Source organism: Hemicordylus capensis, chromosome 6 (assembly GCF_027244095.1).
Source record: "Hemicordylus capensis ecotype Gifberg chromosome 6, rHemCap1.1.pri, whole genome shotgun sequence".
In the NCBI taxonomy this organism is placed as follows: Eukaryota; Metazoa; Chordata; class Lepidosauria; order Squamata; family Cordylidae; genus Hemicordylus; species Hemicordylus capensis.
This window is the reverse complement of record NC_069662.1, coordinates 1,468,391-1,529,338: the sequence shown is the minus strand read 5'-3', so window position 1 is coordinate 1,529,338 and position 60,948 is coordinate 1,468,391. Positions and strand designations below refer to the sequence as shown.

Here is a 60,948-nt window from a genome sequence, read left to right as displayed (position 1 = left end):
CTGTTGCTGGTGTCTGTCTTATGTTTCTTTTTAGAATGTGAGCCCTTTGGGGACAGGGAGCCATCTTATTTGTTACTTCTCTTTGTAAACCGCCCTGAGCCATTTTTGGAAGGGCGGTATAGAAATCGAATTATTATTATTATTATAAAAATTAAAACAAAAAATCCAATATCTCCTGCAACATTTCACAGATAACAATAGATATACTTGTAATACTCCTCATTCTTCCATCAAAGATCACTAGGTTATTCCCACCACTTTTGCTATTAAACTGCTGAAAGCTGGCCCTTGCCTGAAGCATTGGAAACTTCATAACCAGATCTGGCTCTTGTGCCTTGAAGTGTGGCTTGACGGAGATATGTGATCATCTATTAATTGCTGTGGATCACATGAGTTACAGAGCTGGCTGAAAAGCTGGCAAACAGCTTGGAGTCAGGCTAAAAACCTGGTTGTTCAGATGGGCTGTTTCCCATCTACTGTGATCTCTATGTGATCCTGGGGCTAGTTTAAGCTGTTCTTTAAATGTTGTGTCCTCTTGACTTGTAATGGATTCTTTTATTACTTTTTTATTGTACTTTATGGTTTTAGACTTACTGAACTCTGCCTTGAATCCTGTGAGAAAGTAAGGGTGATTTTTTGTTTTTAATGACAAATAAAACCTAACTGTAGGCATTTATTTACTCTGCAATTACATGCACAGGTTTCTGAAGCACCTCCAATGTTAGTAAGATGACCACAAGTGTTTCCTTTTTATGGTCAGGTGGGAAATGCTTGACTAACAAGCAGAAGGTTGCCAGTTCAAATCCCCGCTGGTACTATATCGGGCAGCAGCAATATAGGAAGATGCTGAAAGGCATCATCTCATACTGTGCGGGAGGAGGCAATGGTAAATGGAGGCTCCTGCATTCTACCAAAGACAACCACAGGGCTCTGTGGGCGCCAGGATTTGAAATCGACTTGATGGCACACTTTAAGTAACACAGTAGGTAGAACGCAACAGCATCCATGTGTTAAAATCTTGTCATCAAATCCCTCCTCTAAATACACCTTTTTTGTGAGGTCTCTTGCACAACCCTCTGGTTCTACACTCAGCTATAACCACGTGTAACTGAATAATCACGTATTCTTCACCTGCTTACCCATCTCCATTTCCATTCCCTACCTCTGCTGTCTCTCAAGCCAGGGGCTTGTCGTCTTGTTCATTGGACAGCATTATGCACAGATGATGCTCTATAGAAAACAGAATGGAATATTCTCCCCGCCCCCCGCTATCCCTGACGACATCACCTCTGCTGTTGCATCTCGGTCCATCGATTGTAAGCCCTTTGCAACAGGGACCTGTCCCCTCATTCTTTGCAAAGCATCATGTGCAGGGACAGAATAAACAAATTCAGGGCTGTCTTGAAGGGTTAGGCAAGCACTGCACAGGGCAAGTGCCTGGGCCCCACCATGGTTGTTGCTGTCAAACTGTCAAATTGTAAAAATTACTGGAAGCCCCCCCCCCACCACACAACTGATGTATTTGCTCCAGGCCTGCTCTCTAAGGACACCTTTAATAAACACACAACCCAGGAAACAGGGACTGTCCCCAGTAAATAAGGACATTTAGAGGGAATGCGACCTCCAAGCCCCCTTTGTACAGTTGCTTCAGATCTTGGCTGCGGTCCCTGGGCGCGCAGGAGAAGTTGCTTGTTGATTTATGATACATATTGTGCCCCGCCTTTCAGCCAAGACTGGCCCCCAAGGCGGCTCCCAGCCACAGCCCACCCAAAGAGCTCTATCCCTGGCGTTAGAGACGCGGCGATACTGCTGGCACCCTACTCTGCGGCTCGCTGCCGCAGAGGCTTTGCAGACTGCGGTAATAATCATACGCTGCCTCTAGTCGGCATATAGCCAAGTGCGCATGTCCGCGGCCTCGGTGTCTTTCCGTAGGATTCCAAAGCCTCGACGCCTCTGAGCATGCGCAGTACTTTAAGTGTTGTCGACATGAAATATTATAGAAGTGCACACAATGCTATGCTTCCGGGTTGACTTCCGCATAAAAAAAGGTTTCGTCTCAACCGGGCGGAAGTGAGAGGTGTTCGTAGAAGTCAATGGAGACATATATCATTTTACTGTAGATGTAATTTGGCATCGGGTGAATATCCTCCCATAGAAAAGAGGTAGAAGCAATGGTAGCTCTTTTTAAGTCAGGGCTTTCGTTTGTGTGGGGGGGAAAGGTGTTGTTGTTTTTAAAGCATTTTGTCCATGCCATTATTTCTTGGATTTCCTCATGGGCTTTCTATAGACAAGCTCTCTAACTTCCATCCCGGGGAAGAAGAAGAAAAAAAGTGAAATTAACGTCACAGGACGTGGAGATCTTCTTTAGGCAACGGATGTATCACTCCACGAATTTTCCTAACTCTACGGCCGTCTAACTTCATGAGTCATTCACAAAGTTCCGCCTTAATACAGCCAGTGCCCGGATCGGATTGCTTCCCGCCGGCCTTCCCTTGGCGCGCGTGCGCAGTTCGCCTTTCCCGTTGGCGCGCGGCGTGGTTGGGTGAGTCGCGCGCGCAGGCGCGGGAAGAAGGCGCCAAAAACTCCCGCCTAAAAAGTGGCCCTTCCCTCAGTGCGTGGCCTTCAAGTCTTGGTGTGTGTGAGATAATAAGAAAGCGCTTTTTTAAAAAGAAGGAGAAACACACGCACACACACACCCCGCTGTTTCCAGTGAGATACAAATGTGGTATAAAAAGCTCTCATAAATGATGCTGAGATAGATAGTATGTTGTCGTAAATTAATTAGCTGTATATATCGCTAATAACCCTAAATATAATAATCCTAAATATAGCTTGCCCCCCCAGCCACCCCACACAGCTGTCCTAAAGGCTTGTAGGCAGACAGAAAGGCGGGATAATTTTGTATTTATTGTTAAATTTATATACCGCCTTTCATCAAAAACAATCCCAAGGTAATTAAATGCATTTTAAGAAGAAAGAGGAGATTAAAGTTCTTGGCATGAGGGCATTGTTGTTACTGGGCAACCAAAAGCACACACAAGGACCACGTTTTTGCTTTTCCTCATAAAAGGCTCCTCTGCAGGGGCTCCTCCTGGGTGACTTGCTGTGAAGCTGTAAGAGTGGTTGCTGCCTAAATAGTAATAATCACACACACATGCACACACACATTGATTTTGGGTAGTGAGCCCTTTTTAAAAAAAAAGATTGTGAGCCCTTTGGGGACAGGGATCCATCTTATTTGTTCATTATTTCTCTGTGTAAACTGCCCTGAGCCATTTTTGGAAGGGCAGTATAGAAATCGAATGAATAAATAAGTAAATAAATAAAATGAATAAATAAATGGTGGGGGGAGGGAGTGCCCAGGCCTGTAGTGAGTGGGGAGGGAAACCCCACATGGGAGGAGTAATGTTCAGCTCCAACAAGAGCATGAATCTACTGGGTGCCTTGGCTGCTCCAGTCCAAAAAATGCCCACCTCCCTGACAAAAGAGAGAGCCCAGGGAAATGGCCGTTTTAGTGTGGTGATCTCACTGGCAACGGCAGGTGCCTGTATTATCTTGCGGGTGCAAAGCCAAAAGGTTTTGTCCCAGGGAGGCCTCAGACAAAGCCAGCGCAAGGGTGCCTGCCTATTTTATATTTATTCATTCATTTGATTAATATACTGCCCTTCCAAAAATGGCTCAGGGCGGTTTACACATAAAAATAATAAATAAATAAGATGGATCCTAAAAGGTCACCCAGTATAATGTGGCTTATGCTTCAAAACGACAATCCGGTCAAAGTTGAGCACTTTTGGCGGGGTGGACTTCTGCTGACAGGTTTAAGCATGTGCCTCAATCTCTTGTGTTGAAATGTTTCTTTTCTCTTATTTATTTGTTTGTTTTATTTTATTAAAATATTTCTATAAAGGTAAAGTGTGCCATCGAGTCGATTTCGACTCCTGGCGGCCACAGAGCCCTGTGGTTGTCTTTGGTAGAATACAGGAGGGGTTGACCACTGCCTCCTCCCGCGCAGTATGGGATGACGCCTTTCAGTATCATCCTATATCTCTGCTGCCCGATATCGTACCAGCGGGGATTTGATCCGGCAACCTTCTGCTTGTTAGTCAAGCATGTCCCTGCTGCACCATTAGGTGGCTAGCACTAGCATTAGGTGGCTATTTCTATACTGCCCAGAAATTGCATCTCTGGGTGGTTTTACAATTAAAATAATTTAAAACATCAAATCAATTAACAATTTAAAGCATTTAAAACATTAAAAAACCAGTATTTTTAAAACTATAAATCTAGTTAAAAGCATTTAGAGTGGCTTTATCCTGCCTTCCAACTAAAAAGCCCTCAAGGCATTTCACAAGCAAATAATTACATTAAATAATTTTTTAAAAGAGAGAGAGTAACAAAAAAATCACAATTGGTTGTAATGGCAGAAAAATCTAAGAGCAAAAGGATCTTATATGCCAGCAAAAACTTGGGAGAAGGGGATGGACTTTGCCTGGTACTGAAAGGATAGCAGTAACAGCACCAGGCAAACATGCCTAGGCAAGGGAGTTGGGCAACTGGGTGCCACCACAGAAAAGACCCTCTCTTTAGTAGCCAGTTGTGTAACCTCTGAAGATGGGGAGACTTGAATAGGGCCACAGAAGATGATCTAAAATTGCAGGCAGGTTCAGATATAGGAGAAAATGGTCCTAAAAGCTACCCAGGCTTTTTAGGGCCTTAAAGTTCAACACCAACACTTTGAATTGTTTCTGGAAACAACACGGACGGCTCTTAACAGTTCCTGCCAGTCAGTGTCTGGCTGCCATATTCTGTACTATGTAAGGTTTCTGAACACTTCTAAACACATAGCTGGGATAGTTCCAGAGCATGGATAATTCTGACTGGCCTTCTCCAGGAGAGTTTTATTTATTTATTTATTTTACTCATTTATATACTGCCCTTCCAAAAATGGCTCAGGGTGGTTTACATCAAAACAAAAACAATTAATATCAATTAACAATTAAAATCAAAACTAAATTAAACAATTAAAATCAATTTATGTGATTTAAATATGCTTAACTTTGCTGGATTATGTCCAGTATATTTAAAGGCTTCTTGGATACATAAGAAAGCATCCAAATTGTAGCCAAAGAATGTGGATATGATTTCACTGGCCCTGGATTTCCCAAAAGAGGCCAACAAAAGAGGTCACACAATCCAACATAGACGAGCATGCTTAAGTGCACTGAAATACAATATATATATTTCTTCTTCTTTGTATCCTTATAAATCAATGGGAGTCATGGATGTAAGAACTGTAGCTGAGTAGTTGGATTCATACCATGTAGTTAATTCCTTTCCTTTTTGCTTTTCATGCCTACGATCCCAGATCTAGTCCCTAGCATCTCTAATCAAAAGGGTCTCACTCAGGCAGAAAGGATGGGTAAAACTCTACCTGACTTTGAAAGCTGCTGCTAGTCAGAATCCTTATCTAGTTTCACACAGGGGCCCACCAAATGCTTCTGAGAAGCCCACAGGCAAGGGGTGAGGGCATGCCCTCTCTCCTGCTGTTGCTCTCCTGCAACTGATATTTAGAGGCGTCTTGCTTCTGAGGCTGGTAGCCATCAGACTAGTAGCCAATGGATAGGCCTGTCCTCCATGAATTTGTCTAAACCCCTTTTAAAGCCACCCAAGCTAGTGGCCACCGCCACATCCCTTGGCAGCAAATTCCAAAGATTAATTACACTCTATGTGAAAAAGTAGTTCCTTTTGTTGGTCCTATATTTCTTGACCTTCAGTTTAATGGGATGACCCCTGGTTCTATTGTTGTGAGAGAAGGAGAAAATTTTTTCTCTGTCCACTCTCTCTACTCCATGCATAATGTTATACACCTCTATCATGTCTCCTCATAGTTACCTCTTTTCCAAACTAAAGAGCCCAGATACTGTAGCTTTGCCTCATAAGGAAGGTGCTCCATGCCTCTGATCATCTTGGTTCCCCTCTTCTGCACCTTCTCCAGTTCTACAATGTCCTTCTTAAGATACAGTGACCAGATCTGAACACAGTTCTCCAATTGTGGCCGCACCATAGATTTGTATAAGAGCATTATAATATTAGCATTTTAATGTTGAGTCTCCTTCCTAATGATCCCTAGCATGGAATTTTCCTTTTTCACAGCTGCCGTGCACTGAGTCAACACTTTCAATGAGCTGTCCAAGTGGATAGTCTGTTTTGGGATAAGGTAGCATCATATGATGTGATAAACATATTTTGAGAACTTCTGAAACTTCAGGTCACATTTATACAGTACTACAAACCTAAACCAGTTGAGCTAATGGCTTTCAGGAGAGAGAGAGAGAGAGAGAGAGAGAGAGAATGCTGAGAAACCTGCAGTTAGATGGCTCTAACTTCACTTGCCAAGGTTTCTGGATGGGAAGGTACAACTATGAAAACTTGCCTAGATTTCTTTTACAAACATATTTTCTGTGTAGAAAGCCTTGCTTCAGCCTCAGACTAGTGTTGATACTAGAGCATAGAAGTCATCACAATTCAGAAATGCTGTGATGTTGGACTTATTTTTACCCCGATCTTTAGTTTTTATTGACATTATGCTTTAAATTTCTCTCTGCTTCATGTGGAGGGTTAGAAACATTTGTTTAAAGCACATTAAGAAAGCTGGGAATTTTATTTGTTTGTTTGTTCTATTTTTATACCGCTTTTCATTAAAATACTCCCAAAGCAGATTATACAATATAATTAAAATAATGCACAATTAAAATATAAATTAAAAGTACAAATATTAAATATTAAAATAATAAATCTCTATTTAAAAGTTTTAAAACATATATAAACAGTTATACACACAACACAAAGCAGCAGCAGTAAAAACTGTACTCTCACATAAAAGCCTTGGTGAAGAGCCACGTTTCTACTTGTTTTCTAAAAACTGTGTTGGAAGCTAATGTGGTGGAGGCCTTGTCATGCATGGCATAATAATCCAAACAAAGTTATCACAATGCACTCTGCTCTGGTCTGCCATTTTAGACTGTCTTCATATCAGCAGGTGTAAGCACCTAATGGCGCAGTGGGGAAGCAATTTGCCTAAGGAGCAAGAGGCTATCAGTTCGAATCCCCACTGGTATGTTTCCCAGACTATGGAAAACACCTATATTGGGTAGCAGCAATGTAGGAAGGTGCTAGAAGGCATTATCTCATACTACGCAAGAGGAGGCAACGGTAAACCCCTTCTATATTCTACCAAAGAAAACCACATGGCTCTGTGGTCGCCAGGAGTCGACACCAACTCAACAGTACAATCTTTCCTTTCCTTTCCCTTCCTTTCCTTTCAAGCTGCAGGAATGCCAGAATTCATCAGTGCCTTGAGCTACCTGTGCTAGCCAGTGATTGGGCAAATCAGACTCTGAAGAAGGACACACTGTAGAGAGTCATGGTGTTCTGAAATAGATTACAGGTATGTGTGTCTGTGAAAACAAATCAGTGCAAAAGAACAATACAGATGGTCACAGATTTGTATCCTTTGTTGCTTTAGTGGGGGAAAAGACTTGAATTTTTTTTTGACCACTTCATAGGTATGCTTCTTATTCTCTCTGTTTTTCTGAGCACATGCATGTTAGTTCTATAATAAACAAAACACCAAGATCAATTCTCTGATGGTCCAAAGGCAAATCATAGGAATGTCTAGCTTACAGAACAGCCATGTGGTGACCTATCCTCATGGTAGGGGTGAGGCAGCACTGGTGTCTTTTTCTGGAGAGAGGCCATTTGCCAACTAAAGCTAATTACATAATCTAACAGTGAGAAAATCTGTACAAAGAGTATACAGTATATCATGTTGGTAATTATTCTGGATTAATTAATCCAAAATCAGAAGGGTGTGATCTTGTGAATTCTCCCTTCAGTATGATCTAGACTCATGTTTTTCTCTTCCAGGCAGGGTTGCCACTTTTTAATAAGCAGAGCAGCATAATAGGCAGGAATCCACAGGAGCTTTACAGTGATAGGGAATGCATTATCTGTTGGGTTTAATTTGCTAAGTAGTCCCTCAGAAGGCATAGATCTTCTGCCTCAAAAACAAAATTTGCTGTCATACCTGGAGCAGAAGACACCATTTGCATTTGAAAGAGCTTTCACAAGATCATCCCCTTGTACTCTGGATTAATTGCTCTGGAATAATACACACACACACACACGTTGTGTGTAACCATGCATTGAGAAGAACTCATGGATTTCATTCTGGTTAAATTATGCAATTCGAATCTAATAAAGTCAAAAGTTACAGGGAAAGGAGGGGAAATCCTGGGGGTTCTCCCTGTCTTTTATCTTCACAGAGAACATAGCTTTGTTTTGAAAGAAACATAGTTAAACATGTGCTTATATTGCTCGCTTTCTTCTCTTTCTCTCTCTCCTTAATAAGACACTGGATGAAAAACAAACACCGACACATTTATACATAATGACAAGTCAGAACAATAAAGGCGGTAAGATCAGCTTGTGCTCAGTTTATGTATTTATTTTAAAGGAAGTAGTTTGGAACGAGTGTGGGTGTGTTTCTCACTAGGATTCCTTATCTACACAATCCTGCAAAACATAACACAGGTACTTTCTGCCCCCCCCCCCGCTCCCTTTGTATGGGTTTCTTAAGAATTACTGAGTAATTTTACCCCATGGATTCTAGATGGACAGTGGGAGGGAGGAAATGCCATAATGATCTGTATGTTCCTGCCTCCCCTATCCCCTTGTTTAATGAAAAGGGACTAGAGATGTGCACTCTGGAACTAGAGAGAGGAGGAGACCATTCCTGCTCAGAAGACCCTCTCCAGGTTCTCCCAGTGCTGCCAATGAAACTATAGTTTCCAAGGCATGAGATGTAAAAAAAATTCCACTTTATTCCTCACTAGTCAGACATCATCTGGACTACTGTGTCAATTTCTTGGTGCCACACTTGAAGAAGGATGTAGACAAATTGGAATGGTTTCAAAGAAGGGGAATGAAGAGGGTCAGGGCAGGGTCTGGAAATCAAGCCCTGTGAGCAAAAGTTGAAGGAACTGTATGTGTTTAACCTGGAGAAGAGAAGAGAGTGAGAAGAGATGTGATCTAACTCATTAAATCTCTGAAAGGGCCATTACATAGAAGAGTACAATCACTTGTTCTCTGCTACCCCAGAGGACAGGACTAAATCTAAACGCTTAAGTTACAGGAGGGTAGAATCTGTGAAAACTGTTGGACAGTGCATGACAGAAGAAAGTGCCTTTTGACCACAATGCTGATTAATTTGTGGAACTCATTGCCACAAGTCATAGTGCTGATGGCTTTTTTTACATTTAGATGGTTTTAAAAGGGTATTTGATGAATTCATAGAAAATAAGGCCATCAGTGACTATGATCAGGATAGTTACATATAACACCATGTTCAGAGATAGGATGCTACCACATATCAGTTGCTGGGAGTAATAGGAACACAGGAAGCTGCTTTATACTGAGTCAGACCATCGATTGGTCCATCTAGCTAAGTACTATCTACACTAACTGGCAGCGACTCTCTGAGGTTTCAAGCAGGAGTCTCTCCCAGCTCTACCTGGAGGTGCCAGGGATTGAACTTGGTACCTTCTGCATGCAAAGCAGATGCTCTACCACTGAGCTATGGCCCTATCCCCTGAGGGGAATATCTCACAGCAGACAGTACTCACATGTAGTCACCCATCCAAATGCAAACCAAGGTGAGCCTTGCTTAGCAAATGGGCAATTAATGCTCGCTACCTCAAGATTGGCTCTCCACCCAAACCACTGACTCAACAGTGGTGGACTCCAAGCAGAGGCTGGGCAGCCACCTGTTGGGATTTACAGATACACACTCTAGATTTCCTGTAGAAGGACATTGGACTAGATGGCCTCTGGTACCCCTTCAACTCTAGGATTCGACGGTGGGAAGCAGGATGCTGGATGAGATGGACTTTTGTCTGATTCAGACAAATAAATTCAGCAGGGCTCCTAATACCCAAAAGGGGAGATCTTGGGCCAGCTCTGCATGGGTGGCATATTGGACAACTGAATATTGCAATTATAAATATATTATTTACTATATAGTGAACCATCTTTTCTGTGATTTCAGAACTCAAAAAGGTCTCCAAAAGAATATTTGCCCCTCCGGTAGCTAAGCCCCTTGCTCTTTGTTCCAAAGGGGAAACAGAACCACTCAGGAAACAAGGAGATGCCCAAGCAAAGAAGATTCCTCTGAACCACTGTGCAGGCAGTGGAGCCCCCAGAATGGAGCCCAAACCTAGGAAAACAAAGGTCAACAAGAAAACCCAAGATAAGAGGTTGAAGGAAAGTACTACTGTAGAAGGAAAGCACTGCTGTGATTACTCATTGGTGAGGGAACTGCATTCTGCAAGAATTCAGAAGTGCCCAAATCTTTATTCCTTCACATGCTCCAGGGCTGGCCCCTGGCGCCGGAAATAGGTTTTGTGGTTGAATGCTAGGTTGTTCTGGCTCAGACTAAGCCATGAACCAGCCACTTTTGTCTCTCTGGCTCTAGGATACCATAGGTTATGATGAGCATATGAGACTGGTACATAAGATAACATGACTTCCGGCCGCAGGGGCATAGCTTGAGGAGAGGGGGCCCGTGTTCATCCCTCTCTCTGATGGCCCCCCAGAGTGAGGGAGATAATGGAGAAAATAGGGAGGAGAGGAACTGGAGGGCCCTCAGGAGCTGGGGGCCCGTGTTCTTTGAACCCTTTCGCTCAATTATAGCTACACCCCTGCTTCCGGGACTTTTTCCCTGCCCCAAATCAGTTTTGTTTTCTTCTGAAGAAGAAGTTGGGACATTTGCTGCCTACAGTCAACACAGGCTCCCTCTTCCTTGAGCTGCAGTCAGTTTAAAGCCCACGGGATATTCATATCCTCCCTGTTTTTTTCTGGGATAATTTGTAAGATATATTTTTTGGTTACATGTTGTTATACAGAGACATTGTTAAACTGTTGACATACATTTCTTATATACAAGTTTTACTCATGAAGTTCAATAGCAACACCATAGCAAATCTTAAATTATTAGAATAAACACCACCCAAGTGTAAATTAACTTAACTGATGTCTGGAAATAACTTCAGGCTATGAGTGAGTGCTACTGTGAGAAACAAGTAGGTAAAACTCCTGCAGGAGGCAAGATAAGCCTTTCTGAGGACAGGTGCAAAGCCTTGAAGTGAAAAAGGCATTCAGACCTTATTTTGCAGCTCCGCTTGTGGATGGAGGAACTGCTGACCAGAGGCCTGTGTTTATTTACCACGTAGGCAGCTACAGTGTTTGTTCTGTTTTGCTCATCTCTTGGCAGGAAGAGGGTTACCTTACTGATGCACAATTTGAGGAGATTGTCCAGAGCGTGCTTCAGAAGTCTTTGCAAGAGTGCATGGGTATGTTCTGAGAGAGAGAGAGAGAGAGAGAGAGAGAGGAGCAATAACATAAACACAAGTATTTCATTTCAGCTGGATGTACTGTTTATATAGTTAAATATAAACAGTTATATATAAATTTAGTTATATGTAACTGTGTGTGTGTGATATAAATATAAAGAAAAAGTGTGCCGAGTCAGTGTCGACTCCTGGCAACCACAGAGCCCTGTGGTTGTCTTTGGTAGAATACAGGAGAGGTTTACCGCTGCCATCTCCTGTGCAGTATGAGATGATGCCTTCCAGCATCTTCCTATATCGCTGCTGCCCAATATAGGTGTTTCCCATAGTCTGCGAAACATACCAGCAGGAATTTGAACCAGCAACCTCTGGCTTGCTAGTCAAGTCATTTCCCTGCTGCACCATTAGGTGGCTATATAAATATTGTAGGGAAGAAATGGAAGGAGGGGGCACATCTTGTGCTGCATCCAAAGGATTCCACATCCACCTTCCCACACCAGCAATATAGTATTGCATTAGAAGAAAGCAGGAGTAAGGGGTTTTTACAGGGAAGGTTGCAGACCGTCTGAGCAGAACTTTACTGGTCTAGTTCACTTGACTCAGTTGGATGCCACTTCACCTTTAGGGGTGTACACTTATTGTCCCATAAAGATCACAATGAATTGCCATCCTTAGTGGTATCTTGGGCATTCAACTTTAGAAATGTATCAGCTTTTGAAGATAACATTTAGGAGTTGGTAATGATTGTCATGCAAACTGACATCAAAGCACTTGCACCAATGTACACTTTATGAACTTTATAGCCCTTTGGGGCTTGGATTTGCAAAGTTAGTTAAATATGTTTCATCCTCCCCCCACCCCACTACCAGGAGAGACTGGAAAGAGAGTTGCTGTGACAGAGCCTGCTAAGGAACAAGTTCTGGAAAGGTGAGTTTGACCATCATGACTGTTCTGACTCAAAAAGTGAAGGCAGGGAACTCTGCACATTGTCAAAGGTGCTCCCTAGCTATTCCCCACATGAAGATGAACAATATTCTAAACAAACAAACAAAGAAACTGGTATCTGAAATGTGGACATTGCCAGTTTGTGTTTAGCTACTGCACAGGATCTACCCATGAGCCAAAGTGATATAAGCAAACAAACCCTGAGGGGTTCAGCCTGAATGACATTACAAGTATCATCTGTTTCTTTTGATGTGAAGTCTATTATATTTTTATGAGGTGCAGTGAACAAAGCCTTTCTCTCTGTCAGCCTAGCCTATACAAGGATGTTTGCCAACCCCAAGAGCTCCTGTGCTTTGATCAGCTGCATGGCAAATAGGTGAAGCTTTTCCCAACATGGTGCACCAGAGGGAAAGTTTCACCTGGTGAAGTCCTGTTTCCCATGCTACTGTGAAAGGCATAGGAAGTAGCAGAGAGTGCCTTTGTTTAGGCCATTGATTATAAGAACATTGTACAAAATCTACCCACCTGACTAGATTGGCTGGGAGGGCTCTTCTCTGCATGCCGACACCTACTGAGGCCCGTTTGTCAAGGACAGCATTCTCAGTTATTGTCCCCAGACTGTGGCGCTCACTCGCAGATGAGAACCACATGGCTCCCTCTCCCACAGCACTCAAGAGAAGACTGTCCTTTTTATTCAGGTTTTTGGCCAATGAGCTGTCCCTAAATGTTTAGCTATGCTTTGTTCTGTTTTTATGGTTTTTTATTTATTATTTTATTGAATGCTATTGTTTTAGCTTGTTGTTAACAGCCCTGGGGTATTAGGACAATATAGGAAGGGCTGTATATAAATATACATAAATAAAAAGTTTTCAATTTAAATAAAGCAATTTCGTCTGAACAAGAATATATTACAGAAGAATCAACAGTGTGCTCCTCAGGAATGTTTTGTCATACATGCATTATTATTGTTATTGTTATTAACAACAACAACAAACTCATCTTGGATTAGTTTAAAGGGGGCTTAGACAAATTAATGGAGGACAGGTCTATCAATAGTTGCTAGTCTGGTGGCTATGGGCCACCTCCAGTCTCAGAGACATGAAGCCTCTCAATACCATTTGCAGGGGAGCAACATCAAGAGAGGGGGCATGCCCTCACTTCTTGCCTGTGGGCTCTCTAGAGGCATCTGGTGGGCTACTGTGTGAAACAAGATACTGGACTAGATAGGCCTTGGGTCTGATCCAGCAGGGCTGTTCTTGCATTTTTATGTTCTTAAACTTTATTTGTTAGCTGCCTCATAACAAATTGTTCTCTGGGTGGCTTACAACACAACGTTAAAACATAAGATAGAAACACATTAAATCATAACAGACCAAGAAGGTGGGGAGGGGAAGAAAATACAAAATACAATAAAAAACTATTTAAAAGACATTTTAAACAATTGATTAAAATCATATCAAAATTTTAAAATTTTAAAAGCCTGAGTAAACGAAAAGGTCTCTACCTGGCGTCTAAAAGAACAAAGTGATGAAGCCAGGCAGGTGCAACCACTGAAAAGGCCCTCTCCCTAGTAGCTACCCGCCTCACCTTGTTTGGCAAGGGCACTTGGAAGAGAGCCTCCAAGTGCTTGAAGACTCCGAAGAGATCTTAAGGCTCAGGTTGGGACATATGTGGCAAGACACTCTCTCAGATAATCTGGTCCCAATCCATTTAGGGCTTTAAAGGTTAACACCAGCACTTTGAATTGGGCTCGAAGACAGACTGGGAGCCAGTGCAGCTGACGAAGCACTGGCGTAATAGGCACAAAATGTCCAGTCCTGGTCAATAATCTTGCAGGCCTATTTTGTACCAGCTGCAGCTTCCAGACCGTTTTCAAAGGCAGTCCCACGTACAGTACGTTGCACTAATCTAAGCGAGAGGTTACCAGAGCATGAATAAATGTGGCCAAGTTATCTCTGTCCAAGTAAGGTCGCAGTTGGTGTGTCAGCCGAAGCTGATAAAAGTTGCTCCAAGCCACAGAGGCCACTTGTGCCTCTAGTGACCGTCCTGGATCGATGATCACCCCCAAACTGCGAACCTGGTCCTTCAGGAGTCATCCATCCCCATCTAGAACAGCCTGAACATCATGTAATGTTACTCCTGATGTAACAGGCTGTTATATCAGGAGTAACAGCATGCTCTCAACTCCTGCTGTAGGCTTCCAGTGGCATCTGGTGGGCCACTGTGTGAAACAGGATGTTGGACTAGATGGGCCTTGGGCCCGATCCAGCAGGGCTGTTCTTATGTTCACCCCGGCAGAGGAAACACTGACCAACAATACTTCTGTCTTTGAACCAAATTTGCTACAGCTGTAGGGACACATAGGGATGTCCCAATAGCGTAGTTTGTGATGATATCATTCATCTCAATTCAAGATGGCAGGCATGTGAACATTTGAGGTGCAAGTGGGCTAACTTGTGTACTGTCTAACCGATTTGAACCAAATTAGGTACAGTTGTAGTGAGTGACACACAGGGACACATCAAGTGTAGTTTGTAATGATGTCATCCACCCCAATCCATGATGGCAGACACGTGAACATTTGAGGCGCAAGAGACCTAACATGGACTTCAATTTGAACTGAACTCAGTCCAGTTGTAGAGAAAGTGAAAGGAAAGTAGGCAGATTAGTTCTTACTAGAACAACTTGTTTATTCCGTAAATCTGTTTTTGACTGGGTCTAGTTTTTAACAGAATTTTATTAATTTTGTACTATTTTATTTGTTTTATATGTTTTATTATCTTTGTTTGCCACCCTGAGCCCTGAATGTAGAACGTATATGAAGCTGGCTTATATCAAGTCATATCCTTGGTCAATCCAGCTCAGTATGATCTACACTGACTTCAGTAGCGGCTCATCCTGATGAGCCGGGGGTGGGGGGGTGGCAAAGGAAGTCAGCAGCTCAGATTGCTCCTCTCTCTCTCGCCCCGCCCGAAAGCTGTGCTGCCTGCAAGCTGGCCATTCGTCAGGTAGAGCTTACATAGTTAACTACTGCAACCTGAGCTGCTGCCAGGAAGCAGGGGCTGCTGTGCCTCTTTTAGCATCCCCCCAGCTTGTTAGGACGAGCTGCTGCTGACTGACTGGCAGTGGCTCTTCAGGATTTGAGGCTCAACTGTCTTTTTCAGCCCTGACTGGGCCTTTCCCAGACATCAGGCTTTACTGCGGGATTAAGAGGGGTGGAATACTGTGAGTTATGGGGCATATTGGATATTTCAAAATTGCCCCAAAACCTGACCCAAAAATTCCACCCAAATTTCCCCCCAAAATTCCACCCCCAAAGTGGAATTTTTTACCCCAGACATAAATTGGGCTAAGCTCCAATGCGCAATGAAAAACCTGAGTCGTGTATGGAGTGCTCCCTGATAGCTCATAGGGACTGCTATGTAAATTTGGATGATATGTGAATGCACACCTGCCCTTGCAAAGTAAAATCGCCAGCTGGCAGGGCTCCTGGAGATGCTGGCAGGGACTGAAGCTGGGACCTTTTGCATGCAAAGCAAGTATTCTGATGCTGAGCTATGGCCCCTCCCCGAGGAAGATTGAATGCATGTTGCTGTTTATGTGGGAACTCCACTTACATAAGCAAAAACGTATTATATCTCAGCTGTGAAGATGCCCCGTGACTCCCAAACCCATCAAGATTATCTACAAAAAGCAAGCAGAGCAGCCATGTATGTATATAAAAATCACATGTTGGCCTCAGGGTGGTGCCCAAGTACAGGCAAAGTCCATGGTAGGCTTTGGCTGCCCATTGCTACTTTTGTGGCTAATTATGCCTTATGCACAAACACATATAACGGAACCCCCAGTGCTGCTGTTTGTCTTTTAAGAAAAGCAGGAGCAGGGGAATTTGTGTGGCAGGGGAGGGGGTGTTTAACCTCCCCCGCCACATTCACTGTTCCTGTGCTTCAACTCATGCCTTGAAGCAACTTCCCCTCTGCATGTGTGGCTCAAAATGTGGGTGAACATTTTGAATGCTGTGAGAGGGGAGAGGAAACCACATGGAAGGCAGCCAGGACAGAGAAACAATAGGCAGGGAAAGGGGCAAGTGACCTCATTTTTGAAATCAAACTGCCCTGTGGCTCCATTTGCACTACATATAATGGGCCCATTGACACCATGTCAGGGTGTCGTGTTTCCTTCTCATGGGATGCTGATGTATACTGTTAGATCATTGGTCCATCATCATTGTCTGCTCTGATTAACAGCAAAGGTTGTTCTCGTCACCTGGTATCTCATTCTATTTAAATGGAGAGGTAGGGATCGAACCTGAGACCTCCTGTATACAAAGCGGATGCTCTGTAGCCCCCTGAACTACCTTCCTTTTCTCTACATTCATGAAGTTCATGGAGCCTTTACGGAATCCCTTGCCTTTGGAAGAGAAGAGTACTGATTCTCCCTCAGAAGAGGATTGCATCTGAAACTATTATGGATTGTCGCGACCTCCTGCTCCGAGACAGGGCCAATTAGAGAGCTTTTCCTCTCTTCCAGGAGGGAGGGGCAATCCCCTCATCCTTCAGTCTTCGCCCTGTGTCGCTCCGGCAGGAGTCTCTTCACTTCACTCCGATATCTGTCCTTTACCCTGTGATCTATTTCCAATTCCTTTCATCTGGTTCTTCCCTTATTTCGTCTGCTTAGTCCAAGGGGAATTGGGGAGACTTTTTAAAGAAGTGTGACTACTTGCATCCTTCAGGCGCAACTGTTAGAAGATCTCCTTAACCATGGCAGCGGAGACCTCGCGCTTTGAGAGGGAGGCTTCTCCCTCCCTCTCTGAGGACTTGGTGGCTCCCTCAGTCTGCCACGCCGAGTGGGCTGTGGCCACAGCACCCATGCCCAAAACTCGGGCCCCCAAGGCCAAAAAAGCCAAAAAACTCACGAAGGAGCAGAAAGCAGCGGCCAGAGTGGCAAAGGGTGCTGCAGTGCAAGCAGCTCGGGTGTTGCTGGCCAAGGGGGAGTCGGGCAGGTCGACTGTCTCCCGGTCGCCGCCGCCGCATCAACCGGCGCCGCGAGATCTCCAGGACAGGTCGGACATGCAAGTAGCTGCTCCCCTCGCCGTCCAGGATTGCCCGGCCTCAAGCGAGCCCCCCGCCAAACGCCCCCGTTCCTCTGACACGGGCTGGGTGGCATCCTCTGGGGATGTGGCTGAGGAGGAAATTCCTCCAAGTTTTGCTGCATTACTGCAACGGGTGGTGTTGGAGGAGTTCAGAAAGTTCCTTTCTAATCTGGCTCGGAAGATTCCCACCAGTACCACCGAGTCTCCCCTGCTGGCTCACCATTTTCCCGCCCAGCCCATCACGGCCGCAATCTTGGGAGGGGAATCCATGTCTCGGGCATCCACCTCCTCAGCTCCCGCTGGTGATGGGACCCCCCACTCTCTCCCCTTGTGCTCCCTGCCGCCCTTCTGCCCCGGCCCCATTGTTGGCCCCCCTGTATCGCGGGGGTGGGGGAGGGGATGACCCTTCTGAGGAGTCTGATTCTGGGAAAGAGGAGGGAGAATTATCAGGGGATGAGGAAGGTTCTGCTGCTCCACTGCCCCAGGCCCCTTATAGGCTGTTTAACCAGTCCGATTTTCCGGTCCTTTTTCATAAGGCTCGAAGGACCCTCAGGCTGGGGGTGGTGGTTCCAACTGCACCGGATAGTACAGAAGGAGATCCATCAGTTCTGCCCTCTCTCAAAGCTCCCGAGGTGGCAGTACCCTGCCCACAGCTTTTCTTAGATATCATTCAGGCAGAATGGGATCGCCCCACTGAAAGTAAGGGACCTCCACTGGGAATCAAGCGCCTTTACACCACCACCAAGGCTGTCATGGACAAACTTCAGGTCCCGCCTGTGGATGCCGAAGTTGCTGCCTTAGTCACTGGTGCTGTTCTCCCAAAGGATGGGGATGAGGTTTTAAGAAACTTTGATGATAAGAAATGCAATGTTGCATTGCGTAGGTCCCATGAGGCCTCGGCTCTGGCCATGCGGGCCTCCATGGCTAATTCCATATTTGCTTGTGCTTCAGTGCTCTGGATCAAGGAGCTGTCCTCCCTGGTCCCGCCTGAGCTGACAGCGCTTAGGCAAGGGCTTAATAAGTTTGGCAAGGTCTCTGCATTCCTGGCAGACAGCTCCTTGGATGCGACCCAATTGTCCACACAGGCTGTGGCCTCTGATATTACGGTACGGCGCCACTTATGGCTCAAATATTGGAAAGTGGACCAAAAGTCAAGATGTAACCTGGCTAATTCTTCATTTAAAGGGGGAAAGTTGTTTGGCGAGGCTTTGGAGCTGGTCCTGATCGACACCAAGGATAAAAAGAAGGCAATGCCTTGCTTGATGCCACGTCAAGATCGTAAGTCCTTTTCTTCCAATTCCTCCTCCAAGGGCTTCAAATCTAGTTTTCGTTCCCGTCAGTCGAGACAAGACAGACTGGCCTGGACGAGACCACAGGGATCCTTTCAGGACAATGCGCAGCCCCGACCTCAGCAATCAGGTCATTACTCCAAGCCAGGATCTAAGCAACCCGCTGCGCAATGACTGCCTTCAGGATCAGCAGGTAGGTGGCAGGCTACAGCAGTTCGCCCAGCAATGAGGGCGACCTGCACCGACCACTGGATTTGCCAGACAATATCTCAGGGGTGCAGCCTGGACTTTCTTTCCTGGCCCCCAGATTGATTCCTAATTTCCCTGCAGTCCCGCAAGCAAGACAAGCATTCCTTAAAGCTGAAGGCCACTCGTCACCTGAGGGTGATCCGGGCTATTGAGCCAGTTCCGCCCGAAGAACAGGGGCGTGGCGTCTATTCTATTCTCTTTTTAGTTCCAAAAAAGAGTGGAGAGTGGAGGGCCATTCTAGATCTGAAATTTGTCAATCGTTTCCTCCGGGCGAGGCATTTCCGCATGGAAACCCTCTGTTCCATTCTGATGGCGCTTCAGCAGGGAGACTTCCTGTCTTCAGTGGATCTGAAGGAAGCTTACTTTCATGTTCCGATCCACCCTCTAGACAGGAGGTTCCTTCGGTTTGTCTACATGGGCGCCCATTTCCAGTATCGGGCTCTCCCTTTTGGTCTTTCGACTGCACCATGGGTGTTTACCAAGATCATGGTGGCACTCGTGCACTTGAGGACCAGGGGGGTTCACCTGTACCCCTATTTGGACGATCTTTTGGTCAGGTCACCTTCTCGACATCAAGCCCTAGAGGATGTGGGCGAGACTCTCTCTGTTCTAGAGTCCCACGGGTTTCTGGTGAATCTTCAGAAGAGCTCTCTGGTTCCCCAGAACAGGATTCAGCACCTGGGGGCTATCATTGACGCTACCAGGGGCATTGTCAGTCTGACTGCAGAACGCAGGCTCAGATTGGTCCTGAAGTGTTGGAAGCTGCTGCGCCATCCCCGATCCGACATCCTCAGCCTGAGCCAGCTACAGGGCATGATGGTTTTGACCATTGGGATTGTGCCCTGGGCTTGTTTCCATTCTCGGCCCCTCCAATGGCTACTCTTTCTCCTCCAGGACCTCGTGACAGGCAGGTCCAGACTAAGGGTCCCTCTAACCTCTTGGGTTCATCAGTCCATGGTCTGGTGGACTTCCCCAGCTATACGCAGGGGCGTGAGCTTCTTGCCAGCTGACCTACTAATTGTAATGACGGATGCCAGTCTTCAGGGCTGGGGTGGGCACTGTCATCGACAGGTTGCCCAGGGTCTCTGGTCACAGGGGAGCGTCTCCAGTCTATAAATTGGCAGGAGCTATGGGCCATCCGTTACGTCCTCATGCAGTTCTTGCCTGTGGTGCACAATCGTCGGGTTCTCGTCTGGATGGACAGCCAAAGCGCACATCAATCGTCAGTGGGGGACGAGGTCCCAATGCCTCATGCACGAGGCTGCACTTCTGCTGGCCTGGGCGGAGGAGAATTTGCAGTCCCTGGAGGCTGCGCACCTCAGCGGGAAAGACAACACTGTAGCAGATTGGCTGAGCCGGTCTCAGTTAGATTCAGGTAGAGTGGTCACTAGACGATCAGGCCTTTCGCAGGGTCGTAGAACGGTTCGGAACCCTGCTTGTGGACCTGTTTGCGTCTCCAGCAAACGCCAAGGTGGCTCGATTCATCTCCAGGTTTCCTTCCCCAGGGGTAGAGGGAGTGGACGCCCTGCTGGTCCCTTGGCCCTAGGGTCTGCTGTACACCTCCCCCCACCTTCCTGTCACAGACCATACGAAGGATCCGTCAGCTGAGGGCGGAGGTCCTCCTTGTGGCCCCGCACTGGCCGCGCCGCCCTTGGTTTTCGGATCTGGTTGCTCTGGCAGTCAACGACCCGATGCCACTGGGATGTCAACCTCATCTGCTACACCAGGGGCCAGTTTTTCACCCAGAGCCAGAGTGGCTCAATCTCTACGTTTGGAGATTGAGCAGAGCTTGCTAGATTCTTGCGGTTCTTCTTCTTCTGTCCGTGACACCATCCTTGCATCTAGGCGTCCTTCAACTACCCGGGTCTATCAATCAGCGTGGAAAGCTTTCACCTCCTGGTGTGCCTCGGGCGAGGTGGAGCCCCTGTCAGCATCCGTGGCTCAGGTCCTAGGATTCTTACAAGCGGGTCTGGATAAGGGCCTTCAGCCAAACACTCTTCAATGCCAGATGTTTGCTATCTCATCTGCTCTTCAGCTTTCAGGGGTCCCGTCCTTGGCTGAGCATCCACACGTGCAGAGGTTCCTAAGAGGGACCTCTGCACTCAGGCTTCCACCGGTCCCTCGCTTTCCCCTGTGGGATTTAGGTCTGGTTCTCAGGGTGTTCACGAAACACCCCTTTGAGCCCATAAGAATGGTTTCATTGCAGCTCCTCACCCTGAAGGTTTTGTTTTTAGTAGCCATTACCTCTGCCCGCCGCGTCTCCGACCTTGGCGCTTTATCGGTAAGGAAGGAGCTGTGCTTAGTCTTTCTGGGTTATGTTCTCCTCCTTACTGACCCCACCTTCATTCCTAAGGTAAATTCTTTGTTTCATAGAGCCCAGGAACTAATGCTTCCCTCTTTTTGTCCCAGTCCTTCCACTACAAAGGAGAAAGGATGGCATACCCTGGACGTGCGCAGAGCAGTTTGTGTTTATCTCCGGCGCACCAAGTCTGTTAGAGTCTCTGACTCCTTCTTTGTTTCATTTAGAGATTGTACATTGGGCCGGAAGGTCTCTTCGTCTACCCTGGTGTGCTGGATTTGCCAGTGCATTCACTTGGCGTGCACAACTGGGGGAGTGCCTGTACCTGAGGGGATTACTGCCCATTCCACGCAGAGTGCGGCTACTACCACTGCCTTTTCTACCTTAGCTCCTCTGGCCAATATCTGCAGAGCAGCCACTTGGGCTTCTGTCTCAACCTTTATTAAACATTATAAGATACACGATTGGGCCTCTGCGGATGCCTCTTTTGGGTGGCGGGTTTTGCAGCGAGTGGTTCCAGTTTAGAACCAGACTCTCAGTATCCCGCCCCATTTGAAAGCGGCTATGGTATGTCCCATAATAGTTTTGGATGCAATCCTCTTCTGAGGGAGAATGAATCATTGACACTTACCTGAATGGTCATTCTCCTCAGAAGTATGGATTGCATCCGACCCGCCCACTTGTTCGTCTGGTTGCTCCCCTTTTCATCCAGTTCTTCCTGTTACCTGTATATAAGTGGGTAGGTTCTTCCTCTTCGGGGTGGCGGCGTCTCCCCAAAGGGTGTGGAGTTAGCATAGAATGCTCTTATATATTTTTTCTGTCCAGTTTAGGCTCTTACTTGTTACTGTTCAGCTGTTGGCCTCTTGGGCGTTTCCTTTTCTGTCTCAGATTAGCCGGAGCATGGGAGAGCTGGTAACTGACTGAAGGATGAGGGGATTGCCCCTCCCTCCTGGAAGAGAGGAAAAGCTCTCTGATTGGCCCTGTCTCGGAGCAGGAGGTCTTGACAACCCATAATAGTTTCGGATGCAATCCATACTTCTGAGGAGAATGACCATTCAGGTAAGTGGCAACGATTCAGTCTCTGAGCTTCTTTAGCTATAAGTGTTAGGGAATGAACCCTGGAGGAGCTCAGATGTGCAGTGCCCCTAAGCTACAACTTCCCCAAATCCTAAAGATGAGTAATACAACAACTCAGTGTGGATTGTTTTGATTGTCTCAAGTAGGCTAATTTTTATCATCCAGTCCTCTCAAAGTGGACTTCAACTTTGTCCTTTTGTTTCTTGTTTCTCTCAGCGAGACTTTGGAGACAATTCTAGCAGTAGAGGATGCTGTCCCTGGAAAGCCAAGCCAGGGTAAAGGGGAGGCAATACTTTTAGCAATGGAACAGAAGGAGCATCTTCCCAGAACAAAGAAATACAGCAGACTGCTTGGGAATAAGGACAAAAAAGAGAAAAGTAAGCCTCTTGTCTATACAAATACAGAGCAAAACACACTGGGGAGTGGTGGGACACACCTCCCTTGAAATGAATGGGAGCTGAGCAAGAAGACACATTGTGGTTGGTCACAGCAGAATGTGAGCAATTCTAGACAACGGGATTTTTTGTGGGAGAATGGAGTTCTTTTGCATTTTTTTCCTAATGGCTGTGATTGCAAGCCATGCACACATATCCGGGCTTTCTCCCCATTTTCCACGCATTTTCTTTTTGCACACCCTCAGATTTCTGCTCCAAAATATTAAAAATAATAAATAAAACTAGCTAGGCCAGGTGCAGAGTATCTGGGCCTCTGCACACACACCACCGCCACTGCCTTGTTCTTTGCCTCCCCCTGACCCCGCTGGCTCACCCGGCTTTCTGGCTGGCTGGCCGGCCAGCTGGCCCATTTCTCCCCCGTTCCCACTTCTCTACCCGCTCCCTGTACTTTCTGGCTGGTGGACTGGTCAGCTCACATCTTCTCCCGGCTGGGCTTTCCAGCCACCCGGCCCACTTCTCCCCCCACCCGCGCGTGCTTTCTGGCTGGCCGGAAAGCCAGCCCGCCACCTCCTCCCGCCCACCTGCCGCTGCCTCCTCCCTGCAGCTGGCCCGGCCCAATGCCGCCTCCTCCAGCCGGTATAGCTATTTTCTCCCTGTTCCCATTGCTATCCTATCTGGCAGCTGTTCACGAACTCTGCCACTAAGGAGCCAGGGGGTGCCAAAGGAGGTGCAGCTGCCTCTACTTCCCAGGAGCCTCATCTCGTTCTTTCTCTCCCCTCCCCTCCCACCCCACCCCCACTATGCTCCCTGCAGGCTGGTCAGCAGCTCTACCTGATGAATGCCTAGCCTGCAAGCAGCACAGGGGAACTGAAGTGGGGTAGTAGAGAGAAGACCAGACAAAGCTGCCAGGAAGCAAAGGCAGCTGTGCCTGGATGATGAGACAAAGTGCTCATACTGAAGAAATCAAACAAATTGCAGTGTTCTGGTTTGGTTTCTCATTCCCCTTTGGTTATTATCACTTTCTCCAGCCATGCAGACTTCCCACAATGTTTCTTTTCTTTAAAAAAAAAATCATGCTAGCTGTGGCGCTTCAGCACTCACACACACTCAAATGGGTGCTTTAAGCAAAACCTGCTGCCACCCTTCAGTACCGTTTCCTTCCGTAGCATCCCTGTTTCAAAACCACCTTTGAGAGATGTATTGCACACCTCCTTTGCTCAGCAGATAGGGGCCCATCCCCTGCAATGAACAGAAACCCAAACCTTGTGCAAGCAAATACTGCTTCTTTTCCAGTTTCCGACCACTGCTCCTCAGTTCACACCCCCTTTCCTCCTTTTCTACCTCCCTCTTTTCCTACATATTTTTACCCCTGAGAGACAGTACATTGCCACCTTGATACTGCCAAAAAAAGAAGAAGTGAGGTTACTTAGATGTTCAGGAATTTTGTGTGGGTGTTGACTCATGCTATTTTTCTACGTGCTGTGGCGCTTCAGCGTTCACTCGCTGCACCCTGACACCTGCCTCTTGAAAACTTATAATTTTGAGAAAAGGGAATTCAGTGCCCTCTTGAGAGACCCTTTGTTTTAATAGTTCTGAAGTGTTTATGTTTTGAATTATATTGGGTTGTGTTAGTGAATGGCTGCCATCAAGGAACTGGTAGTCACACCATTCGGGTGTTTCGACTTACCTATCCCTTCCAGTGGTCTTATGTGAATGAGCCATGCAGTACGGGCAATGGAGGTGGTGATGGTGGCCCTGGTGTTGGGAATGATACATTAATGCAGTGTTGGCGGTACTGGAGAGCAGCTGCAGAGTATCTTGTGATATGCAACCAAGAGATCTGACATCATAGGAGAACAAAGCTTATGAGTGTTTCTGCAACTGGCCTAAGAGCATATTAGCGGCAGAGGAGGAGAACTCACTGGCAAGCACCCTGGCCCATCAACAGGCACATAGAAAGGCATTGGTGAGTGTGCCCCAAAGCCAGGATTGGTGGGAGGACAAGGTTGTGTGTGGGGTGATGAGCAGTGGATTGCCAGCTTCCAAATGTCAAGAGCTGCCCTGTTTAAGATTGCGGAGGCTCTTTGCCCACATCTGGAAAATCAATCATGCGATCAATCATACTCCATCCCTGTGGAGTAATGCTTGGCGGTGACTATTTGGTGACTGGTGACAGTTGGCACTTACTGGCAACTTGGAAATCAGTTTGGTGTGGGATTTTCCGTGCTGCCTGCATCATGATAGAGGTGTGCCTTGCTTTTGAGGTTGTCCTGCTAAGACGTACCATTTTCTTTGGAGATTATGGAAAGGTAAGAATACACTTTGCTTCCCTTCCTCTGTACCTATACAGATCCCTGCTTGATGTATCCCTACCTGTGTTGGGAGTGAAAACCAATGTTTTATTTATTTCCTGCAGATAATAGATGGCTTTGGAGCAATAGGCTTTCCACAGTATGTGGGCATTGTGGATGGATATTCCACATCTGCATCTATACACCAACTGGTTGTGGAAAGGAGTATAAAAACAGGAAGCACTAGTGCTCAGACCTCCTTCAGAGAACTGTTTGTTGACACAGAGATCAGATGGAATGGCAAGAACCACAATATCAGCATCTGGTAACAATTGCTCAATTCTCTTCAACAAAATTTGCAAAGTGGACCAAACCTGGAACCACAGATAAGAATTCTCTTCCCACTGGAAAGTATACATTAATGTAAAGGATTGACCCAAAATATTTACTAGCACTAATATTTACTATCTGGACTACCTGTATGTAATCACTATCAGGCCAGTCCCTCTGCTAATCAATTCCCTCAGTGTCTCCTGAAATCAAAGTTAATAGCCCTCCACTTTCTCTCCCATATGAACACAGTTTAATAGCTGCCAAAACATAGGAGCAAAACCCTGGCAAATGAAGAGGAGAGGTGTCCTGGCACTATGTCTCCTGCAGGAAAATGATGTCAAAGTTTTTCAAATACTGTTCAAAGCTGTTATCCACAAATTTATCCTGCCACCCAGCAATGTTCCAGGAAATAACTTTTACATGATCAGGAACTCTTGACAGTCAATTTGCAGGTTTTGGAGCCTTTAATAAACTAGGATCCCCCATGCAAACATTTCTTTCTGCATCAAAACATGTTGACATTTTCAGCAGTCAGATGGTTGTGGAATTCCATTACATCAGGTCTTTTTCATCCACTGTCTGAGGGTTAGCCTCCTTTTGATCAATTTGTTGAAGTATATTTTCCTTCTTATGGACTATTAAAAGAAATAAGCTCAAAATTCGAGGCAGGGTGGATAGGAGGCTCACTTGAATCTTGTATTAGCAGCAATACTCTTCAGCAATGCACTTTTGGCTATGATTTTCTTTAAGAGAAGGACATGATGAAAGTGGTTCAACAAAACAACACACAGAACTTAACCTTCTTAGGACCTTCTAGCCTATCAATAATCTTATCTTCATTTCTTGGTAACGTTCCAAAAGAGCCAATCAGTCTTTCTTATGTTGAAATATTTTAAACTGTCAACAGGGGTTAATTTATTTCTGTGTTGTTACTAATTAATATCAGCCCCTGCCGTATCTCTAGAGGCAGCAGCATCTGAATCTCTGCCAGACAATGAGGCTCTCCACACAAGCAGTGTGGAGAGCTGTAAGGGGTTTAGCGGGGAGAGCAGGTCAAGCCCACTCTCCCTGCACATGAGCATCTGCCTAGCCCTGGGTGGCCGAATCGGCTGCCCACATGATTACTGGCTCCGTCATGAAGCCAGTAGGGGTAGCGGGGATCGGGGGCTTCCCAGCCCCCAGAATGCCCCGCGTGAGTGCACGGGGCATTCTGGGGAGACCCCTGACGCTGGGAGGCTTGTTGTAGCCTCCTAGTCAGGGGTCTGCTCGTGAGTTGCTGTGCCATGGCGACTCACGATCAAAAGAATGAGGTTAGTGGAACACTCGCTCCACTAACCTTGTTTTAGGGGAGGGGTACTTTGAAGGACTAGCAGCTAGGAGCCACGCAGCTCCCGGTGCTGCACACAACCTCCCCAAACCGGGGTAGGCTCCTTTAGCCCGGTTTGGGGAGATTGTGAGAACAGCCTCAATTTGCTTTTATGCAGAGATGCCAAGTCCAAGCTAGTTTTGTGGGGGAGGAATGGCTTTACTGTCATATCAAGAAATAATCACAGGTGTAATTCGAAATTCGTGCAGAAATGATTTCCTTTTTAGTAACGTAAGTGGGATAGTAGGTTGACTAAAAGTTAATAAAATCTTCTTTGTTGCTGGCAAACTGGGTAACCAATGTATAGAAACAAAATCAACACATTTTGTCCCACAATGCAAAAGCTGACTAAAGTAGTTATTATTTCTCTGCAAGACTGCCAGCCTCTTTTGTTATAATTCAAACAAACATAGAGCATAACTTGGTTAATTGGAGAGTCCGATCACAATTTTCAGTACTGTACTGGCCCTTTTCACTCCAGCTGCTTGTTGGTCTGAGTCCAAGGTCACAGCTAGCTGATTACACTGTTTGTCTAAACTAGTTGCTTCCTTAGGATGGAGTTTTGAAGATGTAGTTACAGAGTCTGCCTTTTCCAAATGCGTCTAAATAAAATGTTCAAATGATGTTATAAGTGAGTCTATCTTTTTATTTATGGTATTAAGTTGTTCAAAAATTGATATCATTGTCTGTGCCATGATCAAGCACTGATTAGCAACATATTCCATGGTAAAAACAGGCTGCTGGTCTGGTCTCTGATCCTCTTTTAGCCTTTTCTCTATCAGGACCTCCTGCTCCCATGAAGATTCTCCCTGTAAGGATGATTCATTCACAGAAGAAGTCGGCCTCTTTCATAAAAGAATATCTTCCATCTCCAGAGCAGCATATCTATTGCATGCGGGGACTGTGATGAGATCTCTTTCATCTTCCTTAGGAGGGTAAAACTCATCTATCCTTGACTGCTTGGAAGATTTCATGATTGGTGGGGACCCAGAGGGGCTGGATTGGCTACATTTTTTCCTCCCCATACCAGATGGAATAATTAAAGACCAGAAAATAATAGACTGCTTCTTCAATGTCTAAGTCTCCTGAAGAATTACAGTGTTCTGTCTACTTTCCACACTTTCCAAGGTTAAGGAAAAACAAAACTTTCCAGAAGTCTCCCACATAGATGATATAAAATGTTTTTAAAGTTGTGTACTTCAAAGGCAAATAAAAATAACAGTCTGAAGTGGAGGTTCTAAAACAAGCTGTTACTCCGTCGCCATCTTGGCCCCTCCATCATCAGTTTCCTCCAGAATAGGGTTGTGGGGACAAGCTTTTCTTTGGGGGATTGCGGAAAAGTGATTCAAGGGGTTGCCCTTGTGTCTACATGAGGATCTGGGTTCCTCAAGACTGGATAACAGTTTTTCCATTTCTGCCAACAGCATCCTACACTCTGGGGCAGATTGGGGAGCCCTGTAGACAAAGCAGTCCTGAGTGGGGTGTGCTTCTCTCAGACCAGGCTGCAGAGAAGACATCTAGAGAATCATTCTTACCTTGTGTACAGCCATAGTTTGAGGTGGACTGTGCAGCAGTGCAGGGACAGTTTGCTGGGAGTTGCTGACCCCTTGGCTGGCTGTGTGGGGGTGGGGAGAGGCTAAAGGCACACTAGGAAGCAGCACTTCGCTAGGCACACCTGAAGTCTGCCCTCAGCTCCATGGTGTTGGCAAGAAGCCCCTCAAAAATCCCAGAGTTCTTTTCGAGGGCATTTGCAGCCCACCTTCTGTCCTCTGCACAGACCCATGCAAGCACCACGTGCTCTTCTGCAATCTTTACCATCCATGCCTTTACAACTGCTCAATGCTCCTCTGCCTTGGCTGCCTGCTCCTCAGTTTCTTCAACCCTATAGTCCGACTGGACACTGACTTTCCCCCTGGGGAGAGCATGGCAACAAGGTTGGGATTTGGCATATTTGGAAAAGGAGACAGGACCAAGTTAAAAAAGAAGAAGCATGCAGTACCTCAGCCATGCAGTCAGCAAAGGAGGAGGGAACCCAACACAGGAAAATTTCAGGCACTCTGCCTACAACCATCTGCTCTTCAAATGTAAACATTCTTAAAGTGCTTCAGACTCCTGCGGGACAGCCTTAGTTCTTTGTTCATGGGAATTAAGAACTAAGGGTCTGTGGAAGACAAGAACACAAGAGAAGAATTTGCACTCATACTCCAGAAAGGAACAGGAGCAGTTCACTTCACTGCTGAGCTACTATAAATCAAGTAGCTAATAAGGGCCATGCATCGCAAGCATAGTATTGCCCAAAACATTGAACGTGAGTTGCTCTAGAGGAAAGCAGCTGCCGCATCACAGTGCAAAAGCAGAAAAGGTGAAGGCTATCTTTAATGCGAGGGGAAAGCAGGGGTGGAGATGGGAAATAAAGTGTGAAGTTGGGCTCCATTTCCCCCCGTGTATACACATTAAGGAATCCCCTTCCTGAAACCAAAATGGTGGCATTCCTGCCCTCCACTGGAAGCGTGGGAGGGATAAGTACTCGTATCCTGTGCTTACAAAGATTGAGCTTGGGCACCATTTTCATTCTAAACAGACATTGGAGAATCTGCTTGCTTTTAACAAAATGGAGAGTTTGCTTTCTCATCCTTAATTCAAGTCACAAAATAACCTCCCAGCCTAGTATCTATTAAATTTTAGGGAGGGCCTCTAAAACTGGGAGGGCGGGTGTTGGAAGTTAAGGACTATGCGCTGTCTCTTGTCTCAGTGACAGTGGAGGACAGACTAGTGAGTCAGAGGGCTAGAGGGTCAAGACATTGGTCATCCCTTCTCTACTGCTCTGACACTATCCCTTTGAAATGTAGATTGGTACTCTTAGGGATTAACTTCCTCCCTCTCTTCTCTTCCTGTTCCTACTACCTTGCAACATGGCAAGCTCCTCTCCCTGTACCATGTGTGCAGAGAAGATGCAGAATCCATCTGCATCCAGCTAGATAGATTAGAAATCCCAACTCCTCACTTTCCTATCTAGAATGGAGTTCTCTAATAAATGCCTTATATATTGATTATTATATTGTATTATATTATATAATACAATATAATATTATATTACATATTATACATATTACAATACATATTATATTGATTATATATGAAACTATGAATTAGTTCCAAGTTAGTTTACTCTCAGCATACACACATGCCTAAGTAAATTCCACTGTGTTGTGCCTCTGTGCACTCTGCTATAATGAAAAAGGGATTCTCTCACCAAAGAGAATTCCCAACAGCGGGTAGGGTAGAATGACCGATAAATTTTGCATTTTCTGGCATCTACTGCATTTTCGAGAATATACATCTTAAGGAAGAATGAGCACTGTTATGTGGCCCAAATGAGTGCTTTGGTAGGCAAGGGGAAGAAAGAAACAAAAGCTTCCCAGGCAGGTCCCACCACATCTGCACAACCACAGCAAGAACCACCACCAGAAGCATTTACAGTGTACCAAAGTCACTCTCATCTCCCTGGTGATACAGACAGCAATGCCCCACCCCCATGTCTCATCCATGTCTTCCCCTGGCTCCCTGCAGTACCTGCAACAATTTGGGGAGAATTTTCCCATTGCCTTGTGGGATTGTCTGAGCCTGAAGGAGAAGAAATAGGTTACAGACTCTGACAAAGAACACTTCAGGCACCCAATTCCTGCACAATACTCACACAAATGCATGCACTTAACAGGCACTCTTTGTGGTCAGTCCTCCTGAACATTCACTGTTTCCTGGTCATGGGTAAATAGCTCCTCTGAACCTGGGCATTGGTTCTGGCACTTGATGGCCATATGACAGTGCCCAATTCATGCATCTTCTCTGCAACATACTCAGATGTGTCTAGATTGTGGTGGCAGCTATGCAATTGATCCTGCAACTTCCACTGTCCCCAAATCTCAAGGAGGTCCTTGATTTCCTCTTAAATTAAGGATTATTGATTTACAACACCACGGCCACCAGCCTTGCCTCCATTTCCTTTGTTTCCATGAGGGAGAAATAGTAGCATGTGAAGTTTTGAGTTGTGCAACCAAGCATGTAGCCACTTCATGGTCTTCAGTGGCAGCAGCTACATGGATGAGCGCTGGAGCACTTCCAAAAAGATTTGGAAGGAGCGAGCACCTTGGTGTGGCTGCAATCAGAAGAATAATGACTGAGTAGGGGGAATATGTGTATGAAGAAGCGTTAACTCCTTCCCTTTCCTCCGCGTCATCACCCAGAAAAGGTAATTGCCCAACCTTCCCTTCCTGCTGAATCCTGTTGCAATAGTTCACATGCTAATATCAAACCCATAAAAAATGTCCTTGTGCAGACAATACTGGGGGGGAAAGGGATTTTATTCCTGGAGTGGATTTGAGGGCTATTCGTGGTGAAAACCAGTGGGAAGAGATGTATGACGTTTCAACAAGCAACAACTTTGCCCATGGAAATCGGCAATGAACTTGCTACAACTGACTGCCTAGAAATACTCTGTTTCAGGGTGAGCAGCGAGTCAGGCAAGGGAAAGTTACAGCAGCACCATCTCTACTGAGAGTCTGAGAGGGGCTGCCAAAGGAGGAGCCCATGGGGCAGAGTAGATATCCACACTCTTCAAGGCTTCAGTTGCTATAGTTGACTGCTGGCCAGACAACTCATAGTTTCCTCCACCAGCCCTGTGTTTGCCACCCCACTATTCTCCTGGTGTTTTTATAAAGAGGCAAAAACACATACACAACTTGTTTTTCTTTGTCTCCTGGCAGATGAGAAACCAGAAGCAGACAATGGAGGGCGTAAGGAAAACCGGAAAGGAGCGCCCAAGAAAAAAGTTCAAGGCAACGCCCGCATCCTCGTTGACCAAGAGGAAATGCAGGAGGAGGAGGCAGACAGAGGAAGTGGTTGCTGTGAGCTGAACCTCCATGCTACTCCAAAGGGTTTCAGGGAGGAGGGACAAATGGGGTGGTGCTTAGGAGCTAAAGAGTGCTGCAATACTCTAGTTTTGTGGATCGTTCATGGAGGCAAGCCCTGGCCTGGTCAATCTTCAATAACTAACTGTGAGAATGAGGGAGAAAGCTGATTGGCCTGCAGTTTCTCCCCTGCTAACTGAGCAAAGAGGCACCTTTTATAGTGGTGATTCTCTTATATTTAGCAGGGGGAGAGCAACTATTCATGTTCAGCCCCAGCACAGCATTCCTCCAGTAGTTGTTGCTGGTGCTTACCTTTTGTTTCTTTTTAGACTTTGAGCCCTTTGGGGACAGGGAACCATCTGTGGTTATTACTGTTTTTCTGTGTAAACTGATTTGAGAAATTTGGTTGAAAAGCAGTATATACCGTATTATTCATTCATTCATTCATTCATTCAATTTCTATACCTTATTTATTTCTTCTCAGAAATGGCTCAGGGCAGTTCACACAGAGAAATGACAAATAAATAAGATGGGTCCCTGTCCCCAAAGGGCTCACAATCTAAAAAGAAACACAAGAAAGACACCAGCAACAGTCACTGGAGGTACTGTGCTGGGGGTGGGTAGGGCCAGTTACTCTCCCCCTGCTAAATAAAGAGAATCACCACGTTAAAAAGGTGCCTCTTTGCCAAGTTAGTAGGGATACCACCACTATACATATATAAATATGTATAGTGGTGGTGGTGGTGGTGGTTGTTAGGGATATGCACAAACTGGTCCGGAGGTCTGGAGTTCATGCCAGTTTGGCAGCGGGGGGAGGTTACCTTTAAGGAGCAGGGAGGGTGCTCATCCCCCCACACACACACATTTCCTCCGTGAGTGCTGTCTCAAAAACCACTGGCACAGGGCAGCAGCAGACCTCCTTGCCACCCCGGTCAGTGTCAGACCAGCCACTTCTGCTCTGACGCTGACCAGGGCGGCAAGGAGGTATGCTGCGACCCCATGCCAGCAGTTTTTGAGACCGTGCCGGCTGGGGAAATGCGGGGCGGGGATGAGCACCCTCCCTGCTCCTTAAAGGTAACCTCCCCCCGCCAAACCGGCCGAATGCCAGTTTTATACACATCCCTAGTTGTAGTTAAGGAAATAAATTGAATCCATCAAACAAAGTCTACCAGAGAGTTATTTTGGTCCTTCCTTGAGATGCTGCTGAAAAATCCCTTCATGGTTCTGCCCGTGCCAGTGATCCAGAAGGTGTAGCAACAGATCTTCTATTATTTAAAGACTTTATTTAAACAATAAAGTCTTACTGCACCTTGTGGTAGAGACTTTCATGGACTACAGTTTACTTTATCAAATGCATGGAGTGTTATTCCCAGTTGTCAAATGTTATATTATAGATAGGTATAGAGAAAGAAAACTGTAAACAGGGAGGCCAAATGGCCATGAGAGGGGAGATGGTCAGTCTGTCATAACTCCATGTAAAACTCAAATGTAGACAAGATAAGCATAGTGACCATTCACAACTACATTAGTAGTAGCTAACACAATAGTATTTGCTTGGCTATATTAATTTAACAGCTGCAGCAGTAGAGGAATCTGTATTGATTCATTTCTAAACAAATGGGGTAAAACTTAGCGATAGGTTCTTGTTCAGTAGTTTTGCACTGGAGTGTTCCTTTGAAGCTCTCTTGTTGAAGAATAGTGACATTCAGGTCAGCAGTACCATGTTCTGGAGAACTGTCTTGTTCGCCCCACTATATTTAGAGTTTGGGGGCATTTTGCCATTTTTGTTGCAACAGGGTAATGTGGCTGTTTCTCTGGAAGCGGTTTCTGATTGTTGCCATTTTTAATGTCCGTGTTTGCCCATTTATTGTTTTGTGTAGAACCTGGCTGGTGGTGTGTGGTACTGAAATTATTAGGTCACTCAGTAGTGTCACCTGAGTGGATCTGGAGACAGAGTTGGCTTCTGGGTTTGTTGCAGAGGCTGGTCCTAGGGCTGTTGCTCTGTTGGGGCCCTCTTGTAGCTAATCAGTAGCTGCTCTAGATTAGAGATTGTCTGTAGGCCTACCGCCCAGCTGGGAATTGCAATGGCAGCTGGATTATCCCTCACCAGAAAGTAAAGAGTTCATCTTATCTTTAGGGGTGGGGAGTTCACATGGAGCATTTGCAAAGAGCAGGCTTTACAGCGGATTTACTGCAAGTTCAAATTTGCCCCCGCAAAACAACACAAAAAGTGGATTTATTTTACCCCAGACATTAATCAGGCTATTCTCTAACATACAGTGAAAAACTCAAATCATGTCTGGAGTGCTCCCTGATAGCTTGCAGGGATTTCGAGGTACATCTGGCCAATATGTGAATGCACACTCTCCATTCCGGAGGAGAAGAGAGCTAAAAGCCCCATCCGGACATGCTTATGCTAATGAATTCTCTGTATTCCATCTTTTAGTCACTTGGGCAGACATACACAGACTTCTCTCTCCATCCAAACAGAAATGTAACACAGCTCAGCTTTTCTTATTTTAAGTAAAGTTTCTTACAGATCAGTTATGATTCTGAGTGATGTCTTCAGAACCCTACTCTGCTAACTCGCCCAAAACCAGTATGAGAGAAGTATTATTGCCCAGAATGCTTTCTTCATTGCTGATTATTCATTGGAGTAGTTTGAGCTGGGAAATGTATGGGGCACATAGTGTTTTGTCGCTTGCTCTTCTGAGCCTGTCTTGTAGACATTCCTGGGTAGGTTGTGTTGAGGGTAATTATTATATAGCAGATAATTTCTGGATCTAACCCATTACAGCAGAAGTCTACAGTCTCAGGGGCAACAGCTTGTAAATGATAAGCATGGAGATTCATGTAAGGTTAAACTAATCTACTTTATTCAGAAGTCCATGATGATAAGAAAAGACCTATATCTAACTTCTGACTGCAAGTTGGTCAGAGAGAGACCTATGGAAGCATGATGCTCAGAGAGAGAGTGAAGCATTCTGGGAAGAAGAAGTCGTCACTCCCAGGAAGTTCCTGAGTACAGTATATCCATAGAGGGGTCATAGAGGTAGAGATAGGAAGGTGAAGGAGACACTATGCCCCTAGTGGTCATTAGGGTTACTGGTGCAAAAGGCCAATGCCATCTGGAGCTGGATCTCCAACACCCCTTCTCATTGCCTGTCGCACCGGTTCATGACTCCCATCTTCTCATGAAGCATCTGGAATCAATCTCTTGGTAGTGGCTTGGTCATTCCATCTACCACCATCTCTTCAGTTGGGCAGTACTTCAATTTGACTAGCCCCTTCTCTTGTGCATCTCGAACATTATGGTGCTTTGTATCAGTGTGCTTTGTTCAAGACTTGACTTTCTCCATAAGTGAGAGCTGAATACAACTTTGGTTGTGTTCAAACATCTCAGTAGGCTTTGGTTCTTCAATCCCAAAGTCCAGCAGTAGCTTGTGTATCCACACAGCTTCCTTACATGCTTCAGTAGCTGATATGTACGCTGCTTCTGTGGTTGAGAGCACAACAAATGATTGCTTCTAGCTAGTCCAATGTATAGCTCCATCTCCATAGAAAAACAGGTGTGCACTGGTGGACTTGCAATCAGCTTTGTCTTCAGCCCAATCTGTGTATATGTATCCTATTAGTTTGGGGTTGCTGCTTGCTAGAATCTCTAATACATAGTGTCCGGTACCCTTTAGTTATCTCTCGAATCTTTTGACTGCAGTCCAATCATTCTTGGTTGGTGCACTTACTTTTCTGCTTAGGATTTCCACTGCTGCAGCAATATCTGGCCTTGTCACTGTGGCTATATAAATAAGCTTGCCAATTGCTTTTCTGTATTGGTTGTTGGTTGGTAAAGGTTCACTATCTTCATCTTGCTTCAGGAAATTTGTATCCATTGGTGTACTGACTTCATTGGTATCTATCAGTCCCAGGCATTCTAGAAGATCTTTTATTTTCTGCTTCTGGTTGAGAAGGAATGTCCCATCCCCTTCACTTTCTATTTGAATGCCAAGATAGTAGGAGATTCTTCCGAGTTCCTTCACCTCTATTTTCTTGTTCAGGTGCTGTATAACCTTGTGGCTATCTTGCCTTTCCTCATATGCAATAATCAAGTCATCAACATAAGTCAGGATGTAAGTCCATTTATTGTCTCTGAATCTTGAATATAGGCAGGGGTCAGCATTTATTTGCATGAACCCCTCCTGAAGTAGCAGTTCGTTTAGCTTTTCATTCCATGCTCTAGCAGCTTGCTTTAAGCCATAGATGCTCTTTTGAAGTTTGCACACAAGCCTCTCTTTTCCAGGTTCTTCAAAGCCTGGTGGTTGCTGCATATAGATGTCTTCCTCAATTTCTCTATTTAGGAAGGCAGTCTTTATGTCCAAGTGGTCAACATGCATCTTTCTGGCTGCTGCTATGCTGAGTAGTGTCCTGATGGAGGTGTGCTTCACGACTAGTGCAAATGTCTCGTTGTAGTCTTCACCATATATTTGGGAGTATCCTTTGGCTACTAGCCTTGCCTTGTAGCGCTGTACATCCCCTTCTGCATCTTGTTTGATTTTAAAGACCTATTTGCATCCTACAGTCTTTTTTCCAGCAGGTAGTTCCACAAGTGTCCATGTCTTGTTCTTGGGCAGAGATTCAATTTCTTCTTCTGCAGCTTTCCTCCATTTCTCGGCTTTGTGGGTTGGCATTTTTTTCAACATCTTGCCTATTCAGGGTTCCTGTAACTCTTCACTTCTGGTCATGAGTGAGAGTCTTTTGGGTGGAATCCTTTTGTTGGGCCTCTGTGAGTGTATCAGTTCTGGTTCAGGCAGTGCAACCCCTTCTGAATCTGGCTTGGGTTTGGGTTCACTGCCTGTCATGAGGTGTGTGAAAGTCTGCTCACCTTGTTCCTCACTCATCTGAATCCTTGGCCCAGCTTCTGGTACATAGGAAGCTGCCATATACTGAGTCAGACCATTGGTCTATCTAGCTCAGTATTGTCTTCACAGACTGGCAGCAGCTTCTCCAAGGTTGCAGACAGGAATCTCTCTCAGCCCTATCTTGGGGGAGCCAGGGAGGGAACTTGGAACCTTCTGCTCTTCCCACAGCAGCTCCATCCCCTGAGGGGAATATCTTCCAGTGCTCACACTTCTAGTCTCCCTTTCATATGCAACCAGGGCAGACCCTGCTTAACTAAGGGGGCAAGTCATGCTGGCTACCACAAGACCAGCTCTCCTCTCCTTTGTATTTCACCTTTGATTGGATTTTGTCTCTCATCAAAGTACGCAACGTTGCAAATTTCAATATCACCAGTTTCAACATTAAGGATTCTGTATCCTTTCCCACCTAGTACATATCCACAGAGTACTCCTTTCTTCTGCAATTCAGCTTGTTTCTCTTTGTTTTTGGTACATATGCATATACTTCCCATCGAAATGCTCTGATATGCTTTAGGCTAGGCTATCCAAACCACAGTTCAAATGGTGTCTTTTCTACTGCTTTGGTTGGCAATCTGTTCTGTAAATAGCTGGCAGTCATCACTGCTTCTCCCCAAAGCTTATTTGCCAAACCTGCATCTTGCAACATGCATCTGGCCATTTCTAGTAAAGAGCAATTTTTCCTCTTTGCCTCACCATTCAGTTCTGGTGTGTATGGGGGCATAATCTCATGTTCAATCCCTTGTTCCTTCAGGAATTTTTCAAGTCATTTGACATGTACTTGCCTCCTTAGTCTTTGAGGCTTTCTTCCAAATTTGTTACTGACCAGTGCAACATACTCTTTAAACTTCTGAAACACTTGACTCTTCTCTCTGAGTATAAACATGAGCAAATCTTGTAAAATCATCAATAAATGTGAGTATGCAATGATTAAAACCTCTGCTTTCATCCAACGGACCACAAACATCACTGTGAATCAACTTTAGAGGGCGCTGTGAAGGCAATGTTCACATCTTGATGCAGCCTCTCTGCAGCCAAAATCAAATCATTTCTTTTTGTAATATAACAATGCTTATCTTTGAACTCAACTCTGCATCCTTTTTCAACTCCATATTTTGCAGAAATCAAATTATTCTCCAATGATGGCACAAATAATGCATCCTTAATAGTTACAGCCACACATTGTTCATCTGGTAGCTTATGTGCTGTTGCGACTCCTCTCTCCTCAGCAGAAAGGGATCTGCCATCTGCAAGATAAATCAGGACTTTGTAATCCTTATCCAATTATGTAAACAGTTTGATATTGCAGAATACATTTTAATTGGTCTCAATCGTGGTATTATAACTTTTAATCTTGGGTTTGCCCTTTATGTGCTTCAGTTTATGAGAATCTCTTCCTGGTATGGAATTCTGATGGCTTTTAGCATCAGAAATCTTAACCCTCTCTGTCTCTTCTTTTCTCTTGTTTCTGCCAGCAGCAGCTTTCCTGGGCTTATCAGCACAATTAGCATATAAATAGTCTTCACCTTTACACTGAAAACACCTTTATTCTGTGTTCTCTGAGTGAGACACTGTAACATGATCTCCAGGAGGAGAAGCCATTTCTTGCTTTCTATGAAAATGTTCAGCCAAGCGAGATATGTTTTAAGTTTAAAGATGCATCTGAAACTTCTATTGCCAATTTAAGGGCTTGATAACTTTTAAGCAATGAGTTCAGAATGAATCCCACAATTGCAGCCTAACTGAGGTTTGTCCCCAAGTCTTTAAGTTGTTTTCCCAGATCCTGGATTTGAATTATGTGTTCAGTGGGATTCTGTCTCTCCTTTATCTTCAAGTTGCAGAACTTTTGAATGAGCAAGACTGTATCACTGGGGCTCCTTGCAATTATAAAGCTCATCCAGTCTTTTCCAAAATTCACTGGCCAATTCCACACCCATAAAATGAGTATATAATTTTGGACTTACATGCATCCCAATGATTCCAAGAGTTTTCTTGTTTTGAGAATCCCAAAACTTTCTTACCTCTGCTTTAGGTTGCCAACATTGCATTGGCTGAAATCACGATGGGGACTCTGAGAGGGTGGGGGGCATGGCCACCTAGGGGCAGGACTTGTCTTTTTTTTTTTTAAGCCACTGCTGAGTGGCAGCAGAGGGGGATGGCGATGAGAGCTCACCCACCTCCCAAACCATGTGTATGGCTGCTCTGAGGCAGAGCTCGCTGGGGTGGGCTTACTGGTGACAGGCGCACTGCGGCTGAACTGAAAGTACTCACCACTGACTGACTCACTGCAGGAGGTAGGGACGGAGAGAAGGTGAAAGAGTCCCTCACTCAGCCCCGCTTTCCTTCCAAATGAGGCAGATGGGCCGATTTCAGGCTTCTGCACACATGCACCTAGCCCTCCCGGATTAGCCACCCAGATGATTACTGGCTCTGCCACAGAGCTGGTGGGGTGGCAGAATTTGGGAGGCTCCTGGCCCCCGGAAGCCCCAGAATGATCCAGATGAGTGCGTGGGGCATTCTAGGGAGCCTCCTGATGCCGGAAGGCTTGTTGTCGCTTCCCCTGTTGTGGGGCTACTCATGAGTCATGATGGTACGGAGCCACGTTGTGGTGACATACAAACATCTAACCCGCTTTTGGGGAGCTCCTGTGCCCGAAACCCGGGTTTAGCGGCAGGCTCCATAAGCAGGCTTGCTGCCAAGCCGCCACCAGGAGCTGCATGGCTCCCGTTGCTTCTCACAATTGGGAGAAATTGGGATAGCCTTCCCTAGCCCGATTTCTTCCAATCATGGGAATAGCTTCCCTAACTATGTATCTCTACTCTCAATGCCCCTAGTAGTCATTAGGGTTACTGGTGCAAAAGGTCGATGCCATCTGGAGCTGGATCTCCAGCCATTTGGGGGCATCCTGCATTTTAACATCTCTGAGCACAATCATGGGTTCTTGAACCCCCAAGGAAGATACACAGTTAAGAAACCTTATTGTTGAAACCCTAATACAGTGACTTGCTATTTATAGTGGTAGAATCAGTTTAATCCTCACTGACAGAATAATTCGTACACTTAGACCATATCTGAGTGGTGCTCATTTAAGCCTCATAGACAAGATCATCCCCTTGTGCATGTTCCATAAATCTCAATCCCTCTACAGCATGTTTTTCCTTTGATTTTCCTAGTCTGGTGCATGGCATGGGTCCAGTGCTCTTATCCAACTTGTGAGAAGTGGAGGCGGCTGAGCAGTGACATTGATCCATCAGTTCTGCCTGAGGACTGGTCCTGTAGCCAGAACCCAGGTAAAAGAGAAGGTGGGGCAAGGGATTTGCTGCTGAAACTGCCAGGCATTTGGTGGTCTCGCCTTCCCTTGGCAAATTAAGAAACTTCTGCATAAAACTAAGGCAGGCTTACATTTTTGGTGATGGGCAGCACCATGCTAGTCTGACATTTAATCATGATCAACAATCTTAGAGCAAACCCTAGAATACTGATTCTGATTAAATGCTAGGTTGGCAGGGTGCCAATCTGACACTGACAAACATTTATGGGTTCTTATGACTGGAAAATGGAAGCATGCATGGCTTTTGAATCTCCTGATTCCCAGGAAGTGGAAGGGGACAAAAATGAAGACAGGGTTGTCAACAGAAAAATATGCATGCATTTGGAAGTAAGGTAAAGGTAAAGTGTGCCGTCAAGTTGACTTCAACTTGTGGCACCCACAGAGTCCTGTGGTTTTCTTTTGGTCGAATACAGGAGGGGGTTACCATTGCCTCCACCCACGCAGTATGAGATGATGCCTTTCAGCATAGGAACATAAGAAGCTGCCATATACTGAGTCGGACCATTGGTCTATCTAGCTCAGTACTGTCTTCACAGACTGACAGCAGCTTCTCCAAGGTTGCAGGCAGCAATCTCTCTCAGCCCTATCTTGGAGAAGACCTTCTCCATCCCCTGAGGAGAATATCTTACAGTGCTCGCACTGTCTCCCATTCAAATGCAACCAGGGCAGATCCTGCTTAGCTAAGGAGACAGTTCATGCTTGCTACCACAAGACCAGCTCTCCTCTCCCATCTTCCTATATCGCTGCTGCCTGATATCGTACCAGTGGGGATTTGAACCGGCAACTTTTTGCTTGTTAGTCAAGCATTTCCCCACTGTGCCGAAGTACTTGTGAAGAAATAGGTAAATAATCAGCAACTAAATGAAAAGATTGTTTAATGTTGCATAAGTTTTCATGGGTGACAGCTCACTTAATCAGAGGTTGGTACTGGAGAAACATGCAGTAGTGAAACGAGTAGCTGAAAGCAGAGGATGCAAACATTCTAGGATTCTTAAAGGGTCAGGAGTTAAAATACATCAAGTACAATCCTTAGGTGTGACAGGAAACCATAGTCTGTATTTAATCCTTGTCTCATGAAGTCACACTTTCTAATAAATTCCTGTTCTGCTATTTCCCTGTCCATACAATTTCCAGGGTAGATCTTTTAAGTGTAAACACTTTCAAGTCCATGACACTGTGACCCTGCAAGTTAAAGTGCTCACTGATTATCTTCTGATGTCAGATTTATGTCCATTCAGTCTTTGTCTAAGGAACAAACCTGCTTGCCTTATATCGATGCCTGATGGACATTACATACACACTACAGTTATTTATCATTTATTCTCTGTTGCAGATCATCAGTACAACAGCTGCAGCGTTCCTGAGGAGACGTGGTCGGGTTCTGAAAATGAAGTGGTCTATGCAGTTTATATTCCAGGGTCAATTGTGTGGGCCAAACAATATGGATACCCATGGTAGATTTTTTTTTTTAAACACGATTAGACATGTTAAGACAGTACACCACTGCCCTTCCCTTAGGCTGGGATTCTTCTAAGCACACTTATGTAGCTGTAAGTCCCACTGAAAGGAATGAGACACATTTTCAAATGTCAGAAAGTAAAAACCATAATAAACACAGTGCAGTGGGGTGTGTTGTTGTTGTTTTAAAGTCATGCTGCAGAGATTGTACAGTTTGGTCGCAAAAAAGTGCTGGTTGTGTGAGCAGAATACAGCGCTAGGCTAAACAGACCCTTTCTGTTTCCAGATTATCACACTGGGCCACAACACAACACAACTACTCCGTTGCTTTCCCAGTCCAACACACAGACATACACAGAGCCCAGGTCTCACACAGTTATGTCTTTTCTTTTAATTCCCAATTCTGCACTGCTGTAACCAGAAGTGGCTCATCCTAATAAGCCAGCAGGGGCAGCGGGGTGGGGCTGGCAAGGAGGTACCCAAACTTTTCAAGCTCCATTTTCTCCTCTCTCCTCCATTTTGCACACTGCCTGAAGGGTGGGCTGCACGATTAACTGCACAGCTCTACCTGACAAATATCCAGCCTGCAGGCAGTGAGGCTCTCATTAACTCTGGGGCAGGAGAGAGAAGAGCAAATGGAGCTTGGAAAGGAAAGGCAGTTGAGCCTCTTTTGCCCCCTCCCTGTTTGTCAGGACCAACCACCCCTGGCAGTACTCAAATCTGCAACTCCTAAAACCCTCAGTTTTGTTTGGCTCCCTACAGGCTTTTCAAACTGCTGACTCTGCTTGAAATGCTTAGCCAAAATAGCCAAGCCTCTTAGCACCCTTGCCAGTACAGCAGCTGCAGTCCTTTGATGGAAAACTGGCCAAGAATGAGGCCCTCTCATCCACAGAGAGGGGAACTCCCCAGAAACACTCCTCCGTCCAAGATGCTTGTTCTCGAAATGTCTATCCCACACCTGGGCTTTATGAACAAGCTGTTGGAGGCACTGATCCAGTAGCAAGATGATGAATGGTGTTTGACATTCTAGGAACCGCTTTGATTTTTAAAATCCTCAGGTTGAGGGCAGAGACACAGCTATGTTTTGCACCAAGCCTAGTCCACCATTGGCACTAGATAAATGTAAAGTTGCTGCTTTGTAGCAGCACAGGGATGTTGGCCAAACCCTGTGGAAAGTCCACGCACAGAACCTCTGCTAGACTGTTCCAGCTTTGTGTTTGTTGACACTCCATCAAAGAAGCATTCCAAATGGTTGATGAGACAAGACTTCCCTTTTTACAAGCCATGCTTGCTGATTCTTCCTTAGCAAGACTTGCTCTATAAACTCACCCTCATTCTAGCTTTTAAAATGCTTCTATCAATTTATTTGGGACAGGTATTGGCATTACATTCCCTCTCTCCCAGTTTTGTATGGAGACTGATTTTGGCAGCAATTACATTTCTTAATTGAAAGGATAACATTTTAGCATGCATGCGTTCGATTTGTTAGGTAAAAGCCATCTGGGAGAGCTTTTCTTTTTTTAAAAGCGGGTGGGGAAGCTTTTATTTTAAAAATATTCATCAATATTCTTTGGGGGAGAAAGCCAGTTAACTTATTCTCCTTATAATCTTATTTTTCTGCGTAAACTGCTTTGAGCATTTTTTTCATTGAAAAGTGCTATATAAATTTTTTATTATTATTATTTATTTATTTTATTTTACATTTTATATCCCACTCTTCCTCCAAGGAGCCCAGAGCGGTGTACTCCATACTTAAGTTTCTCCTCACAACAACCCTGTGAAGTAGGTTAGGCTGAGAGAGAAGTGACTGGCCCAGAGTCACCCAGCAAGTATCATGGCTGAATGGGGATTTGAACTCGGGTCTCCCCGGTCCTAATCCGACACTCTGACCACTACACCATGCTGGCTCTTATTATTATTAATAATAATAACAACAGAAGCCAGGGTGTCGCTTACACCAGTGCTTTCTCTTATTTCTCATGCATGCACGTGTAGGTGGCCTGGGATGATAGAAGCTGATCCTGACCTTGCAGAGTACTTCCTGTTTTCTTCGCAGGAAGATTCACTTCCTGTAAGTATTATATATATATTTTGTTTAATATCATGCTTGCTTGTTAGTGCTGAACAAAGGATCCATATTTGAGTAGCTGTCTCCGCCCCAGAGACAGCTGCATAATCTCAATTCTAAAAGGAGAATCATCCTATATCATGGTGCTGCTCTATGGACACAATCTATTTCCTTTCTCATTTCAGTCCAAATACCATGTGACCTTTTTCGGCAACTCTGCTACCCGGGCGTGGATCTCTGCCTCCTTGCTTAGGAACTTTGGTGAACCAGATGTGGAAGGAAACAGTTTGGTAAGGGGGCTTTTGCTTATGGCCTCAGCGGACAATGACCTGATTGGTACCCAGGTACCAGAAGGTGATGATACTGAGCAGAGAGCCAAGAGACCAATGGATGGGAGATGCCTTTTGAAACACACAGACCAGTAAAAGGCCACAAAGAATACTTGGGAACAGAGGAAGCTGCCTTCTACCCAGTCAGTCCATTGCTCAATATTGTCTACACAGACTGGCAGCAGCTTCTCCAAGGTTGCAGGCAGGAGTCTCTCTCAGCCCTATCTTGGAGATGCTTCCAGGGAGGGAACCTAGAACCTTCAGCATGCAAGCACACAGGTCTTCTTCCCAGAGTGGCCCCATCCCCTAAGGGGAATAGCTTAGGGAGCACACATGTAGTCTCCCATCCAAATGCAAACCAAGGTGAACCCTGCTTAGTAAAGGGGACAATTCATGCTTGCTACCATAAGATCAGCTCTCCTCTCACAGTGAAGGCAGAGCTGGGATGGGTGTGTGTGTGGCGGGGAGGGGTCCTGTTTAGGCAGATCTCATGAACAATCTCTCCATCTCTCTCTCCTCCTGTAGTTCAGTCTTTAGTTCTCCTCTGCCTCATCTCTCTTTTTCCTATAAGTTACTGAGGTTGCTTCCACACAAGCTTTTTTCTCTGGAATTGTCATCCTTGGCTCACTCACTTTTTACAGGGCATCCTGTAACTGTTGTGTTCCAGTGTTGTCTGTGATGTTCTCCTGTATTGTTTCAGACCTGATCTGTTGGGAAAATATTGTTGATTTATTAGTCCACAACCTTACTAAAAATGAGCATCTGTTTTAGAGCTTTCTAACTATCATGGATTCCCTCAAGATACCCCAGGAATTGTAGCTCTGTGAGGAGGACCTAATTAGATGTAATGGTGGCAGATCTGGTATCGAAAGTCAGATTTGGCGCATTCATATAGAAAGAAGGGAGTAAAGGGGGCTGCTTTTAACAGCAAAAGGGCATATGCAGATGAAGAGTGCAGCTCCCTTCACCCCACCCACTGCTTACCTCCCAACAGCTTCTCTCTCCAAGCACTTTCCTTCTCAGCCAAGCTCCTGCCCAATAGAGGGTTTTGACAAAGGAAAGCACAGGATGGTGGTGGGTGGAGGTAAGCCTTGGGTTGAAGAAGGATTGAATAGCTTCCTGTCTGCACATAAAGACATAATTTAGACATAAAGCTTTGCTTCCATCACATCCAGCTTTTACCCTGGGGATGCTACAATTCTTGCAGATTTCCTTAATCCCTCCCCAGAACTACAGTTCCTGGAGTTCCATGGGTAGGAGCTGGAATGGTTCCGTTCCTATGATTTTACATCATGGACATGCTTGGTAAAAACCAGAAGGCAGTAATATTTGCACATGGGGACTGGATGGACTGAAATAAATAGCATATTCTCACCACCATTTTCTTAAACAGAATTATCTGAATAAGTCCTGCATTTTCTTTTTCAGACCAAGCTCAAGGGCAAACGTGACAAGAAGAATCTTGAAGCTGCTCTAAGGATGGCGAAAGAAGCAGAGCAAATAAATATCCAGGTTTGACTGGGGGCCGACTCCATATTGCTAATGTTTTCTGAGATTGCTTCCACACTAACCTTTTTCTCTGGAATTGCCATGCTTGGTTCACTCACTGTGATCCAAGGGCATCCAGAGAATATCATTGCTAAATTGTTGCATTTTAGTGTTGTCTGTATCATTCTTCTGTGTTTTTTCAGACATGATCTGTGGTGATTTCTCCCCCCCAAAAAAGGTGCAACAGGAAGGAACAGTAGCCTGTCCAACGTGGACAGGGAGCCTGCCATGGAGGTTTTTCAAGGCCACTTTGTCTTTAATTTAAAACATCTTGTTTTGCAGGTTCAGCCTGTTCTATTGCTTCCTCCTTTGCACAGTTGGAGGATTAATGATTAGCTGCCTTTCTGTCACTGCTTCTGCTTTTTAAATTTTATTTATCTATTTAACACATTTTTATACCACCCCATATGCAAGTCCCTGGGCAGTTCACAATCTAAAAACACAATCATAAAAACCATTTAAAATACAGATAAAAGCTCTAAAACTTAAAACAAAAGCCTGACTAAACAGGTATGTCTTCAAGTGCTTCTCTAAAACATCTAGAGAAAGGGAGGCTCTAATTTTGCTAGGAAACGTGTTCCAAAGTCCTGGGACAACCCTAGAAAAGGCCCAGTTTAGAGTTGCCACTAACCCAGCAGGTGACACCTCCAGCCAGCCCTTCCCAGATGATCTTAATAGGCGGCAGGGTTCATGAACAAGAAGGTATTCTCCTCTGGTTGTGACAACCAACTCCTTAAATGTAGGGTTATGCATGAGGGCCTCCAGGGTAAAAGGCAGACTGAAGCTCCAGCTCTTTTTATTTTAGAAAATAAGCATTTCAAGCAGCATATCAGAATCTCTCTTTCTTTTCCCTTCCACTGCATCAGGAGAGAATAAGGATATTTGGATTCTCTAGCCGGTTCAGTGGGAGAGAGCCGCCCAAAGATGTGAAAGGTACTTTTGCTTCATAGCCTGGAAGGGTGCTGTGTGTGATCAGAAAACCCCTGAGTGGTGCTAGAGTGGCTGAAATGCAGGGCTACCCAAGAGGTGCCTTGCACCCCTCTGTTCTTGTTTGCATTGTAGATCTAAAATGCAAACCCTGCGCCAAGAAGATTCAAGAACCAAGCAGTGGCAGTAAGGATACAGCGGCTTCAATCACGAGTCAGGAAAAGGTTGGTTGAGGGGGGGGTTCACTCTTTCAACTGATTAGGCAATTTCCCTTTTTAAATGGGCCACTGTGGTCCACACATCTGACAAGTGAAACAGATTTGTTTGTTAGGGAGGTATTCTTTATGATAGATAAATAAATAAATTTAAATAGAACTATCAGCATGTTTAAGTGCCTAAGCATGAGGTCTCCACAAGATGTAGTGATGGCAACTAGCTTAGTTTTAAAGGAGGAACAGACAGATTCAGAGAGGAAAAGGGCTGTCCCCACAATTGAAACTATTTAAGAGAATGAGCCTATTCCCATTATCACTAGAAAGTGGGTAAGGGAGCTGTAGTGAGTTTAACCCAGCCTTTGTCTCCAAAAAGGCCACATGAAAGGATGAAAAATGCTGGATCATCCTCTCCCTTGCTTTCACCCACAAAGACCGTTCCTTTAAAACTAAAACTGCTTCTTCAGTAGCGCTGCCACCACACCCTAATTTTTACTGTCCCCCCTCCCCGTATTTTGGTGAATGTTCAGGGAGACTCTCCTTCTCTTGACTATTGGAAAAGTACACAAAAACCTCCCATGTGCAAGCCTACACGTGATGAAAACACTTGGTAGTGTTGCTGAGCAATAAAATTTGAGATGTGTGTTGCACCAGAGCAAAGCCCCTTTTTCCCGAGTTAAAAATCCACACAGAGGCAGGTAAAATACAAAGAACGAAAAGAGAAAAACCTTATTCAAATTACTACAGACTGCTTCAGTCTGAGGCTCTGTCAGCTTTTAGTTACAGGTAAAAGAAACACTCAGTAACTATAATAATACTTCAAAAAGCTTAGATGATATTGGGGTGGCACACTTCAAAAATTGTCTTTACCCAGTTGCAAAGAACATAAATGTAAGAAAATACAAACAGCATCTTTGAGAGTCTACAGAGACTTTTGCAACACCCTAGTTGGAAAGGGTGCTGCCTCAATTTCTCTTAGCTTGTTACGTTACAGATAAAACACAATAGAGCAGTTGTAAGTATTTGCAAAGCACACCAGAAGGAAGTAACCTGACACAAGCTAAAAAACTGTTCCCTGACTAAACCCTTCAGAAGCCAAAGGCCCTGGCTTTCTTCCCCCTTGAACTCACCCCAAACTCCAGGAGAGAATTCAAGCTTCCTGAATCCTGTCTCTCAAGGATCTGCAGATGTCCTTCTCCAGGCTAGCTGTTGACCATGAGGCAGCAAAGTTCCATTGCTGTTCACTAAGCCTTCCGCCCATCCTCTCTCATCTCTCACCTAGCTGCTTCTGAGACAAAGAAACCCTTCTCTTCCTCTCTCATGGCCGTCAAGGTCCCACCCCGCTGTGTGCTGAGTGGCTGATCCCTAGCCTGTCAGTCAGGACAGGGTACAGTTCTGGTTCACTCTTTAGAGGAAAGGCTGTTATTGGCTGATTGTTACAGGAGCCTAGCCCACTTTCTAGCGATTGCCGGAACCACTGGGCTCACAGGCAAGCCTGGTGGTTTCAAGGCGGCTAGCCCGCCTAATTCCCCCTCCCCTTAAACAAGATTAACAGAGCGAGCGCTTCATTAACTTTGGTTTTTTGATCGTGTGCCGCCGCAATGTGCGGTGACACATGAGTAGGCCCCTGACCAGGAGGCTACAAACAGCCTCCCTGTGTCGGGGGTCTCCCCAGAATGCCCCATGTGCTTGCATGGGGCATCCTGGGACTTCTGGGGGTTGGGCGGCCCCCAATCCCCACAGTCCCCACCGGATCCATCACGGAGCCGGTAGTCATGTGGGCTGTCATTCCAGCCACCCAGGGCTGCAGGTCTGATCATCTGCAGGGAGAGTGGGCAAAGCCCACTCTCCCTACTGAACCCTCCCAGGCTCTACACACCACTCGTGTGTAGAGCCACAAGGTCTTCTTCACTATGAGCTCCATCGCCCATTGAGATCATCTGGAGAGGTCTGTCTGCAGTTGCCACCGGCTCATTTGGTGGCTGCTCAGAGACAGACCTTCTCTGTTGCCACCACGAGACTTTGGAATGTGCTCCCTGATGAAATGAGAGTCTCCCCATCACTGACAGCTTTTAAGTGGTCTCTAAATACACATTTATTCACCCCAGCTTTTTAACTAGAATTGTGGTTTTAAATTGTTTTAATGTTTTAATTTTTGTTTTATGTTGTTGTAAACCGCCCAGAGATGTAAGTTTGGGGTGGTGTACAAACATCATACCTACATACATACATACATACATACATCTAGGGTAGGAGAAGCCTCCTACCCTAGTTTGGGGGCTGGTTAGGACAAATGTTACCTTCCTAGATTCTGTCCCCAGCTTTGGAATGAGGTAGGAGGGAAAAACTTCCTACCCAGCTGGACCTTGACAGACAAGCAAACTCCTCGCCTCAGGGGTGTAACTATAATAGGGCAAGGGGAGACAGTTGTCTGGGGGCCCAAGGCATTGCCCCCCCAGAGGCAAGCCACATGAGTGACTCCCCCAGCCGAGCACCTCTCCCCCCCCCCCGGCTTCCTTCAGTTGTATTCATCCTCCAAAATTGATGTGAGTGTTAATACCTGGAGCTACCAGAACAGCATGTCTTTCTCTAGTACAATTAAATGACTTGCATTGTCCACAATTTACAAAACCTTTTTAGAAATAATTGAGGAGATATATAGCTATGCCTTTTGTTACCACTATTCAGCCTCATTTAAGATTTCTTTACTTCATGAGCTGAGCTTCAGTGAGCGGGAGGCATTTTAAAATCTTGTCTCTGGGCCCACTCCAACCTTGCCTCGCCCCTGCCTCGCCTCCTACCTTGCTTTTATTGAACACACAATCAAATATTGGGAGTGCACCCAACTCCCGAATTAGGGCAAGAGACTTCTCCTACCCTCATTATCATCATCATCATCATCATCAGAACAGCCCTGAGGTCTATCAGCAGCTGCTGGTCCTGACAGCTCTGTGGAACCTCCATGTTCAGAGACAGCACGCCGCTAAATACCAGTTGCTGGGAGGCAACAGCAGGAAGGACTCTGCCTGGAGGTCAAATCTATCAGTGGTTACTGGTCTTGATAGTTATATGCTACTTCCAGATTCAGAAGCAGAATGCTTCAGTATGAATACCAGTTACAGGGGATCAGTGGTGAGAGACGGGTCTGCTTTCATCTCTTACTGGTGGGCTTCCCAGTGGGCAACTATGGGAAATAGGAACCTGGACTAGATGGCCTTGGCCTAATCTAGCAGGGCTGTTGTTATGCTGTTGCCTTCGTGGGTTGCTTATGCACTTCCCAGAGGCATCTGGTTGGCCACTGTGGGAATCGGGATACTACACTAGATTAACCATTGATCTCATCTGCTAGTGCTCTCCTTATGTTCTCATGCTATGCTCTCTGTTTTTGATAAGCAAACAATACCTGCCTTCCAGCTTCTTCTTGGAAAACCAGTGATGAAACCTGATGGCAATCTCAACAAGAAAACCAACATAAAAGGTATGTGATGACCAATAAAGCCACTTTTCCCAGCAACATCAGCCTCAGGCTCTCTTATCTGTTTGTTAAGGTATGTTCCACAACCTTGAGGGCCAGAAAATTGCTCATAATAGGGCAGAAAAATAGCTTTTATCCCAATTTATTGATGCAGGGGCCAAAGAAAGAAAAGTTACAACTGAAGATAGCTTCCCTTTGACAAAGAAGAGCCGAAGAGAGGTGTCCTCCCACAAAACTATAGCTGTGCCAAAAGGATCTGGCAAAGCAAAGGTGCATCAGGATGGCCAAAAAGGTAAAAGAGGCCCCAGCTTTTGTGGGCTGTTTGCTAACTTGAAAACAGTTGGTGCAAAAGAAACATAAGTGGACCTAGAAAGAATGTTCTCCGTTACAAATGGGAATCAGATCCCAAGTTGTGAAGCATTTTTATTTTTAACTTATAATTATTCATAGTTTATTTAGCACTAGAACCAGAAGGCCACAGAAGGGACAGCTTTGCTCTGAAATGACTGGAGTTATTCAACATGACCCTGACCTTACAAGTGGGAGTGTCTGTTGCTCTCCCCATATGCAGGAGAATGACCATTTGCTTCTTTAGGAGTCCCTCACTAGTTTTTGTGTTTCTCTTCAGGTTCTAAGAAATCATTCACTGTGCCCCAGTCTAAGAATCCTAAAGCTGCTGAATGGCTCAGTTCTTGCACAGCCAGAAGCACTGGCAACTTAGTGCTCTCCAGTCATTCAGGCAAAAAAGACAGTTTGAACGAGGCTGAAATCTTCCACGCAGCAGAAAGGAAGCTGCTGTTGAGTAAGGGCCTTGAGGCATCCGATGAGCCTATGGCAGTTGTGGCTGAGGAAGAAGCAGCCTTGGGCAGCCAGGAGATGTCTGTCTCTGCTGAGGGGAAATGTTACTCTCCTGAAGACTTTTCCTTGGTCTTCTATGAAGAGTAGCCTTGTGCAGGGAGGCCATGCATGGCTCCCCCACCTCCAAAAAGGAAAGGGATGGATTATTTCTTCCTCTGGAATCTTACAGAAGATGGGCCAATGAAGACGATGAATATCATCCAACAGCAGAAGCATAGCAGCAAGGGATCAGGGAGGAAGGCCATTGTGGTTCCAGTTCTTCAGTTGATTCTACCTAGTGGAGTGAAGCAGTTGGTGGCTGCTTTTTCCAAACAAGGCTGTGATGCTTCCCCTTTGGTTCCTTGATTAAACAGGCCATTATTTGCAAGTATTTGCTCTAAACACAACAGGGAAACTAAATTCACCACCCCCACTAAGTTTGATTGGCTTGCATAAAACTTACTACAAAGAAGCAGTCAAAAGGTAGCCAGTCAATCACATAATAAAAAAACCTGAGTGATTCACACAGTCAAAAACCATGTTCTGCCCAGGTTTAGGAGCTGTGTGCTCCCAATTTTCGTTTATGTGGAAGCAAGGTAAGAAGAAAACCTGAGTAGAAGTGACTGTGTGGAAGCAAGGTAGGAGGAAAAGCTATCCAGGTTTTCCTCTTACCTTGCTTCCACACAATCACTTCTGCCCAGGTTTTCCTCCTACCTTGCTTCCACACAACCAAAAACTGGGAGCACACACAGCTCCCAAACCTCGTTAGAACACAGTTTTTGATTGTGTGAATGACCTCATTTTCTGGGAGTTGTTTTGAGGCAATGTGTAAGTTGATAACTATCTAATTTATCTTAAATGTGTACAGTGTTTAATAGAATGGTTTGGTTACATTTCAGCAATCTATTAAAGTCTAGTTTTAAATTTAATCAGGAGTCTTCAGTGTCCTTCAGTTTTGTTCACAATTGTGACACACTATCCCTCCTAATACACAACTGCACTCTTGTACATAGATTGATTGATTAAGTGCCGTCAAGTCAGTGTAGACTCTTAGCGACCACATAGATAGATTCTCTCCAGGATGATCTGTCTTCAACTTGGCCTTGAAGGACTCTCAGTGGTGCATTCATTGCTGTTGTCATCGTCCATCCACCTAGCTGCTGGTCATCCTCTTCTTCTTTTTCCTTCCACTTTCCCCAGCATTATGGACTTCTCAAGGGAGCTGGATTTTCACATAATGTGTCCAGAGTATGATAGTTTGAGCCTGGTCATTTGTGCCTCAAGGGAAAATTCTGGATTGATTTGTTCTATGATCTATTTGTTTGTTTTCCTGGCTGTCCATGGTATCCTCAAAAGTCTTCTCCAGCACCAAAGTTCAAAAAGGGTCGATACATTTTCTGTCTTGCTTCTTCAAAATCCAGCTTTCGCATCCATAGAGTGTCACGGAAAAACCATTGTCTGAACGATTCTAATTTTTGTAGGTATAGATACGTCAGGGCATCTAAATATCCTTTCCAAGTCTTTCATTGCAACCCTACCAAGTGCTAGTCTGCAGTGTATTTCTTGACAGCTGGATCAGGGGCGTAACAAGGCTGGAGTGGGCCCAGAGACAAAATTTTAAAATGGGCCCCTCGCTGATACACACACACACACACTTCACATGTGACTTGCCTCTGGGGGGGGCCCTCGAGGCGTGGGGGCCCCCATGCAGCCGCCTCCCCTTGCCTAATAGTAGTTACGCCCCTGAGCTGGATCCTTTACTGTTGATAGTTGATCCTAAAAGGCAGAAGCTATCCACTTCAGTGTCTTCATTATCAGTTCTGAGGCTGGTTGCTGTATCTGTTGTCATTAGTTTAGTCTCTTGTGCATACTCTTGTGCATACACTGATAAAAAATGAAAGGAGTATTTCATCCAAAGAGCTGGGGTGGGGGGAGCAAAAGAAGCACAGTGGTGTCTGAAGAGTTCTGGATGAACTCAGAAGCCTTATCGGAGACCTGGGACATCTCTTCGTGGGGGGGGGGGGAGAGGCTTTCTTTTTTGTTAAGGATCCTACTTCTGGGTCCTCCCCAGCTCATTAACACTGTGATAGGAGATTGGGGGTGTGCTGTGCTCATCTGAGTAGCTGTGAAAGCAATGAGGGAGGCTAATCCCATTGCGCAGGGAGTTGGCTGTTCCACTTGTGAAGGCCTCTTTGACCCAGGTCTGTTTGCTGGCTTCCTGCCTTTTTGCAGGAGGAAGGCCAGCGGGGTCTCCCTGTCGCCGTTTGTTATCCTGACCTTGGGCAGTGCAGCCCCGTGTTTGCTTGTGCCAAGCAGCCGAACGGCATAGTTTGCCAAACACAGGCATGTGCAGAGTTCACGATCCTGTGAGCTCAGCAGGTATCCAAGATGAAGGTTGCAAGCCTGCCACTCCAAATCAAATAGAGGGGTGCTGTCGAATGCAGCCCCAAGACAAGCTGTCTCAGTAACTGTGCTTCATTTCAGACCAAAGGAGCACCAAAGTACACTGAAGAGCATTTAATCATCATTCCTCTCACAGTCAGCAGGTGGTGATGTTGCTTTTACCTCTGCTGTAAACAACAACAATAACAAACACCTAGTGTTTCAAAGGGCTGGAACCATGGGTTGTGAAAAGGGGGAGCAGATGCTCAGAAGCCATGGTTTCCCTGAGTTACTTCAAGCAGCGTGGATCACTAGAGGCTGGGACAATGCATCCCAGCCTCCGGATATCCTACAATGCACTGCACGATATGCATGATGCATTTGGGGACTCCCCCATGAGTTGGGCGCTCTAGGAGCCCGACTATGTATGCTCAGACTGTATGCACCCCAAGCATACACATGACCCCAGCGCCAGGGTTAAGGGTGCAAGCCTGTCTAAAGGCTGGGGTTGAAAGTTTGGTTAGGCAAGGCAGAAGTGCCAGGACTGGGAGCAAGCCCAGCGCACCACATGAGCAGCCTAGCCCAGGCCGTATGGCCCTAGTCTGGGTTCGGCTGCTCGTGAGAATAGACTTATTCTCTTATTTTGCCTTCACCTCTTCCCATTTATTTATTTCTATCCCTGCTGCCCCAAGGACTCAAGCAGTGTGTTGTGGCAGTTACAGTATTTGGACAAAGCATCCTTCCAGACAGAGGACTTTTTGCATCTGCATCTGAGGTTCCCTGAACTGAACTGCATGTGGAAGAGAAATGGAGCTTCTACATATAGCAGTTAAGAACATAAGAAAAGCCCTGCTGGATCAGGCCAAGGCCCCACTAGTCCAGCATCCTGCCTCATGCAGTGGCCATCCAGGTGCTTCTGAGAAGCCCACAAGCAGGAGAAAGGGGGCAACTGCCCCCTCAGTGTTCCGTCCCTACCACCTCAGGTTCAGGGGCATGCCCCTGCTGATCCTGATGGAAACCTACAGCTGTCCAGGCTAGTAGACAGTAGAGAGACAGCGTGGTGTAGTGGTTAGAGTGCTGGACTAGGACCAGGGAGACCCGAGTTCAGATCCCCATTCAGCCATGAAACTAGCTGGGTGACTCTGGGCCAGTCACTTCTCTCTCAGCCTAACCTACTTCACAGGGTTGTTGTGAAAGAGAAACTTAAGTATGTAGTACACTGCTCTGGGCTCCTTGGAGGAAGAGCGGAATATAAAACCTAAAAAATAAAAATAGTAGCCATGGATAGCCTTGTCCTCCATGAATTAGTCTAATCCCCTTTTAAGCCCATCTAAATTAGTGGCCAACATCCGGTGGCAGTAAATTCCATAGTTTAACTACATGTTGTGTAAATAAGTACTTCCTTTTGTCCTGAATCTCCCAGCATTTAGCTTCAAAGAATGACCCCAGTTCTAATATTATTAGAGAGGGAGAAGGACCACTCCGTGCATAATGTTATGCACCTCTAATGTGTGCCAGTCCCCCCACCCTTACCTTCCTTCTTTCTAAACAAAAGAGGCCCAAACGTTTCAGGCTTTCCTCATTATACGGGAGTCCCTTCAGCCCACTGATCATTTTGGTTGCCCTTCTCTGCACTTTTTTCAGCTCTGCAATATCTTTTTTTAAGGTGCAGCAACCAGAACTGTAGGCAGTACTCCAGATGCATTTGCACCCTATATTTATGAGGACATTACTACATTGGCAGTTTTACTTTCAGTCTCTTTCCTAATGATCCCTACCTTCTTTACAGCTACCGTGCACTGGGTTGACAATTTCAGGGAACAGTCCACCACAACCCCAAGATCCTTTTGCTAGCTGGTCACCACTCAGACCCCATCCACATATATGTGAAGTTGACGCTTTTAGCCCCAATGTGCATCATTTTACCCTTACTTACATTGAACTGCATTTGCCATTTCAATGTCCATTTGCTTAGGTAGGAGAGATCCTTTTGCAGCTCTTGGCAATCCTGTTGTTCTCACCACTCTGAATGTGAGCGACCAAGCAAACTGGGTCATCAGCAAACCTGCCCACCTCACTGCTCACCCCTCGCTCCAGATCATTTATGAACAAGTTGAAAAGCACCAGTCCAGTCCCAAAGCAACTAGGGCTTTAAGTTTATGCTTTAAGTATTAAATTTAATTCCCAACAAAAAGGGCCAGGCTGAATTCAGTTCAAGCACCACCACCACCACCATAGTGTAAGTTTAGCTTAGACTTGCAGTGAGTCAGACCCTTTAATCACCACCCCATTGTCCACTTGCTGATTGCAATCTCCATTCCCTCGAGGTGTGACAACTGACCTACATTCCCCCCCAACTCCACACTTCCTGATCTTCGAACAAGCCTCTCCTGCTGGGAGGAGGAGGCAGCCAGAGGTCTATCAAAAGGTGTTTTGAGAGAGAGCTCATGAGCATGAGGGAGCCCTGCTGACAAAGTGAAGCATCTCTGTCCCAGTGACAAAGTGTTGGGCAAACCGACTCCCAAGTTGAGCATCCCTGCATGTTTAGCAGCAGAGGAGGCCAGGGCAGCCAACCTTCCCTCTTCTAAATTAGTAAAGAAAAGTAAAGAGTGCTGTTGAGTTGGTGTTGACTCCTAGCAACCCCAGAGCCCTGTGGTTGTCTTTGGCAGAATACAGGAGGGGTTGATCTCCCACGGAGTCTGAGATGATGCCTTTCAGCATCTTCCTATATCACTGCTGCCCGATATAGGTGCTTCCCATAGTCTGGGAAACGGACCAGCAGGAATTTCAACCGGCAACCTCACTAAGTTAATTTTACAGCCAAAGAATATCTGCATTAGCAAACTGTCTTGCCAAAATGAAAACACATATGCAGCAGACAGATATCCAGCCAGGGTGTGGGGGCTTTCTAGTCTATCCCGAGTGCCACATGTATAACTGTCTGCCCTGCTGCTGGGCTGGGTGCAAGGAGCTCCTGGTCCTCAGGGAGCATGTTCGTTCCCTTGAGGCCAGAGTAGCTGTTCCACACAACACACAGGGCTCGTGAGGCAGGCAGAGCTTAGGAGTCCCCATGAGTGGATGAGATGGTGGTGTCGGGAGGAGGGGTTTAGATTAGTAGGGTCATGGGGGACATTTTGGGACAAGCGGGGCCTGTGCAGAAGGACAGGCTCCACTTGAACCAAGATGGAACCAGACTGCTGGTGTGTGATATCCAAAAGGTAGCAGAGCAGCTTTTAAACTGTACCTGCGGGGAAAGCCTACAGGAGCCCTGGAGTGTCCGGTTGGGGATGAATCCTCTCTAAGGGATGAGGAGGAAAGGGCTTCTGATTGCCTGTATGGGGAAAGGCTTGACATAGACAATGAAAGTGCAGTAAGGCAGGACAGCCAGTCAAAAAGACCCAAGAGGCAGTTAGAGAGGGACATTGTGTATAGTATAAGTGTTTATATGCAAATGCTAGAACCCTCCCAGCCCAAATGGAGATGGTGGTGGGGTGTTTTGTTTTGTTTTAGTACTTGGTTCTAGAGGACCAGAAACAACACCACAATAAGCCTGGCCCCATATGACTAACAAAGCACTTAAGGCCAGGACAAAACAATATACAATAACATTCATGCAAATAGCAATTTAAGAAAGCATTTAAGACCAATAAAACAAAGTAAAATCACACTAGGAAAAAACCAAGGCAACAAGTTTAGTTCTTTTAAAAAAGACATAAAAATGAAACTTTCAATAAATAATCCTCACAAAATGTACCCCGAATACTGAAGATTGCTTGTAACAAAGAGAAGACCGTTCAAAACCAGAATACAGGTATAAGACTAGATAGTGATAGACTACCTCATAGACCATGCGTCTATTCACACAACTGAAGGCTGGGTGGGTGAGCAGGTGGGTGGGTGGGAAGGCTGAACTGAACTGACCTTTCCCTCCAGATGATCTCTGTGCCATCTTCGCTGCCTCCTTGCCATGCAGCTCGGCCACACACACGAGTGGCGCTCCTGGGAGTTACGCGGATTTCCGGAGGCCGTCCCAGCCTCCAGGGATCCCACAAGGCACCGCACAACAAGCAGGCGTGGTACATTGGGGATTCCCCCATCCAACGGGCGCTCTAGGCTGCGTGCAGCCTGAGGAGACACATGATCCTGTCAGCCGGGTTACGGATGCACTCACGCCCTTAACCTTGGCGAAGAGCTGCTGGGCTGAAGGGGTCACCTGGGTGGGAGTCCCGGGATCAGCACTGGGATCAGCACAGCTCCTGGGCCCAGGCACTCCAAACAAGCATCTTCACCCAGGCTGGGCTGCCCTAAACTGGGTTAGGCTGCTCATGAGAACTAGGGGTGTGCATTTTGGAATTTTCTTGTTTCGGTTTGTATCCGAATCGAAACATCCCCGTTTTGTTTTGTACCCAAATTTTCTGAATCTGAATCAGCCCTGTTTTGTTTTGTAGCCAAATTTTCCGAATCCGAATCCGAATCGATTTGGATTTTTAAAAAAGTTCCCAGGGCAAAAAGAGTGGGTGGTGGTGGTAGTGTCCAATGGGTGGAAGCTACCACCCAAATTTCAAAGGAATTAGGCAAAGGGCAGATTTTTTTTGGTGAATTTTTTTTAAGTTTACACATCTTTAAAAATTTTCCCATAGGGAATAGTGGGGATTCCAGCAAATGTATTGCTTCAAATCAAGGGGAAAGGGATGACCCCGAGCAGAGTGTGGCGGGTGGTAGTGCCCAATGGGGACAAGGAAACTTCCAGAATTATTTCAAAGGAATTGGGCAAAGGGCTGATCTTTTGTGATTTGTTGAAGTTTACGTGTCTTTAAGATTTCTCCCATGGGGAATAATGGAGGTTTCAGCAGCCCCATAATTCCACTTGGGGGGCACTGGGGTGCCCAGAGTGAGGGGTTGTGTAGTGCACATAAGGTGCCAACCACCCCCACACCCACAAGCCTGTGGGGTACTGGGTTTTGTTGTTTCTGAGGTGTTCATTGTAGATTCTCTGGTAGCATATGAGATTTTCAGTGAAAAACAAGAATCCACTCTCATATGCTACCAGAGAATCTACACTCAGAACACCACAGAAACAACAGAACCCCATGGATTAGCAACTCTTCCCCTGGCCAATGTGGGGTCAGTAACGAGTGGGAAGAAGCAAAAGAGCCAATGGGGAACAAGGAGGGAATTGCCAGCAGGTCAGCCCATGATTTATGTCACTGATCAGAAGGCTGGAAGGGTGGGAAATTCAAAGAGATGTCAAACACAAAATGGAGACTGACTCAGAGATCACCACAAAATGGAGGTCCGAAACAACAAAATGTTTTATAGCCGAACATTTTGGGACGTTTTGTTTTGTATACAAAACGTTTGGATCTGGAAAATGGGTGTTTTGTTTTGTCTACAAAACACCCGAAACAGGCTGTTTTGGGTACAAAACATGTTGTATCTGAAACGTTTCGCACATCCCTAATGAGAACAGACTTCATTTTTTAGTTTATTATGTTTTATCTGTGTTTTGGTTTTGAACCGCCTTCTCTTGGTTACAAGCAGTCTGCGGGTCTCAGTGCATATTGTGAGGATTATTTATTGAGTGTTTTGTTTTAATTTAATTTAATTGATTTATTTATAATATTTTTATACAGCCTGATATGTACATCTCTAGGCAGTGTACAAAATTTAAAACACAATACAAAACAGAATAAACACAGTTAAAATTTCAGAAAATACAATAAAAACAATCTTGAAAAATAAAAACAAATTAAAAAATTTAAAATTAATTTCAATTAAAAGCCTGAGAAAGCAGGTGCATCTTGAGATGTCAGCATCAAATGAGATGGAATGAGATGTCAGCGTCAAAACAGCCTCCAGTTCTGCGATTCTGTGCAGGTAAAAAGCCAGGTAGGAGGCAGGGGAAGTGCTCGTCTGCAAGGCTCCCGCTGGGTCAGAGGCATATCTAGGGGAAATAGCGCCTAGGGCAAGTACTGAAATTGTGCCCCCTGTCCAAAAATCTGACACCCATATTTCAGATAATTTTACCATCATATCAGCTGAAAAATACAAGTCAAGCTCGTTAATCTTTTAATCTTTCAAAAACTATTTAGCAGTGGACGTAGCCAGACCAAAAAATGCTGGAAAACTACAAATTTCAGTATGCTGGGGCTCATGAAATACCCAAATACTATGTGGAGGTGTACTTGGAAAACTAATGTCTAATTCTCTGCTATGCATTGTAGCATCACTATTACATAAGTTTTAAAAATAAATGGAGGATTTGCCTTTTCCCAGATACTCTGAAAATAATTAAAGGATATGCAGAGTAAACTGTGTCACTGCTTGGAATATATTGTAGTATTTCAGAAAGACACATTTAACTCACTTATCACAAGAAGCAAAGTAAGAGCAAATGAATACAATCCTAGCTCATAAGCTTCAGCTCAGTATTCACAAGCCCTGATTCTCTGTACATAGTGCCAAACTGAATATGTGTACAGTGACTTATATTATATTAATTAAAAAAAAAAATACCTGTAGCCCCTCCGGGGGCTTCCTAAAGGCTGTGGGGTGGGTCTACAAAGGTTCCCCCTCCCCTCAATGGCCTCCAGGGCTTTGCAGGGACTATTTGAGCATGTGCGGTGGCCATTTTTTTAAAAAAAATATTTTTTCCCCAAAAATGGCAGCTGAAAACAAAATGGCTGCCATGCATGCTCAAATGGCCTCTGCGAGGCCTGACATGGCCTAGGGCCTCACAGAGGCCATTTGAGCATGCATAGTGGCCATTTTGATTTTGGTGGCCATTTTTAATATATATATATATTTTAAATTTTTAAAAATGGCGCCCCCTTCAAGTGGCGCCCAGGGCACGTGCCCTGCCTGCCCTACCCTAGATATACCCCTGCACTGGGTAGGACGCTTGAGTAGGATCCTTCTCCTCCCCAGTTAATGATAAGGCGAACTAGCCTGGTGTCTGTTTTTAAATATATAAATCCTGTGGCCGCACACTTTGGTCTATTGAATGCCTGCAGCATCCCTGCCTGCTGCCGGGACTCCCGTGCAGCTTGGTATGGAAAAAACAAAATAAACAATGGCCAACATGCTGGACTGCGGCACAATGACTTGAAAGCGCTTGTGGCACAATGACTTGAAAGCGCTTCTGGGCAGCAGCCCAGTGCGCAGCAGAAAGGAGCACTGCGCTGCTGTCCAGAAGCGCTTTCAAGTCATAGTGCAACAGGCCTGGCATGTCCTTTGCATCAGCAGAGGGCTGCGCACCTGGGGTGTAGTGAGGGGAGAGGCAGCCTGTGTTCATATACAGGCAGCTTCCCCACTCACGGCAGTGACCCCCGTGTGCGTGTGCACTCCCGCTCTCCTGGCTCTGCCCATCTTCTTTCCATCTGCTGGGAGCCCGGCCAATGGAAAGCATATGGGCAAGTGGGGTTGTGCCCCACCAGCTGCCTCCTTTGGCCGCTTGCAGGCTCCCAGCCGAAGGAAAGGAAGGTACACACATGCTCCCGATGGGCCGCATGCACGGCCTCCTTATCGGATGGCAGCCTGGCTGATGGAAGGAGGATTGGCAGAGCCAGGCAAGTGGCTGAAGGAGGTGACTGGCGGAAGCTTCAGGTGGCCGGTGGCAGCGGGGAACACCAGCTAGGGGAAGGGGAGAGCTCAGTAGCTCCTCCTGGAGGTGCAGAGGCTCCCAGACGCAGGGCAGGATGGGTTAATTGAGTCCCTGCGCCCTATTACAGCTCTTCCCCTGGCTGTACAGCATGTCAACCAATGTTGTTTGGGGTTTTAAGTGTCTCCTGGTTCTCTGGGCATTGTTGCCAGTCATTGAC

At 45.6% G+C, this 60,948-nt stretch overlaps 1 protein-coding gene across 19 annotated transcripts; it reads left to right on the top strand.

Annotated features, from left to right (window-relative positions):
- Window positions 1–2,009: 2,009 nt before the first annotated feature.
- Window positions 2,010–51,339, top strand: ZCWPW1 (zinc finger CW-type and PWWP domain containing 1). Of its 19 annotated transcripts, none has more exons than XM_053266394.1 (18): window positions 2,010–2,162; window positions 7,327–7,447; window positions 8,411–8,474; window positions 10,106–10,365; window positions 11,330–11,408; window positions 12,275–12,332; window positions 22,573–22,733; window positions 31,505–31,645; window positions 39,735–39,851; window positions 41,226–41,346; window positions 43,346–43,421; window positions 43,604–43,708; window positions 45,176–45,259; window positions 46,162–46,228; window positions 46,358–46,446; window positions 49,828–49,912; window positions 50,064–50,201; window positions 50,538–51,339. In XM_053266394.1, exons 3-18 carry the CDS (start codon window positions 8,450–8,452, stop codon window positions 50,852–50,854), a joined length of 1,923 nt encoding a protein of 640 aa, XP_053122369.1. In that variant the 5' UTR covers window positions 2,010–2,162; window positions 7,327–7,447; window positions 8,411–8,449; the 3' UTR covers window positions 50,855–51,339. The 19 variants fall into 19 exon arrangements, with proteins under 19 accessions (XP_053122369.1, XP_053122385.1, XP_053122382.1 ...); XM_053266400.1 differs by having other exon boundaries at window positions 2,041–2,162; window positions 7,333–7,447; XM_053266396.1 differs by lacking the exon at window positions 2,010–2,162 and adding an exon at window positions 2,346–2,542.
- The last annotated feature ends 9,609 nt before the right edge of the window (window positions 51,340–60,948 follow it).

Excerpts from the sequence above, each read along its gene's own strand:
- ZCWPW1 (XM_053266394.1), top strand. The coding sequence starts at position 8,450 with ATGACAAGTCAGAACAATAAAGGCG. Across the intron at positions 11,409-12,274 it reads GTCTTTGCAAGAGTGCATGG|GAGAGACTGGAAAGAGAGTT; the intron begins GTATGTTCTGAG and ends CCCCACTACCAG. Across the intron at positions 12,333-22,572 it reads AAGGAACAAGTTCTGGAAAG|CGAGACTTTGGAGACAATTC; the intron begins GTGAGTTTGACC and ends TGTTTCTCTCAG.